This window comes from Psammomys obesus, unplaced genomic scaffold, assembly GCF_907164565.1.
Source record: "Psammomys obesus unplaced genomic scaffold, mPsaObe1.curated_primary_1811, whole genome shotgun sequence".
Taxonomy (NCBI): domain Eukaryota; kingdom Metazoa; phylum Chordata; class Mammalia; order Rodentia; family Muridae; genus Psammomys; species Psammomys obesus.
This window is the reverse complement of record NW_026592118.1, coordinates 32911055-32983143: the sequence shown is the minus strand read 5'-3', so window position 1 is coordinate 32983143 and position 72089 is coordinate 32911055.

Below are 72089 nucleotides of genomic sequence, written 5' to 3'. Positions count from 1 at the left end.
TGTTTCCTCGGTTCTGGAAAATTTGGGGTCTTCAGCTCAAATTTGGCCTTCTCCACACTCTCGTCTTTTGGGGGGCTTGGACAGGACGGCATGGCAAGTATCAGCATGTGCCCAGACTTTCAGTGAAGTTACTGCATTATTACAGTAGCTCAAGGCGGCCACAGTAATGCAGCTGAGCACAGTTCCGACCGACTGAGTTGTGTCTCTGGAAATTAGAAGGCACAACTTATGGAGTAAGGATCAGGGTTGAGGTTTAAGTCTCCTGTCAAGCCCTTAGGTGGTTTTCCTTTAACTGATCAAAATGGGCATAGCCAGCTTTGATTCCATCAGCGATAATGTCTGGAGTAGCTGGAAGACACTGTAGCCAAGGCATATGAGGGTGAGGTCAACACTGCACAAACACAGGACATCTTCCTGGGGTCCATTCAAGAAAGACCTCCTGGTCACGGGCTGGGCGGTGGTCTCTTCCCTGACCCCTGTGTACAGACATGTCACCCCATTAGCCCACTTCTAACACTGAGACGAGTTATATGTGTTGTCTTCTGGCAACTGTATAGCTCCTGTACGTGCATTTAATTTTGCGTGTTTATTTCCGCCTTTGTTCTTTAATTAGAGTATCACATAGAAAAACAAAATAGCTGGTTATTTGATAGACAGAGTTGACCCCACTGTGTAATCCTAGCCTACTTAGAAATCACCTATTTAGCCTAGGCTGCTTGCTTGTCCTGTCTTTATTTCCCAAGTGCTGGGACTACAATTATGTACCAGGCTGCCGGCCTTGATTGTTTTTTTTTTTTTGTTGTTGTTGTTGTTGTTGTTCTATTAAAAACATGCCTAGCAAGTGCAAAGCCCTGGGTTCTGTCCTCAACTCTGGGGAAAAACAAAACCAAACAAACAAACAAAAACACACCTGTATGGTTTCAGATTTGTGTCAGTAAAAACATTTAAAATGTGTTTTAGAGGTTATTAGTGTTTTTTTTTTTCATCATATAAAATGTAAACACCAAACATTCCCAATCTCCCAAGTATGAACTTAGATACTGAAGAATTGCAAGGAAGAGAGGATTGAAATTTACACTCAGCAAGTTTTGACTGTGCACCCACACTGTGCCCAGGACTGGCCACTAACCACTCTACTGCATAGGTACTACAGGGACAGTAACAGGGACGTCCCCGGGCCCTGAGCTGGAAGAGCTGCAGGCCCTTAAATAACACATCCCATCCTCTGATTTCACTTGGGATACATCAGCCTAAGTAACCTAATTGAGTGTCATAATTGATTTGGGAGACTCATTTCCTTCCTTGGAAATCATTAAAGGTAGCCATGGCATGCCTGAAGCAGCACTTTCTCTAATGGAATCCCCTGGATCTGTTCATGAGGAAGAAAGGCCCTGTCAGCAGGTGGCTGCTCCATCCTGCTGGCCCATAGCCTGCCCAGACCTGCCCTCTCTACAAAGGCCTCGGTAGCTCCTCAGGCCTCCCCACTGGGCATCTTTCAGAGTACACAAAAAAGGGCATATTGCCATTCCTAATGGAGGCAGCCACCCTGGGCAAATGGCTGGCCCATTGGCGTCGTATTGGCCATCGTCCCAATTAGTGAGACACACTCCGTGCCACTGAAGAATTTGTAGCAGGAAACGCCTTTGTGAGTGGCTCAACTCCTCACCTCTGTGAAATCCCCAGCTACTTGGGACTCCTTTTTCTTAATTCAGTCCTCAACTTGCAGACTTTTTCCACCCAGCTGGGAAAACCCACTAAAGAATCTGCAATTCCCTCTGTTGATTTCAGCAGCAGGGTGTGAAACTGGGAGCAGCCACTGCTCAGAAAGCCTCGGAGTCACTGTGTGGTTGTTCTTCCCTTCATTTAGGCTCTACTCTACTGAACAAAAATGTGAGAGAGTCGCATGAACTGCTCACAAAGGCACTGGGTCACAAAAGGAGGGCTGTCTGAGATTCAATTCTGGGCCAGCCATCCCTTTATCTCAGCCTTCACCGTGCGTCTCTCTCTACAAAGGAATGGCCATTTGTTTATATTGAGACACACACCTTAAAGGTACAAACTGGTCCTAGTTTTGACACATCTTCATATCCCTGAGGGTAACCTCTAGTCTCCCAATGGCATGTCTAAAAAGATCTAAGAAAGGGAATCTCCGTGTCGCTGGCGACATGGGAACATTCTGCTTGTCCACTGCTTGCTGGGTTTAACCATATCCCTGCTCCGAAATTCTTCCATGTGTCTAACCTAGGTTTTCTGGCTACTGTTTAAATTTCTAGTCTCTACAAAATAAATAACAGAGGTTTTATATTGCAATGGCACTGGAGACAGTATTTCCTTAGGTGTATATAGTCACGATTTACATTATAGACCAGATTATTTATTTATTTATTTATTTATTTACTTACTTACTTATTTAAACACAGGGTTTCTCTGTGCAGCCTTTGCTGTCCTGGATTTGATCTATAGACTAGGTTGACCTTGACCTGAGAGATCTGCCTGCCTCTGCCTCCCTGATTTCTGGGATTACAGGCATGCATTGCCATGCCCAGATTAGACCAGATACTTTTATAGTCACAGCTACAGTTTAGTTTATGACTTGGACCAACATATAAATAAGCCCATCTTACATTTTAAACATATGTTTCATGTCACATGAATATGTAACATGTACTCTCTGCAAGTGGACTATCTCATTCCGAACTGCCAGAGGGCAGGCCACATGTGAATGTGAAGGAATGAGGATTCTTCTTCCATCGTCTCCCACAGGCAGGATTCACAGGTTATTTTTGTGGCTTCACCTTGAATTATCATCTAAACACAAATGATTCCGATGCATTTCCCAGACAGGGATCTTGAGTTTTATGTTATGGGAGGATCGTGCTTTTATGTTACTGGGTCCTAAACTACCTCTGACAATTAGAGAAATAAACATAATTTATCATGAAAACTTTTGAAATTCAAAGTTTGTGAGGGCAAAGAAAGATGTGTGGGAAAAATAAACTGCCGTGCATAGTCAGAAGGGGGGGGGCAGGAAAGGCAGAAGACAGATGTGTTCTGAGTACCTAGGCTCATCCTTAAGAAGGATCTTAAGCAACGGAGCCCAGCCAGACCCTAGGGAAAGATGTACAAGCCATAGCAGACTGGAATTAGTGGGTCTAGTCAGCTGATATCTATCTGTGAACTGATGACTAGAGGGATCAGGCACCACTGACACCCATGGTGAGATGAATTCAATGCAGAGCTTAGGATCGAGGTGGAAGGAGCCTCCCATCCCTCCCTTCTGGAGCCAGAGCTTGTCTCTGAAGGTGCACAGGCATGACGATGGAGATGGAGAGATGTGGATGGAGCCAGAGCTTCCCTATATGACAGTTTTCCTCACTGCACTAGAGTCCACTAGAATCTGTTTCGGAAATCTGGTCTAAAGTTTCTGCCATCAAGAATAACAGTTACTCGCTTTGCTGCCAGCCTTCACTTATCAGTATTTCTGCAATAGTTGCATCTCTACTCCTTTGTTTTATGCTTTCTGATCTCTAAGTCATTCTAATTTAGAAGGTAACTTTACATTCATGATGTGCTAGACAGAACAGACATTGAGTAAATGATTCAAAGGCCCACACGGCTAGTCATTAAGGTGAAAAACATGCAGGGAGCAAGCTAGGACACCCGACTTCAGGTGTTACAGAGTAGGTTGGCTGCAAGGGAAACCTGACATCTTCTGAGATGGGTAGGGTGATTGCAAAGGGACAAAGAGGTGATGTACTTGTTCATAACCTTCCTGGTGGTGGTGGTTCAACTGGCGTGGACGTGCATCAGAACGTTTTAAGTTGTGGTGCTGGAGAAATGGCCCAGCACCCAAGAGTGCTTGCTGCTCTTCCAGAGGACGTGAATTCTGTTCCTACCACCCACATCTGTGACTTAAAACAACTGGCAACTCCAGCTCCAGGGGTCTGATGCCTTCTCGGGCCTCCATGTGTACGTTCACACGCAAATAAAAAAATAAAACCTTTGCAGATCGAACAATTAAAATACTTATGTGTCAGTGCATCTCATATATTAAATAATAAAATAACTGATGGTACCAACAGCTAAAACGAAAAGCAGTTGTTGGATAACCACAACTCAGTGGAAAGGGGGTATGTGGGGACTAGATTCCTCCATAATCATCCTTTGAACAATATTATGTTCATATCATCTTCCAGCACCACCTGGGCCAGATTTTGGGACGAAACTTTTCCAACTTTCTAACATCAGTCACCCTTAGTTGACCTCTCACTAAAGGAGAACCACATTTAAGTGAGAAGGGTTAACTTGTGCAATACTGAGCTCCTGGTGACTAGCCTCCATGAAAATGAGTGTGCCGTCTGTGAAGTGCCGTGGAAAGAGATTGGGCTATCGATCATTTCCTGCCAACCAGCAAGTCTGGAGGGCAGCCTGTTTGTCTTACCAGGGCAGGGGTGGTACCTCATAAATGCCCACGGTCTGGTGAACACTGTGTGCTAGTGATGCCCTAGTCATGAGGCCTGGGCTGGCACCAACATCCAGGTTTCCACCAACGTCAAGTCCTTGAGAATGAGTTGCTTTTCTGTCTCAGCCTGGTTATACCACAGGAAAGACAATACTGTCTAATCAAGAGCTTAAAAGTCCCAGAGCCCAAAGCCTAGGTCTTCCTTCTTGACCTGGAAACTTGGCCTGACTTGAGCTCCCTAGATTGCTGTCAGATTGAAAGAATGGGGACCTGTGTCTCTTGCCTCATGTCACCTGTCCCTCGTGACTTCTGGTGGTAGGGCCTCTTGTCTAGTTGACATTACCTGCCATAACTCTCAAACCCTGAGCATGGCAGTTCTGTTATGAATACAGGCTTCCTCCCTCATCTGCACCTCCAGGATTGTCCTGCAAAAGATGTAACTTTCTGCTCTCCAGTAAGCTTCTACCTGACTGTGAATGTTTACAACTTTCTTCAAATCTTCCACCAGATCACATTCTCTCATTTTGGGCAAACAGCCCAGCTTCCAACTACATAGAGAAACAAACACCATTAAGTATAATTTCTCTCCTAGAGACAAATGTATCCCTGTCACTTCCTAGTACTCCTTCATTCCTTCTCATTTCAGAAGAAAAGGGGGGAGTGGAGGGCTTTTATAAGGTGGGTAGGAGCAGGGAGGCTTGGGTTTCTGCCTTGCTCCAATACCAGCTAGCGTGCCAACCTTGGGAACAACACCTAATGCCTCGATTTACTCCTCTTTGAAGAGAGGTGATAACAGTGTTGATTTCATAGACTACAGGAGAAGCACGTGGGGAGAATGGGAATGTTTAATGCGGTGTCTGGCGGAGAGCATGTAGTCTGTATGCACAGGGTGCCTTCCATGCTCCTTTCCCAAGGCAAACTTTACCTGGCTTCTGAGTCCGGGCCTTCTCCCACAGCAATCCTCATGGCAGGAGACACTCCTCTCCCACCTCTCCTCCAGTTCTCGGATCAAATGTCAAGTTTAACAGATTTCCCCTGTTAAAAATCTCACCTCTCTGAATCTTGATACTTGTAAGTATAATTTGCTAAATATATAAATTTTGGAAAAGTCAGATTTCCTCTCCTCTTTTTTTTTCCCCCTCTCCACACAGACCACTTCCTTTGTTTAAAATGCCAACTGCGTGACATCTCCTTGTATCCAGTCTGTGCTGTGCCTGGGGTTCTGCTGAGCCAGGGAGGTCTGCGGAGGAGTCATGGCCTTGCTATTTGCCATCAACTAAGTTAGGTTATATTAATTGCTTCACCATTAGTATGAGCAAAATACTTGACAGGAACAACTTAAGAAAGGAAATACTATTTTTGCTCATGGTATCAAAGGGAGTCCATGATCCCCTGACTCCATGTGTTTGAACGTCATGGCAGAGGGAGCTTGTGATGAAGGACACATCGTGGCAAACCAGGAAGCAAAGGGTGAGGCCAGCAGAGGCTGAGCTGTCAAAGCCTGCTTCTACTAATCTACTCCTGCCAATCAGCGCTTATCACCTATGTAGGTTCTACAGCCTCTTAAAATCATGCCTCCGGCTTTGGCAACATAGTCAACAAGAGCTACTTGGAACTATTCTAGATTCAAACCGTAAAGTTAATAAATGATCACCTAAGCCCAGGATGCCCACCTTGTCATATATAAAATGGGGACAGTCCAGAACCTGCCACCATGGAATTGTTCTATCAGTTCAAATAACGCTAGAATGGCTTGTAGCTCTACAGTTGGCACACTGACCCTTCTATCATCATTGTAATGGGAATTAAAGGATCTCCCAAGCCAGGGTGTTGTAGCTGCTGAAGAACCCAATCCAGTTTGCGGCTGTACTCACTCATCGATATTAATGGTGCTGTCAAAACTACAGAAAGAACAGAAACAAAAAGCAAAAGGGGAAGCATTTTTATTCTGTTCACAGACTCATTTCAATGCACGCTTGAATGATTATCTGTTTGAGTATGTGTGTTTTAAGTTTAATTCACGCAATTAGCTTTTCGTTTCCTGTCTCAATTTCTAGCCAAGGAAGAAAGCTAAACTTTCTTCTCTGGGAAACAGGAAGAAGAAAGTTTTTACGACGTAGCTTAATTTATTCCTGCAACATTGCTAGTATTATATCCATTATGATTTTTAAAGCTTTCACATTAGTTATTACCACAATGATTCAAGTAATCCAACAGATCTTATTGTTTATGTACCATAGGCCTTCATACCAGTGGTTTTTTTAATTTCTCATGTTCTTTTTGTGTTGATGATTATTTTTCTGTGATTTTTTTTCAGCAGAAAGAGAAGATACTTAATATCTTGAACGTTAATGATGTAGTATTCAAAATATCTACAACACAGAAGAGATGGGATTCTTGTCTTTCATAAAGAATTTGACCATCAAAGTTAACCAAAAATGTACTTTTATACAAGTGGGCAACAGGCATGAGCAGGTAATTCTCAGCAGAAGTAAAAGGGGCCGATAACAAACAATGGATGTCATTTGAATATGAAAAGTATCCTCCACCATGTACCCGTGCAGTTCTTCATGACCTACCAAGGTTACATTGGACCTGCAGACCAAGACATTCTGCCTTTGCAGATAAATTTACTACCTCCATTTAATATGCTCTTGAAAAGCAACAGAGAAACAATAAAGTAAAAACAGATAAAAAGAGGCATAGAATAAACTGACCAGTGGTAACGTGCTAAATATTCAAATATGGGGACAAATTGCCCTGTAGTCCAGGTATAAATTAATTTCTAGACCCGAATTTGGTAAATCTTTGCTCGAGGGTTAAGACCCTCTTTTCCTCTATAGCCCCCAAGACTGAAACTTCTGGAGATCACAAATGCCAGCCACTGAGCACTCTGGTTCCGACTCCAGCATGGAGCCTGTCTCTGCCTATGGGTTTTACTCTCCTGCCCATCAACTGCATCACAGTTGATGGTTCAATGTATTCCAGGGTGGCCTCCTCACTTGCTAGCTCATTTATTTTAAGGAACGGTAGTTATCTTTGAAAAAGTATCTCTTGCCATTTAATGAGGTACAGGAAATCATATTGTAAAGAATGTTTTTCATAGGCATCTTAGTGGAAGAAGCTAGCACCTTTTCTAGCGTAGAACTTTTCAGTTTTCTTAATGGATTCGCATCCTAGCCACAAGAGATGGTGCTTCATACATAACTGAGGAAACCAATGGCAATACTCTTGTAACAAAAATAGTCTTTGACTTACTACCTACATGCAGTTGAAACTGGTATTTTGGAAGAAATAGAGACCATCCTGCCTTAGAGTACTGACTTTCGGTTATTCAGCCCACACAGCCTTCATTTTCTTCATGAGTAGATGCTTCCCTCTGAGCCCCAGTAGCCCAGAGGCACAAAAGTCTAAAAATTGCACTAGAGGGAATACACACACACACACACACAAATTACTGTCCAAAAGCAGGAAAAAAAGTAGAAAATAAAAATTTATTTTATATATAGTTGTTGCATAGGGCCACTATTTTACTCGGTGAAAATTTTCGATTTTATCTGTAGGTATAGTATATGTGCCCCACATTAAACCCTTTCATTTCATTTTTGCTTTTAGAAGTTGGTGGTTCTCACTGGAATTCTGAGTAAATTCTCTGAATTTGCCCTTCAGATACCAAGCAAACCTACAATGCTCTGGCTGTTTATACATCTTTCCCCCATCCTTTCATGCTAATGCTGTCAGTAAAGGCCCTGAACTCAGTCTCCTCCAACAAGTATCTCTTAGCATTGACTTGGTACTTTGAGTCACATAAAATATTACTGAGCAAGGCTCATTGGAGGGCATGCTTGGAGGGCTGGACGCTTTTACCCCTTGATAATGAAAACTTACCTTCAAACTGACAATAGTATGAAAAACTAAGGAACTCATCACATGTCACTAAAGCACTGGTTCTTAGCCTTCTTGATGCTCTGACACTTCAATACAGTTCCTCATGTTGTGGTGATCCCCAACCATAACACTACTTTTGTTGCTACTTTATAATTATAATTTTGCTACTGCTATGAATTGTAATGTACATATGTTTGGAGATGGAGGGTTGCCAAAGGGGTCACGACCCAGGCTGAGAACCCCTGCACCAAAGGAAGACTTTTGTGGAGTCTCAAGCAGCAGAATTTCCCATCATTCCCTCTGTGGATGCTTACTTTTGCAAGATGACCATATGAAAAGTGTTTTTTTTTTTATTTTTTTAATTTTTATTATTTTTATTTTTATTTTTAATTTTAAGTTTTTGTGGCCAAGACCATTAAGGAAATGGCCTCTTCCACTGAGCTATTTATAGGTTAACGGCGCATATCAGCATGAACCTGACTTGAGACTCTGTGTGTGTGTGTGTGTGTGTGTGTGTGTGTGTGTAATTTATTTTATTTTATTAGTTTGTTTAGTTTAGTGATTTCTAAATGGCTTTGATCACAGTTCTCCTTTGGGAAATAATATTTCATGGAACTGGAAGGCTACAGAAAAATCACTGGGTGTCTATGAATTCTTTTAGGATCATGAAAAAGATTTGCAATAGAATTTGAGTGTCACGTACTTTCTTGTTTAGATTAGATCTTGTGATTGATAACTTGACAAGCCCCGGAATATCACAGGAGACAGACTTTTGGGTGCATCTGTAGGGATTATTTAGATTGGTTCATTGAAATGGAAGGACCCATCCTAACTGCCCAATGGAAGGAACTGGAGACAAGGAGCTGGCCTCCACTGCACTTTGCTTCCTGGTTATGGAAACAAAATTGCCAGGTTGCTTGAGCACTGGAGACCATCCATGAATTCATCACTGTGCTGGACTGCTTCTTGGAACTCCAAGCCAAAGCAAACCCTTCCTTCCTAAAGTTGGTTCTATAAAAGCATCTTGTCACAGCATTGAGAAACTATAGAAAATTAGCACCAGATACGGGGCCATTTTTTTTTTTTTTGATAAGCCTAGCCATGCAGTACTTAAGACTTAACATTTTTTTTGAAATTTCAGATTAATATAAATATCATTCAAGATAAATAATAATAAAAACATCTGTATATTATTTCATATGATTTTAACTTTTTTTTCTATAAATGGCCTAATGTTTACTGTTCTTTCTTTTTTTCTTCTTCAAAATTCTTCTCTCACACTTAAAAAAATCCTCAATGTCCTTAGTCATCAAGGAAATGCAAATCAAAACAACCCTGAGATTTCACCTTACACCCATCAGAATGGCTAAGATCAAAAACCCAAGTGATAATACATGCTGGAGAAGATGTGGAGAAAGAGGAACCCTCCTTCTTTGCTGGTGGGAATGTAAACTAGTACAACCACTTTGGAAATCAATCTGGTGCTTTCTCAGACAATTAGGAATAGTACTACCTCAAGATTCAGCTGTACCACTCCAAGCATATATCCAAAAGATGCTCAACCATTCAACAAGAACATTTGTTTTACTATGTTCATGGAAACTTTATTAGTAATAGCCAGAACCTGGAAACAACCTAGATGTTTGGATACAGACTGAGGAATAGATGCAGACATTGTAGTACATCTACACAATGGAATACTCCTCAGCAATTAAAAACAAGGAAATCATAACATTTACAGGAAAATGGATGGAACTGAAAAACATTATCCTGAGTGAGGTAACCCAGAAGCAGAAAGACACACACGGTATATAATCCCTTATAAGTGAATATTAGCCACATAATATAGGATAAACATGCTAAAATCTATAGTCCTAAAGAAGCTAAACAGGAAGGAGGACCCTAGGGAAGATGCTTAATCATCATTCAGAAAGGCAAACAGTATACACATGGGAAGCAGAAGACAGGGAACAGGACAGGAACCTACCACAGAGGACCTCTGAAAGACTCTACCCAGCAGAGTATTGAAGCAGATGATGAGACTCATAGTCAAACTTTGGGCAAAGTGAAGGAATCTTATGGAAGAAGGGGGAGATAGGAAGACCAGGAAGGAACAGGAGTTTCACAAGGAGGCCAACAGAGCCAAAATATCTGGACCCAAAGGGTCCAGATAGACCCCTGCTCAGATGTAACCCATAGGCAGCTCAGTCTCCAAATGTGTTCCCTAGTAAGGGGAGCAGGGGCTGTCTCTGACATGAACTCAGTGGTCGGCTCTTTGATCACCTCCCCTTAGGGATGGGAGTGCAGCCTTGCCAGGCCACAGAGAAAGAAGATGCAACCAGTCCTGATGAGATCTGATAGGCTAGGGTCATACAGTAGGAGGGGAGGATCTCCCCTATCAGTGGAATAGCAGAAAGGCATAGGGGGAGAAGAGGGAGTGAGGGCAGGACTAGGAGGAGATGAGGAGAGGGCTACACTCAGGAAACAAAGTGAATAAATTGGAATGAATAATAAAACAATAAAACAATAAAACAATAAATAAATAAATAAATAAATAAATAAATTCTCTCATATATTACATCCTGACCACAGTTTTCCTTCCCTCCCCTCATCCTGCACAAAACTAAAGTCCAAGTGGATCAAAGACCTCAACATTAAACCAGACACACTAAATCAGTTAAAGAAAAAGTGGGGAAGAGCCTTGAACTCATTGGCACAGGAGACAACTTCCTGAACAGAACACCAACAGCACAGGCTCTAAGATCAACAATCAATAAATAGGACCTCATGAAACTGAAAAGCTTCTGTAAAGCAAAAGACATTGTCATCAGCACAAAACAACAGCCTACAGACTGAGAAAGGATCTTCACCAACCCTATATCTGACAGAGGACTAATATCCAGAATATATAAAGAACTAAAGTTAAAAAGCAACAAATCAAGTAATCCAATTAAAAAATGGGGTACAGAGCTAAACAGAGAATTCTCTGTAGATTAATATAGAATGGCAAAGGAACACTTTAAGAAATGCTCAACATCCTTAGTCATCAGAAAAACGCAAATCAAAACGACCCTGAGATTTCACCTTACACCCATCAGAATGGCCTAGATCAAAAACTCAATTGACAACACATTCTGGAGAGGTTGTGGAGAAAGGGGAACCCTCCTCCATTGCTGGTGGGAATGTAAATTTGTACAATCACTTTGAAAATCAATCTGGCACTTTCTCAGACAATTAGGAATAGTGCTAACTCAAGATCCAGCTATACCACTTCTAGACATATATCTAAGAAAAGCTCAAGTACACAACAAAGACATTTGCTCAACCATGTTTGTAGCAGATTTATTTGTAATAGCCAAAACCTAGAAACAATCCAGATGTCCCTCAACTGAAGAATGGATACAGAAATTGTGGTACGTTTACACAATGGAATACTACTTAGCAATTAAAAACAAGGAAATCATGAAAATTTCAGGTAAATGGTGGGAACTAGAAAAGATCATCCTGAGTGAGGTATCCCAGAAACAGAAAGACACACACGGTATATACTCACTCATATAGACATGTAATATAGGATAAACCTACTAAACTTTGTACATCTAAAGAAACTAATCAAGAGAGAGGACCTTGACTAAAATGCTCAATCCCCATCCCGAAAGGCAAAGAGGAAGGACATCAGAAGAAGAAGAAAACAGGAAACAACCTAGAAACCTGCCATGGAGGGCCTCTGAAAGGCTCTGCCCTGCAGACTATCAAAGCAGATGCTGAAACTTATGACCAACTGTTGGGCAGAGTGCATGGAATCTTATGTAAGAAGTGGGAAATAGTAAGATCTGGAGAGGACAGGAACCCCACAAGGAGAGCAACAGAACCAGAAATTTTAACACAGGGGTTTTCCCAGAGACTCATACTCCAACCAAGTACCAGGCATGGAGATAACCTAGAACCCCTGCAGAGATGTAGCCCATGGCAGTTTAGTGTCCAAGTGGGTTACATTGGCAGTCCCAATGGGAAGAGGGACTGCCTCTGACATAATCTGATTGGCCTGCTCTTTGATCACCTCCCTCTGAGGGGGGAGCAGCCTTACCAGGCCACAGAAGATGACAATGCAGCCAGTCCTGATGAGACCTGATGAGACTCCTTCAGAAGGAAGGAGAGGAGAACCTCCCCTATCAGTGGACTTGGGGAGGGGCATGCCTGAAGAAGGGGATGGGAGAGTGGGATCGAGAGGGGAGGAGGGAGGGGCTTATAGGGGACACAAAGTAAATAAAGTGTAATTAATTTAAAAAAATTTAATTTAATTTAATAAAAAGGTCATCCTGAGTAAGATATCCCAGAAACAGAAAGACACACACAGTATATACTCACTTATAAGTGGATACTAGATCTATAATAAAGGATAAACCTACACAAATCTGTACATCTAAAGAAGCTGAACTAGAAGGAGGACCCTGGGTAAGATGATCAGTCCACATTCAGAAAGGCAAACTGGACAGACACTGGAAGAAGGAGAAAACAAGAATCAGGACAGGAGCCTATCACAGAGGGCCTCTGGAAGACTCTAACCAGCAGTGTATCAAAACAGATACTGAGACTCATAAACAAACTTTGGGCAGAGTGCAGGGAATCTTAGGAAAGAAAGGGGAGATAGTAAGCTGGAGAGGACAGGAGCTCCAAAAGGAGAGCAATAGAACCAAAATATCTGGACTCAGGATTCTTTTCTGAGACTCTTATTCCAACAAGGGACCATTCATGGAACCCCTGCTCAGATGTAGCCTAGGGCAGCTCAGTATCCAAGTGTGTACCCTAGTAAGGGGAACAGGGACTGTCTCTGACATGAACTCAGTGGATAGCTCTTTGACCACCTGCCCCTGATGGGGGAGCAGCCTTTCCAGGCCACAGAGGAGGACAATGCAGCCAGTTCTGATGAGACCGGATAAGCTAGGGTCATATGGAAGGGGAGAAGGACCTCCCTTATCTGTGGACTTGGAGAGGGGCATAGGAGGAAATGAGCGAGGGAGGATAGGATTGGGAGGGGAGAGGGAGGGGACTACAGCTGGGATACAAAGTGAATAAATTGTAATTAATATAAAAAATAAAAATTTAATATAAAAAAGTTTTATGTGTATGGAAATGTTGCCTGCAGGTATATCTGTGGGTCATGTATTTGCTGTGTCTGCAGAGGTCAGAAGAAGGTGCTGGACCTTCCGGAACTGGAATTACAGATGATCATGAGCTACCATGTGGGTGATGGGAACTATACCTGGGTCCTCTGTGAGAGCAACGTTTTCTCTTAACCCTTAACAATCTCTCCAGCTTAGTTCTTAGGACTTTGAAAATTATTTGCGAAAGGAAGGGAGAAGAGTATGAAATTGGGGTAGAAAAGCCCTTTCATTCTGTAGGAAGAGCTGAAGGGGCCCTTCTGGGAGGAGTGTGGGGGAAAAGAATAATGAATGAAATGTCAACAATGGAAATTAGACTCATGAAGTTTCAAAGGAGAACAAAAACTATTAGGAACTGGACTAGGAGCAAGTCTGAGTATTTTCACAATAGATTTAGCTATGTTCTACCCATGTCCCAAGAACTTGAGATTAAATTTAAAAAAAAAATCAGATTCTTTGGCCAAGGATATTTCAAGGCATCATGACATATCAAGGCTGTGACATATCTTCAACTCAGCACTCTTTGTCAGATCTATAGAAAAAGAAAGGACAAAACATGAAAATGTCAAGCTTAGCAAGAAAAGTTGTGTGGAGAGAGTACCCCTGCGTGAATGAGCATTCATGACAGGACCAGACCCATGTGAAATAGCTAATGCTTCAGACCCATCTGCACTGGAAGGCCTTCCCCAAATTAGGCTCAGGAGAATGACAATGCCTTCCTTGGGTCCAAGCACAAGTTGACAGTGTGGCAGAAAATATCAACACGTGCTTTCTCCTCCTCCAGAATGACTTCAGCCTGAGACTGCTTCCCTACAGAGACTCTTTACCAAGATTAACCTCCCACCTCTTCGTTCATCTGTATATAAGACACATGATAAGTTTCTGTGTCTCCATCAGCATACATTGACACCCAAGCCCAGATTTTCTGTACATGTGTCTGTTGCTTCTTCATTCTCAGTTGCTTCCTTTGGGTGAATCCCAAAGCCCTGCAGGTCATGAAAGAGGATGAGGAAGTTTAAAATTGTCACCATGAATGGTGGTGAGTAGGAAAGGATTTAAACATGTCTATGCCACTATATTGGCTGTCTTGATAGTTTCTGGGTAGTAGCCATCTTAAAGCCACAAAGTCACAATGCTTGGGCTAACTGGATATTTTGTTACGGCTCAAAGACATTGTAATTTTCAAAATTTGTTTGATCATAAAACCTTTTAGGAAAACTGATATTCGTGGTGAGAATTCCCGTTTCTTTAAAAACAAAGTTATGTTATGTGAATATGTTTTGGTTTTAATCCCAGGTGTGGGATATGGGGCTGCTTCAGATTGTCTACAGCAACTAACTATAATGTGTGTCTCATGCTGTGGCAGGGTTGTGATTTGTGCCAGCTGCAGATAGTTTAATTCTGGGAACGCTTGAAAGAGTATAAATGGGAGAGCCCAGGAGGACCCGTAGCTGCTGCTGCCCTCCCTGCTGCCCCCCTCCCCCACCCCACCCTGCTGCCGGTTCATCCTATTGCTGCATTTGCTATTGCTACATTGCTGGTTTGCTGGACTGCTGGATATTCTGATGAAGACTTTACTTGCCCCAAGGAAACCAATGACTCTAATCAGCAGGAAGTAGCCTAATACAGGTCTACAAACCCTTTCCTTTCTAACCTTTTTCTCTCCTACCTAGTGTTGGGGGTTGGAAAGGTTTAAGGATGGAATAAGGGTTGGGAGGGAGGTAGAAGTATAAGAATCCAAATAAAAGATTTAGAAAATACACCAACAAATAGTATCAATATTTTACGGAAGTAGCAGGCTGTGAAAACAGTTTAGGACACAGCCATGAAGCACAATGGTCAACTGTAGTGTGTGAACTCTCTTCATATTAAGCTACATAGTCTCACATTTTTAACTCCTTATAACTCCCCTGAGATATGCTTTAACTGGTGTTTTTATTCAATTTCATTAATGAGTACTTTAATCTGAAATTCTCAAAGAGACTTACAAATGAATTGTGGCAGACCAAAAGCTTCAGTGCCCAGAACCCTTTTACGGATGGTCCATATTCAGTGACTCATCCAGGCACTTAACTATTCTGGCCAATGTGAAGGAGCTCTGGCAGCCATTATGTTTCACTGTCCCAGTTCTCAACAGGGAAGGCCAAGGCCTGCACTGGATTTGGATCTACTCTGCTCCATTTTTTAAAAATGACCTACAAAAATATTACAGTCTGACTCCTGTTCTTTGCTACTTCCTTCCTCTTTGCAAGTGTAGATTCCAAATTCTATCTCAGCATCTTCTTACAGAGATGCCCACCCACACCCAGAATTTGTTCTTTCTTCTCTGTACTTCCTGGATGTGCATTTGGTGGTTCATGAGTACCGTGTGCGTGTGTAAGTCCTAACATGACGTAAGCTCTTTGTGAAATCGACAGGTTAAGCCAGTTCCTATTGCTGGGCCATGCATTCAGAAAGCGGAAGCTAAATCTGGCTTGGTTGGAAGCAGCCCCCTTTTGCCTAGAGGGGTGGGGTGCCATGCATCTCTAATAGAGAGAACCCTGTGCTTGACAAGCAGTCACGTGTTAGAAGAGCCATGTTAGAGCTCTGGGAATGTGATGAGCATTCTCGGATTTAGTGGCTCTCTCCATGTGCTCTCCATCTGTGGACACTTCCTGGGTAGAGGTCTCCCTCTCTATCAGAACTAACACCAACGTCCAGAATTCCGCTCCCTCTACTTCCACTTCTATGATAGTTGAAATGATATTTTCCTTTATGAATTGTTATTCGCAGCAACCTTCTTGACTAATGCATTCAAAAACTGTGAATGCCATTTTCCCCTTAAATGGGCCCCTTTAGACAAATAACTGCTAAGCATTTTTTCCTGTGAATATGTAAATAGGTTAAAAATGAAGATGCAGCCAGTGTTGTGTGAATATTATTCCAACATTACACTTAAGATCCTTTCAGCCCCATTTGCTAACATTTTGTACTCCTAGCCAAAGTGCCAAAAATTGCTCACTCCTTATGCAATTTTCAAAAATTTTGCTGGCACAAAATGAAGTAAAATCTCTATGTGCCGGAGAGAGCAAACTTCATTTAGCGTGTTTTACAAAGTGCTAAATAGGTTTTCTATTTTGGGAGCAGGGAAACGGACGTGTGCTTCCTGCTATCCTGATCAGACAGTTGCGATTCTGTCCTGCAGATCACATCCTCCAGGTTGTCTTTGGCTAGGTTAATATAAGGCTCATTATTTTTCTTCAAAAGAAAAGAAATGAAGTTACAGTATGTTTGTGGGAGAGGAGGTTCATCCTGCGAGGTTGCTTTTCATTGTTTTTTAACTTTTTATTATTTAAGATAAGATAAGGTTGTGGGGGCACATTCTGGGAATGGCTTTCGTCTTCAATAGTTTTCAAAGGAATAGCTCTTCCTTCCTTTCTCTTTTTTATAAAATGAAACAGCCAAAACTGGGTTATGATCTTGCGGGTAAGGAATTTAGGACCCTAGAGCACTAGCATCATTTCTAAGCACCCATCAAATCTTTATCTAAAATAAAAAAAGGTACATGGCTAGATTTTCTTTGGATGTGTTTTTTAAGGTGATAAGTACCTTTAAGAGTAACATTGATAACTGATATTAAGCAGCTACTATTTCCATGAACAATTTTGAGAACTTGGTTTTCATACCCGGTTGTACTCTTTAGATTGATTTCAGAGTCTGAATTTTTTACCGGTATACAATATCATTTCATGAACAACGTGTTTCTTTATAGTCCTCCCAATATTTGCATCATAAAACACATACTCTTTTTTTTCTCTTTTTCTCATGTTCATAAATATACTCATTTGTAATAAGAAAACAGCAATAAAACAAGTGCGTATATAAAAATTTCCACTTGTTTAAAAACAGTGATTGTTGGAAGGGAGTCACGGTGTAAAAATTTGCAGGGATCCTCTGAGACAGAACATTCACACCAGCTGACTGGGCAGCAAACAGGCCCCAAGGAGGAGAAGAAGCCTATGGTTCTCCCCAGAGTGCTGCCCAGGCCGACAGAGCTTCATCTGTGCATGTACTGTATTGTATCACAACCGCGGGATCTGACAAGCACCTTGGAACTTAAACTCTGTGGGGGGCATGGGTGAGGAGGGTGAACTTGGGTTGAAGCTTTGCAAGACAGCCCATGCTAGAATGGATGGGAGAAAAGCCCAGTCTTCTGAACAGTCCTTCCTCGTTTCAGAGTACTTAATATCTGTCCTGGGAGGGTGGAGGATTGTCCTCCTACTACTGAGGAAGATTCTTCTAATATTTCTCTTGAATGTATATAAAAACAACAAAAAAGTTTTACAAGCATCAGGAATGAAAATCAATCTTTACAGAAAACTTATTGCCAGACTCTGGGAGCAATCCGTGGAATCCTGACAGACTTGGAGAGATTCTCTCGCCTTCCCTTTGATTGGTGACATTCCTAAGTTTTGCTTCTTGAGACAGACCATAGCCCAGAGCCCAGAGCCCAGAGCCCTGAACATCCCCTACCCAGAAGTTGTGAACTCACATAGTCACTGCATGTGACTGCCTTGGGAGGCTTCCTGTGCTTTGGGAGAGACTGCCCCCTCCTTCCATGCTTTTTGAGACATAACCTTCAGAAAAAGTGTTCCAGGAAAGGGCTGTGGCCATGGAAATGTTAGTTACTTCAAAGAGATGGAAGGTAGGAATAGAAACTTTAAAACCTGGATTGAGACAAGAAAGGTCATCAAAGGACTTCTAGCTGAAGACTTAGACATTTACAGTTAATAAGAAGGAAGTAGGCAATCTACAGATTCCCATCAAAATACCAACACAATTCTTTACAGACCTTGAAAGAAAAATTATCAACTTCATATGGAAAAACAAAACCCCCAGAATTTCCAAAATGATCCTGTACAACAACAGATTGTCTGGAGTTATCTCCATCCCTGATCTCAAATTGTACTACAGAGCAATAGTAATAAAAACTGCATGATATTGGCATGGAAACAGAATCATGGATCAATGGAAATGAATAAAAGACCCAGAAATAAATCCACACACCTATATATACTTGATTTTTGACAAAGAAGCCAAAACCATTTAATGGAAAAAAGACAGCATCTTCAACAAATGGTGCTGGTCCAACTGGATGTCTACATGCAGAAAATGAAAATAGATCCATATTTATCTATGCACAAAACTAAAGTCCAAGTGGATCAAAGACCTCAACATTAAACCAGACACACTAACTCGGTTAAAAAAAAAAGTGGGGAAGAGCCTTGTCCTCATTGGCATAGTAGACAACTTCCTGAACAGCACAGGCTGTAAGATCAACAATCAATAAATGGGACCTCATGAAACTGAAAAGCTTCTGTAAAGCAAAAAACATTGTCATCAGAACAAAACAACAGCCTACAGACTGGGAAAGGATCTTCACCAACCCTATATCTGACAGAGGACTAATATCCAGAATATATAAAAAACTAAAGAAGTTAAAAAGCAACAAATCAAGTAATCCTATTAAAAAATGGGGTACAGAGCTAAAGAGAGAATTCTTTGTAGATTAATATAGAATGGCAGAGGAACACTTTAAGAAATGCTCAATATCCTTAGTCATCAGGGAAACGCAAATCAAAACGACCCTGAGATTTCACCTTACACCCATCAGAATGGCTAAGATCAAAAACTCAATTGACAATACATGCTGGAGAGGTTGTGAAGAAAGGGAAACCCTCCTCCATTGCTGGTAGGAATGTAAACTTGTACAACCACTTTGGAAATCAATCTGGTGCTTCCTCAGACAACTAGAAAAAGGGCTTCTTCAAGATCCAGCTATAGCACTCCTAGGCCTATATCCAAAATATGTTCAAGTACACAACAAGGACACTTGTACAACCATGTTTGTAGCAGCTTTATTTGTAATGGCCAGAACCTGGAAACAACCCAGATGTCCATCAACAGAGGAATGGATACAGAAATTGTGGTACATTTACACAATGGAATATTACTCAGCAATTAAAAACAAGGAAATCATAAAATTTGCAGGCAAATGGTGGGAACTGGAAAAGATCATCCTGAGTGAGGTAATCCAGAAGCAGAGAGACATGCATGGCATATACCCACTTATAAGTGGATACTAGACATATAACATAGGATAAACATACTGAAAGCTATACACCTAATGAAGCTAAACAAGAAAGAGGACCTGAGGTAAGATAATCAATCTTCACTTAGAAAGACAAATGGGATGGACATTGGAAGTAGCAGAAAACAAGAAACAGGACAGGAGCCTACCACAGAGGGCCTCTGAAAGACTCTACCTAGCAGTGTATCAAAGCAGATGCTGAGACTCATAACCAAACCTTGGGCAGAGTGCTGGGAATCATAAGAAAGAAGGGGGAGCTAGTATGATGTGGAGAGAACAGGAGCTCCACAAGGACCAAATATGTCTGGGCACAGGGTTCTTTTCTGGGACTGATACTCCAACCAAGGACCATACATAGATATAACCTAAAACCCCTTCTCAAATGTAGCCTGTGGCAGCCCAGTATCCAAGTGGGTACCTCGTAAGGGGAACAGGGACTGTCTCTGACATGAACTCAGCGGCTGGCTCTTTGACATACCTCCTTCTCCCCCCCTCAACCTCGCTTGCGACCTCCTCCCAACAAAAAGCAAGAAACAAAACCAAAAACAAAGAAAAAAGCAAAAAAAAAAAAAAAAAGTCCAACTTGTGTTATCTATTTACTCACTGGAGCATGATCAAACTCTCAGTCGCCTGCCCATTAATTAGAACTGAGTTTTTTTTCTCTCTCAGCCCCCTGCCAGAAGTCATCCATTATGGAGAGCTACACTTTAGCATCCTTATCACAGTTTTGAAAAAGAGTTCTCTTCGATGGATTCCTGTTTAGGCTGTCCCTTTGTGGGGGGGGAGTAGGGGGCGCGGAGAAGGGTGTTAGGGAGCATAGGGGTCTCAGAGGAGCCTTCCATGTCCCTCTTTCTTTCTCAGCTGTGTGATTCTTCAGTCATCGCTATTGCTGCCAAAGTAGCTTCCTTGCTCTTTACAGTCAGCAGAAGTAGGGATCATGGGCTTCCGTATAGTTTAGGGTGACCGTTCCAACCACAAACATGGCTCCCGGCTGCAGTAGGCCCACAGACACAGATAAGGCCCCCCGGACGCATCCCTGACCACAGACATCAAACCTGGTCTCGGTTGTCAGCATAAGTCATTCACATCAACAGTCCCCATGTGGCAGTTTGGGCCACAGACATCAACTAGGCCTCAGGCTACAGCACAGACTACAGACATCTGCTCGGCCTTGGGTGGTAACATGGGCCACCGACGTCAGCACAGATCCCAGCTGCAGTAACTGACTCAGACATGGCCCTGAATGGCAGCATGGACCCAGAATTTTCCATGGTCTTAGGTGACAGCGCAGGTCACTCAGATTGGCATGACCCCCAGCATCCAATCCCACAGACAGCAGCCTGGATTCAAGTGGCAACACAAGACACGAACATCCTTTTGGCCTGCAGTGGTAACTTGAGCCATGGACATGGCCCTTGGCAGTAGCGCAGGCCAGGGCATCACCTTGGTCTCAGCTGGCAGCACAGGCTGCCACTCAAATCACTATATTCCACCACCCAATGTTGGGGCCCCCCGCCCCAACACAGACCATGGATGCCACATGGCTTCAGGAGCATCAATGCTTTTATTGTTAAAGAACAAAGAATTAAAATGATCTATGCACTGTTAGAAAGTGCACAGCGAAGCAACTCTGAGCCATGCAGAAGATGCAAATACAGAAGCAGTTTAGGGGAAAACTCATATATAAAGACATATAGAGAAGGACAGCAGAAAAAACAAACCTAAGAATTGATCTCTTGAGGGGAAGAAAGCCCTCATACAGCTGTAGCTAGCTCAAACAAAGGGAGGAATAAAGGAGAATAAGCTCACCTGAATTGTGAATGGGAAAGAAAATAAAATAGTAGTTGTTAAATGGATTAATTTTTAAGAATAAAGAGGAAAAAATAATACCCCAAAATTTGTAAAATAAAAAATAACACAACAAATATTTTAATGTTTTTTAAAAAATTTTTTATTTACTTTTATTTTATGTGCCTGCATGTCCATCTATTTGAGAGTGTCAGATCTTGGAGTTACAGACAATTGTGAGCTGCCATGTGTGTGCCCAGGTCCTCTGGAAGAGCAGTCAGTGTCCTTAACCACTGAGCCATCTCTCCAGTCCCTATTTTAATTTTATTTTTTAATGTTTTAAAAGGTTGCTTTGGAAAGAAAAAAAAAACTGGCTTTGGAAGTGTTTTTAAATTATTTATTTTATTTTTTTTCACTTTTTAAAAATTTATTTATATTTTTATGAATTACAGTTTATTCACTTTTTATCCCTGCTGTAGCCTCCTCCCTCACCCCCTCCCAATCCAGAGCTTGTTGATTTAGGTTCTTGTCAACATTTAGTGTTGTCAAAATTCTAGAGTGTGGCCGTTCTACCAATTAGGTTCTGTGATCTCATTTCTTTTTTTAGTTAAACTTGTATTTCCCTGATGCATGATGTGGGACATCTTTTCAGGGGTTTCTTTGACATAATTGGTGAGAAATTTGTTACGCTCGTTTGCTTTCCTTTTAATCAGTTTGTCTGCCTTTAAAAATTTGGATGGGGGGCTACAGCTGGGATACAAAGTGAATAAACTGTAATTAATATAAAAATTTAATTAAGAACATTTGGATAATAGTCATGAGACCAGTTTGTCTTTATGCTCCAGGTGGTAGACTCGGAGTTGTTTTCGTATCACCTAACCCCATTTTCACAAGAGTAAGTCAAGTGGGTCCCCTAGTCGTATTCACTTTACAAAAGATAAAACTGAAGTGTTAGAAAATTAAGTGTCATCATTTCTTTTTCTGGTGTTGTGATAAAATAACAAAAGCAGTGTAGGGAGACAGGGTTTATTCTGGCTCACAATACGAGAGTACAGTCCATTAGGGAAGACACAGGCAGGGAGAGCCTACAGCGGCTGGTCGCATCCCGTTCACAGACAGCAGAGAGTGATGAATGCGGGCTGCTTTGTGACTCCCTTCCACCACGGTCCAGTGTCCCACCGGGGCATGATGTTACCCACGGTGGACAGGTCTTCCCTCCTCGAGTCACCCAGTGCTCTACAGGTGTGCCCAGAGGCCATGCTCCTATGTGTTTCTAGATCTCATCAGGTTGACAACTGGGATTGGCCACTGTATCAAGAAATTGGACCAAAGTCACACTTTCAGTAGAACAGGATCAAGCTCCAGCCCGGCTAGTCTGCCTCCAGAATGACACTCCAGGAGTGACTATACATTGGGAGAGACCAATGTATACATCTGAACAGTTGGAAAAAAAAAAGTACGCTGTAATATTCAGAGTCTATTCCTGACTTAGTAGTAACACAGCATTTAAGCTGGGAGGTAAGGCTAGGTTGATTTCAGTGTGGTAAAGTGAATGTTTCTAAAACCAGAGACTCCATAAAGTCAATTTTGAGGCAAGCATCATTATTACAGATGTTTACGTGGTAGTTCTACTAAAGGTAAAGAGCCTTGTGTGTGTGTATGGTAGTGGTGGGTGCATAAAGGGTTTAATTCTAGCAAAAGGGAAAACAGTTATTTAAGATGGCAGGTGACATGATATTCTTCCTAGGGAAATTACAGAATTAAAATGAAGGAAAAAGGATAGTATGCATATTATGTAGAAATTAAGTACAGAGAAAACCGGGTTTGTCTTACCTCAGGAGATACAAACACAAATGTCTTTCTGGGCCAGAGAAGTGATGAAAATATATAGCCTGTCCTCCTGTGGAGAGGACACTGTTAACAACGGAACAAATATGTAAAGCAGGAAAGAGATCGTAAGAAGTACACAGAATCTTTATGCTAAAAACTGAACTGTGTCTCCAGATTCGTTGGATGAGAAACAGGCCAAATCAGGCAGGAACATTTAGAATAATGAAGGTAAGGAATGAGAAGTTTCTCTCCTCCTATCTCTATTAAAATGTATGTTATAGCTAAAGTAATTTAAATTTTGTTAGTTCAATTGTTTGGTGGAAGGCTAAAATCATTTATTAAAATAGAAAATATAAAAGCATGCATAAATGTACATAAAATTGTAGCCCATGGAGCACTCATTCATTTATTCATACAAAAATAATGTCTAGACACTAATCTCAGTATGGGTGAGACTTAGGTCAATACAGTAGACAAGAAACTGTAGTTCTTTGGGTTCTAGTGAGAAAGGGCACACAGGAAAATATATTGAAAGATTAACAGAAAGTATCATTCAAGATGGATGTGACATTGTGATTTAAAGAAGGGACATTTAAGCAGGTGAGTGTATAGCTAGACGAGTGAGCCATGTTGGCATGGCAGGAATGCTGATACCCACTGAGGAAAGTTACCAGGATTGGTAGGATCAAAAAACACATCATCCAGCACAGAGGCACAGAGCAGGCCACGGGTATCTGCACATAGTAAGGTGGGAAGTCGTTAGAGCTTTAGGACATTGGAGCCAGGGTAAGGAATTGGGGTTTTGTTTTATGAGCACAATAGGATTTCTCTACAGAAACTGCCTTTTGTCTGACATAAGTATCACTCACAAAGGTAGCTAATCCACTGTGGAAACTCACAGACTCTCGACAGACATAAGAGCTCTGAGTAGGTGAATGGATTTTAAGTGTGTTTTGGAGGAGAAGACTAAAAACTAAATTTTGGACAAAAGAAAAGGAAGAGTCCAGAGTAATTCTCAGCTGTGAGCTAAAGGATCAGGTATGTGATATGAGAAGATGGGCAGAATACCAGGATTGGGGTTGGTGTGGAAGCCGAAAGTAACAAACACTGATATTTTAAAGAAATACAAGAAGGCGATTATACATTTAGTGTGCTGATGAGAAGTCTGACTTGAAGCATCCATTGGGAGCCAATTTTGACCCTCGATGGCATTTAGAGCCAGGGTACAAATGAGGGTGTATGGACTCTGGAAGTCTACATATGAGGCGATGAACTCCAGGAAGGATGCCAGCCTACTCTGACACATGAAGGGTGGGGAAAGCCCCCTCTCCCCCCCCCCCAGTTACAGCCTAAATGGGAATGATGCGTGATGGCAGTAGAAACAAACAAGGAAGGCGGGAGAAAAGTAGCCACAGAGGAGGTATTTCACAGAGGTGACAGTACTGCAACAGAGCCAAAACCTGAACTCAAGTGAGATTGAAAACAGTGGGCCCCGACCCCCAACTTGAAGGCACAGATTTGACAGAAGTCAGTGGGCACAGAATCCCTACAGAGGAAGGGCTCAGGAAGTGGGTGTGGCTACTGCTCACAACCTTTTCCATATAAGTAAAGGGTTGTTAAAACCATTTCAATACAGAACAGGCCCCAAGTTTGTTAAAAGCAGCTCCGATCAATCGGGACAAGAAAGGCTATAAAGGTTCTTAGTTCAGTTTATCACTAACTTGGGAAAACAAAGCTTGGTATTTTAGAGAAGAAAATAGAAGAAATACTTCAAAAAGATAATAAATGTCTCTCTCTCTCTATGTTGAGCTATCACAGGTACTTTTATTTTGTAATCATACATTTTCCCAAATATTCCATAATATGCTCTTCTTTTAAGCCAGTGTATCAGTGTCTTTTTTCTTTAATCAACCATTCTTAAGGAGCCTAACAGGTCCAACACCACAGTAAATAACTTCAGCGTATCAAGCTATTTGCATTGCTCTGGCTTGCCTGACTTCTAGATAGTTATAGTCTATGAGACTGTCAATAGTTTTAACACAAGGTAGGCAAGGTGCTATCCTCAGTGAAGCACCAGGCACAAAGTAGAAGTCGGAGGGCCCTGTAACTCCAGGTTCCTCATCTGAGCACAACTCTAAAATGAAAAAACTTGATACAAGGTCATGGCAATTGAACCATCCTGAGCTCCATCATCAGAGTGGTTATGGCAGAAATTGCCCCTCATTGAGTAAGATCATGGGAGAAATCTTTAGGACATGGTGACCAATTTGTGGTTACACTAAGTTCTTTGGTGGAGTTAAAAGTGTGGGTGGAAACCCAAGAAGCACCCCTTCCTTTTCTCTAGAGAATCCCTGCGGGTCAGTTAGAGAGTATAAGCATGTTGCACCCAGAGCGGGGGCTAGCCACACTGTGTGTGTCTCCATCACCACAGGAAGCTGTCATCATCTGCTGTCCACCAAAAGCCCGGGATTCCTTCTGGATCATGTGTCCAATATTCAGTCACTTGTCCTAGTCCAGTCAGGGAACGGTTAGCTCTCATTAAGTTTAAAGAAATTCAGTCAGTGGAAAGTGGCCACGGAACTGAGATTGGGAGGAGACATTTTACACAGTGCCTGTTATGGCTGTGTGCTTAGTTAAGATGCTTAGAGCCTATTGCTAAAGCTGAAGTCTGCCCCCCACCCCGCATGTTAAAAACACGGGGAGGATCTGGATTTCTATATCTGACTCAGCAGAATGAAGGTGAAGGGGAGGCACCTCATTGTATTTGAGGCAAGAATTTCCTGAATTGGAAGGGGGAGAAGTGAAATATATGAAAGCGGAGATGATTCAAACTTTTTATGTCTGATTCAGAAACAGTGGGTTAAAGACTATTTTAGCTACTGACCTGCCCTTTCTACAGTGTTCTTAGGCAAGTGCTGAAAGAAAATGATCCCAGGAGACACCAGTGTAACTACGTTAATTCTATCAGGAAACAATGACATTGTCAGGGCATACTTAGATGCAAAAGATCTGTAAATGTCAGTGGCCTTACTGACACACCTTTTCTGTCTTGCTGTGTTCTTCATCCTCACACGGAGATTGTCACAATGTTCTTATTCACTCCTCAGAAAACGCACTTCTGTTTTTTAGCTCTCAGACTATTGAGCTATGCACTCCTTTGCTTTTATAATCATCGGTTTGCAATCTGAAGCCAACTATAAGCATGAGGTCATGATTTAGTTGTTTTTTGGTTTTTTTTTTAATATGTTCATGTCTCTAGAAACTTTACTCTTTGATACTTTGTTTCCTGTCTCCACCCCCTCTCTTTTTTTCTTCTTTTTCCCTCTTTGGTTTTTCAAGACATTGTTTCTCTGTCTAGCCTTGGCTGTTCTAGAACTTGCTCTGTAGACCAGGCTGGTCTCAAACTCACAGAGACCCACCTGCCCTCAGACAATGTGCTTCTGTGTAAGATGAAAGGGATGCCTCGCTGACGGCCATGCTAGGCAGCTTGTTCCACACCTTCTCAACCAGATGGGTATGGGCGAATGGCTCATGTGAACCAAGTTCCTCCCTCCCTCATTCCTTCCTTCCATTCCTCTGGGCCTTCTTTTTTCTTTCCTTTCTTTCTTTCTTTCTTTCTTTCTTTCTTTCTTTCTTTCTTTCTTTCTTTCTTTCCTTCCTTCCTTCCTTCCTTCCTTTTTTCTTTTCTTCCTCTGTCCTCACTCCACTTTCCCTTTCTCCCTTCTCTCTTCTTTCCTTTCTTCTTTCCTTCCTCTGACTCTCCCTCCTTTTCCCCCTCTGAAATATTGTACTGCTTGAGTCCTTATTAATTAAATAATAAATACCAGGAGTGAATCCTGGATAGTATTTTTATGTAAAAGTACTCTAGAAAGTTCTAACATTTGGCCAATAGCAACAGTCAATGTTGATGGATGCATTTTAAGTCTGTCTTTCTGGGATGCTGAGAAAAAAATCAATAATCTTTATATTGATGGTTCTCAAATTTTAGTGGATTTCAGACACTAAAAGTTAGTGACACAAATTAGTAAACACAACAATTAAAAAAATCTTATGTATGGCCAAGTTTAAGAACTGGAGCTGTACCCCTCCGATTCAAAGTATGGGTCTCATCCTAGAACATGTTAAAACAGCAGTCTTATGGTAAGCTCACCTGTAATTGATTTTTTTAATCACATTCAAGTTTTATTGACACTGCTGTAGCCTTGCAGTTTCCACCTTAAATATTTGAGTTTCTTATTTTATCACTTATTTTAATTTATTGAGTTGTGATCACAAAGTGACAACGTAAAGGAATAATTCTAAAACATTGTTTCCTCAAAGCATCCAGAACTTTTCAGGGAGTCAGTTGCATGCTCCTGATGGGATGTCATTGTGTGCCTCTGGCTCTGGCTGGCTTCGTCTTTAAATGTTTGTTGCTCTTCTTTCTTTTCTCCCTGTTCTTGCACATGTTTGGTGACTGCAGGAGAAAATGTGAGGGAGGCAAAAGCCTTCATGTTCTTCATCTAGAAATGAAACGACATGTGAATTGCTTAGAGATGCTTTGACACCTTGCAGTGTGGGAGGAGAAGGCAGCAGCCGGGGTGCTCCCTCCGAGCAGGTTAGCTCCACTCTTTTGGAACAATGGTGTTCCCCCGGGGTTGGCAAGATCATGCCGGAGCCTCCTCCAACTCTCCAAAAACAGCAACCTCCTCACAACGCAGAGGATTTGTTCTTAAGAAAGAGCTTTAGTACAGAGAAACCTGATAAATATATTTCTACTTAGGGTGAGTCACCATCACTTACCTTGAAAGCAATTTTCTAGATGTGATGGCTTTTTAGAATTTACATCCATTCCTTCAGCTCTGTGACTGAGAAATTGGTGTTGAGCAACAGGAATTTCCTGAAAGCTGTCTGTGCAGATTGCACTTGTTCCAGAATTTTCCTGTCTCATCAGTCACTGCCTTATTCTTTGCTATAAGCCTGTCCTATGCTCTATGCAACTATGATATATTCTACAAGTCCTATATACCTTAAACACACACACACACACACACACACACACACACTTGGGGTGGGCAAAGCACACACCTTTGGGGTATTCTTCCTATAGGCGTTTCTCTGAGCTAATGGTAGGCTGCTGGAGTGGCAGCTTCTACAGGACTCTCTCTAATAGTTGATATTTGGGGGTGGTTTTGATGTGATGTGCTGGGCATTTAATATGCATCATTCATCTAATTCTCAAAAAGTGAATGAAGCTTCCATGCCACAACCCCTTCTCCAGAGCTGGCCAAACTATCAGCTCAGGAGTTGTCCTCAGAGCTAATACTTTGCCCTTTAAATGAGGCTTTCTTGATAAAATGAAGGAATTAAATGTGGTTTACTATGAAAGTTTTAAGCAAAAAAAAAAAAAAAAAAAAAAAAGCATGGTACAATGAACTCACTTACCTGTTAACTAACTAGTATCTCTAATCACAGCTTTTGTCTTTTTTTCATCCATATTGATTTTTTATTGAGTCACCTTCAAGTAAATTTCCAATATTTTAATGTCAGACACTATTGCATTTCTATAGAGGATAGAGTAATCATCCCAAATGGGCACATCCACATTTTAGGCCCCTGAGCCTGTGAAGAATGCTACTTAAGAGATGGAATCTCTTAGGATAAAGATATCTCTTAAGATAAAGATATCCTCATGAATTATCTATGCAGGGCTTACATGACAAGTGTCCTATCATGAGGAATGCAGATCAAGGTTCAGCATACACAGAAGAGAAGGGGCAATGTGAAGATAGAGGCCACAGATGGCATTATCAGCCGCAACACAAGGCTTGTGTGCAAGAAACAGAAGTTGGATCAAGCAAAAACATATTCTCCCTCAGAGGCACAGGAAGGAACACCATTTGATACTTCCATTTTATGCGCTTGGTTCCAATCTGGGAAAGAAGGAACAAATAAATTTTTTGTTGTTTTGCACAAAGCTTCCTAGAGTTTGACACAGCATCGCTGGGAACTAGTACCACCTCTCAAAATTTGGTATGATGCATCACAAATAAGGATTGTCATCTACATAGCTACAATACAAAGGGCATACATAAGAAAACTGACCTAATTACCTGATTTTGCTAATAATGTGGTGTACTCAAACTAAGCTTTACTCATTTCTCCCCAGAAGTCTCTTAGAGCAGTATTTTTAATGGGGTCTATTAAAGGATAATATCTGCATTTGGTTATTATTCCTTGTACGTTTATTTTTTTTCCTCTAGAAAAATGTCCTCTTCATTTCTTCCACCCCGTTTCCATGGCACTGACTTATTGCCGAACCTGACAAATTACTCATATTATAGAAGTATCCTGTGGCTAGAGTGGGAGACTGTTGCAAGATGGTGATTCTGCTGGGAGGTTTCCAAAGCCCACTGGGTCCTGTGCTGCTTATAACAGTCTTGAGGGAAGGGCAAATGGGAGGCAGTGACAGAGGGAAGATGGTTCCTATTTTTCTGGGGCTCCCTCCCTCTTCTTACCTGGGAAGATACTAAGATTCAGTGCCTACTAGAGGAGAGGTAGAGTAAACCCCTTTCCCTTGGAAACCCTGGCTCTACACATACACACACAAATGTTATGATTATATGATGTCTGTAGGTTGGATAGTAATATGGCTCATTCTGAGTTGGAAGCCCATGGTATGAATCACAGTCAAAGGGTAGCAGAAGACCAGGATGCATCCGAATTAGGGAAGAAATACATTCTACCTTTCTTGTCTATCATTCTACTTACACCTTCAGGGAATGGTGTCTACTTACATTCAGGGAATTCACTTTGCTTCACTGAATCCACCAACTCAAACTTTAATCCTAATCTAAAGCACCTTCGAAGATATACCAAGAAATAATGTTGAGCACAATATTGGGATACCCTGTCAAGTCAAGGTGAGGCACTAAATTGACCATTGTGCCTGTTGTGACTGGCACTGACCCCAAACTCTTGTATTCCATGCAGGCTTCACCAAGACAAGAATCTCATCATTTGAAATCTATCCCTCTGTAAATATTAGGCACATCCATTGAAAATGCCACACCTCTATAATTTGAACACAAATGCATTATGTTGCTAATGAAGTGGTATGAATTTTTTTTTTTTTTTTTTACCATACCCGTGGCTTGCCTACTGATTACATCATCGAAAGGGATTTGATGCTGATGGGAGTTAGACAATGAAAGCCTTCATCTGCTTTCTAGTTTCACACAGGACTAGATAAACAACAATAGAACTAGGGTGGACAACGGAGAGCTTAGGAGTCATATTGGCATTCATTCTCTACCTAGAAGGAAGAAAGGCAAAGCTTTCCAGACTCTTGGCTGAGGAGAAGTCTCATTAACTATGAAAGAATACTGAAAGAAAAATGGTGCCCCTGTTCAGAAAGTGCCTCTGGTGTTTCTTGATCTTTCCTAGATCGGCTATTATTGTCTCCCCAGTGGTTCAAGGCCAAGAAGCGTTCTCTCATCACTGTCTCGAGGCTCTGAAATGAGGTATTCTTTCCTGTCTCTTATTTGATTTAAGGCCTCCTTTGGGCATTTATTGACCGGATTAGCACATTAGTTTTACTGTATTTTCTTCTATGTCCTTTTATGTTCTGGTGAGTTTATTAGGTGAAGCCAGTTTCCTTCTGAGAGTTTCTTCCGAAGGCCTTTACAAAAGGCGGGCATAGTTCCTTTCCTCATAAAGATAAGAAAACATCGGCAGGCTAAATAAAGACAGCAGACGGTCTGAGGCTGAACTGGATCAGACTCCATGGCAAGCGCCCTCATGAAGAAGCTACCTCCAACCTCACAGACTTACTTCTCCAGAGACAAGGTCCACAGTAAAATGAGTTCTCTTGGTAACTGGTTGTCTCCCTTTGTTTACTCTGGAGGCATTTTGCAGCTAATAACTAGCTGTCAGAATTTAGGATTTCTACCTGGGCTCCAGGAATGACAGGCTAGGGAGATCTCTTTGCATAAGTATCAACAGCACAGGAGTTGCTAGAGAAGGCAGGCCATATTTAGGAATACACGGAAACTATGTTTTAGAAGGAAGAAAACTGAAATTTTCTTGTACTCCTAATGATAAGTCCTCCTACCCAAATTAATTCACTAACATATTTCCTAGTGCTGTTCTCCTCAATGGCCTATTTATTCAGTGGTGTCTGATTAACGAGTTCATTTTGGCTTTGTACAGTTGCGTGTTATATTCCACAGAAGCATCTTGGAAGCACTGAGAAGTCATGGGGGTGATATTAAAAGATTCCTGGAGTCGAGTATGTACAAGCAGACATCTGTGCATACATTATACCTCTCTACAGTTTGCTTCTATGTCTGTTTCCCCTCAGGCCATCTCATAATCTTTTTTGATGACTTTTAACCTGTCCTTCTAGAATGAAAAGAAATCAAATAAAGGCTTTAAATTATTCCAAAATGAAAAGACTTACTGTCAGCCAGTAAAATTTTGCACTCAAAGTTAATCAATTATTAAGACACTGCAAACATTATTTTCAAGGATACCTGATTGATATTATACTTACTTACTGCTTATCGCCTGTGCTTATTACCATTGAAGGAAAAGAAAACATCATTTCAAGATTCTTAGACAGCTTTATTGATCCTGTCTTTTTTTTTTTTTTTTTCTGCTATAATGGAATCATTTGTAATGAGCAAAAATTTATTTGGCAGGCTGGAAGTCCAAAAAGGTGCTGTGGGCCTGACTATACTGTCACATGTCTGAAGGGTAGAAGAATAATAGGATGGAAAGAGAGGAGGAAGGGAGGGGAGACACATGGACTGATTCCTTCATCAGGATCCCACACCTGCAATAGCTACCTTCTTCTCTTGATAACATCATTAATTCATTGCCTTCATTAATTGTATATTAAATAGGCTCTCTCTCTACTCTGAGAATTAAGATTTTAGGACATGAACTACGAGTAAAACACTCAAATCATAGCACACATGACTTAATTTCATCTGTCATAAGCATAACTTTGTATAGTAGATTCTAAGACATTTGGAAACATCAGTGACTACAAATTTAATACCAGCCACACCTACTGAGTTCTTACAAGCTACTTCAAGTTGGAGCAGACATCAAAAACTTTCATGGAAGATGATCACATAAGATAGTTCTAATCTTAATTCTACTCTACACCCTACAATTCTGAAACATAGAAAACTTTCAAACTCTTAACATAGCTGGTCAGGTAAAAAAAAAATGTAAAATGAAATTAATTAAATCTGGAAGCATGCAAATGCAAACAAAAATATTTTTAAATGAAATATAGAATAAACATAGCACTAAGGTTCTGTTTTTGTTTTTAAATTAGTCAACCTCTAACGTGCAGTATAGACATTGCAGTCCCATTTTAGGATTTTTCTCTCTTTCTTTGTCTCTGTCTCTCTCTTTCTCTCTCTCTCTCTGCCTACAGATCAGGAGGTAGCTCTCAGTTACTGCTCCAGTAACTGCCTGCCTGTTACCATGCTTCCCATCAAAGCCTCTGAAACTGTAATTCAGCTCTAATTAAATGCTTTTCTTTGTAAGAGTTGCCTTGGTCAGGGTGTCTCTTCACCACAATAGAACACTGATGAAGACAACTTCCATGAATTTCTAACTTTTCTTCTGTTGTTGATATCTAGCTTCAATCCATGGTGGTCAAATAGAATGTAGGCTGTAATTTCAATTTCCCTATATTTGATGAAACTTGCTGTGTGGTCTATTTTGGAAAAAAATCCCAGTGGGCAGCTGAGAAAAATGTGTACTTGTTATTTGGGCAGAATATTTTGTAGATTTCTGTTAGGTCCATTTGATTTATGATGTCATTTAACTCTCAAAGTTTTTCTCTTCATTCTTTTTTTTTTTTTTTTCTAGATGCTCCATCTCTTGATAATAGTGGCCCAATGCAATTGAAATTGCCCATTATCACTGTTTGGGGGTTGATTTGTGGCTTTAAGTTTAATAGTGTTTCTTTTAAGAAATTGGGTGCTTCTGTATTTGGTGCAAATATTTTTAAGATGATAGCCTGCCTTTAGATTTTACTTTAATGAGTATAGAGTGTCCTTTCAGATTGTTTTGTTTGTTTGTTTTGATTTGAAGTCAATTTTATCAAATATTAGAATAGCCGTACCTGTTTCTTGGTTACATTTGCTTAGAATACCTTTTTTCCATCCTATTACCCTAAGGTGGTATCTATCATTGGTCATGATCTGTGTTTCTTGGAGTCAGCAAGAAGATAGATTCTGTTTTCTGAGACAATTTAGTCTGTGTCTCCTAATTGTAACATTGAAACTACCAATGCCTATAATTATTATTGAACAACGTATATTAATTTTTGTCATGATGTTATTTTTATGGTGATCTATTGGACCTCTTTGATTAGGTGTTCTAGAACTGTTTATTTGCTTCCTGTGCTCTCCTGGGCCTTTTTAATCTTCTTTTCAGACCTAAGTATTCCTTCTAATATCTTCTGTAGAGCTTGCTTTGTGGTCATAAATTCCTTAAATATGTTTATCACAGCAAGTTTTTCATCCTTCTTCAACTATGATGGATAGTTTTGCTGGGTACAGCAATCCAGGCTAGCATTTGTGATTTTTTTTTTTTTTTTTTTTTTTTACTACTTGTAGAACATTGGCTGAAAATCCTTTCTGGCTTTCATGGTTCCTTGTGAAAATATCTATTATTCTTATGCACTTGCATTTGTATGTGAATTGATCTTTCTCTGTTTCCTTCTTCGGTTCATTAATTTAGTGTTTGATGATTATAAAACAGAACCAGTTTCTTTTCTGGTCCTGTCTATTTGGTGCTCTCTATGCCTCTCAGATCTTGATAGGTGTCTCTGTTCTTAGATTAGAGAAGTTTTTATCCACGATTTTGCTGAAAATATTTTCTGTGCTTTAACCTTAGCCTCATCTCATTCTTTTATACTTATTCTTCACAGGTTTGGCCTTTTAAAGTGTCCCAGAGTGTTTACATGTTCCAATCTTGAGGTTTGGGGGGGGTTGACATTTTCTTTTATTAAGTGATCTAATTTCAGATTTGATCTAACAGGTCCTATTTTGCTAGCCACTAGCAGAGTTAGGGTATCAGTCGTCCAATAAAATGTCTGAGCAGCTCTAGTAGTTGTGCTAAATGTCATAGGTGTTGCACATAGGTAGGATTGTTTAATTCCCTCCCCTTGGCAGCTTGCAGAGTATTTTCTAGTCCCATGGAAGCTAGACTACAGGAATAAGGCTTTTAGGTCAGACACAGCTGAAATCATCTGAGTCTGTGTCCTGATTGTGCGGTAACTTCAGCAATAGAGGACCACCCTCAACCCCTGAGAAACAGCCAAGGGCTGTTATCAATAGTCTGTCTTGTTTTGGGAGTCACTTAACTATACTGCCTAACCATGTGAAGGCACATTATTTGTTTGGTTTGTTTTGTGCTGGAGTTTTGTTAGTCTATGGTTCTTGTGGGTATCAATGTCAGCCCAAGAGGCCTAACTTCTTTTAGGATATAAATGCACATGTATACATACACTTATGTGTTCTATGTATATTTTTAGCTAAATATTCAATAACATGATTCCTTGAGATTTTATCAAACAGTTCTTGATGTCATTTGTCCCTCTTTCCTCCTCCATCTTTACTGAGCTCCCTCTAGTCTTCTCAGACTTTTCTGTTTCCTATACCATATCTCTGCCTGTACCTGATATTTCCCTCTCAACCCCAAGACCTGCTACACCATCTTCTTCTTGTCCCTTTATATTCTCCAGATTTCTGCACTAATTTCATACTGTATACCCATATCTGTGGATTTGGAACTAGAATCCACAGAAAAGAGAGAACACACAGCATTTGTCTTTCTGGGTCTGGGTTACCACACTCAGTATCATCTTTCGTACCTTTATTCATTTATCTGCAAATTTTATGATTTCATATTTCTTTACAGCTAAATATATTACATTATGTATCTGCACCATGTTTTCATTATCCGTTCATCTTTTCAAATACAGTTAGATTGTTTTTATTTCCTGGGTATTCTGAATAGGTAGCAACAAAGACTGTTGGGCAAGGATATGTGAAGCAAGATATTAAATCCCCTGAGTATATATCAAGAAATGGTCTAGCTGGTTCATAAGATAGGTTTTTTAGGAACTCCATAATGATTTCCAGAGTGGCTGCACCAATTTGAATTCTCACTAACCATTAATAACAGTTTCCCTCTCTTCATAACCTTGCTAGCAAGACACAGTCTCATTCTGTAGCCAAGGCCAAACTCTCTCTTTCTTTCTTTCTCTCTCTCTCTCTCTCTCTCTCTCTCTCTCTCTCTCTCACACACACACACACACACACACACTCACACAACTTTTCAGTAAGAACAAATGGGCCCACAGCCATAGCAACAGGCTTGAAAGGAAGACCTAGAAAGACTGGGGGAAAGATACTAAAGCTATGTCATGACCATTAAGGGAAAATGTACTTATTTTCTAGAGATACTTTTCATCTGAGCCTAGAAGCTCATAATTAAAGTTATGTTTCTTCTACTGCGTTGAAGTTGAAGAGTAACCCTTGCACATAAAGTAGGCTGTAGTCAACAACTCCTTTAGTTTTCCCTGGTTCTGATCTGGTAGTTAGAAACCATTATCTTATAGGCACATTTGTGCCATTTTCCCATAATGTGTTATCATCTTACATCAGTCTGCATGGGGCTTATATGCCATTTTCCTGCCCATTCACATGGCCAACTTATTTTCTTTTCTTTTTGCAGTTTAGTCTTATTGTTTCTGAATGTCACTACACAAGAGCCTTGTGGAAAATTTGATTCCAGCAGCTGTGTTTTGTAGATCATTTACCAATGTTAAGTAAGATGGATCTTGGCACTAATGCATAGTTATTATACATTTCCATATACAAAAGTCTTCCTTCCCTCAGTCTCTTCTCTCCTCTTCCCCTGTCTCCTACATCAACAAATATTTATTGAGCACTTTTAACTCACCTAGAACTGTTCTAGGTGCTCAGGATACATTAGTGAACCAAACAGATAATGACCTCAGAGCTCACAGATTCTGCATGGTAGTGGGGATAGCTAACAGCAAACAAATGAGCTACTAAAAGACAGCATTTTCTACCTTCACTCATTTTTGTGCTCTAGGTTAGCTCTTGAGTGACAGAGGATTTTCCCCCAAGCCCACCACAAGTATCTCAAACTGGAAGAGAAGCACCCTTCTCACATTCCATGTTTCATCTGGAAGAACGTAATGAATTAACAAAAAAAAAAGAAGTTCATTCTCTTTCAGGATAAAAGTGTTCAGAATAAAATTTATTCATTTAATAAATGTTTGTGAAGTATATATAAAACATAAAAAATACTCCTTTCCCTTAAGTACTTTAAAATTAAATTTAATGAAGTAGATAGCAACCAGGTAATACTAGTAGCCTAATAATATAGTCTGACTATATTGTCCCTGGAGACCTGCAATTGATGGTCACTGAAGTATCCTGTGGTTCCTTGAATCCCCTTTGTCCAGACCCTATATCATGTAAACATCTCAGAGAGCTTCCTGCTAGTGTTGTGATTTTAGACCAAGTTTCTGAGATTCTTGTTTTGATCTCTATGAAGTGTTCAAGTTCTTTTATTTACCTTCCACAGAACAAATACTTGCTGAAATCTACCAAAATGAAAGACTGTATGGGAATGTTAAAAAAGCTTACCTCTGCTGAGCTAAGTGAAAGATGCCACTAAAACAGACTGTTTATATAAAATGTCTAAATTCTTGTAGACAGCAGTAGGCTCCTGGTTGTCTAAGGTTGTATAAAGGAGGGAGACAGAAAAAAAAATCACTAGTAATTGTACAAGGCTTCTTTTAAAGATGCTAAAATAATTCTGAAATTCAACTTATAATATCTGTACAGTGTTGTAAAATTGCCAGTATGACATGATGTGTATAAAGGTGCAATAAGTGGCCTTTACCTGTTAGTGGTGACCAGAAGCTGTCTAAGTCCTCTTCAGCAAGAGCGAAGTCATGTATGGTAACACCTACCCAGCTTCCTAGATTAGTGAGTTAAGAAAGACTCTACCACTACCGCTTTGCTAGACCAGTATAATTTACTACGTTCTAAATCTTAGCCCTATAGGTAAGTATAACTACCACCCCTCCTCAAAGAGGCCTAACTTTCCAGGAAAAGGGGGACCCTTATACACACATACACACACACACACACACACACACACACACACACACACACCAATACCATGTAATTAGACACAGTGCAGAGAACAGATCATGAAGATCCCAGCCCCTATCGATATATTTTTAGCACGGGCCCTTCTGGCTCAGACAGCATCAAAAAAGAGGGTGGAAAGAGGACATCTGTTATTAACAGTCTCTCCTAAAAATGGTTACAAGGCTGAAACAGTTGTAATACCAATGGATGTGTTGTGCCAATATGTCAATATCAAATGTCAAGATGTCAATATCGGTGGGCATCAATATCAGTGGAGGAAATTTCATAGTGTCCCACTCCTAGACAAAGAACGACAGGCAACCAATGACTGCTAGTAGTAGGAGAATTAGCCTCTCCCAGGGCTAATTCTTACTGCTTGTTTAATCCAGAGTGATCAGCCTTGAAATCGTATACATTTAACAACAAAAATAGACTTGGTACCTTTGATAGGGCCAGATTGGTGGTTAGATATTGTTTAAATTTGACTTTGTCATGGAAGATATTGTTTTCTCCATCTATGGTGATTTAAAGTTTTGCTGGGTGTGGCTGGCATCTCTAGTATCTTAGAGTCTACAAATGAAAGACCTGTATGACCAGAACTTCAAATTTTTGGAAAAAGAAATTGAAGAAGATATCAGAAGATAGAAAGATCCCTTATGATCATGAATCAGTAGTCATAACACCTTACCAAAAGCCACCTATGGATTCAACACAATCCCCATCAAAATTCCAACACAATTCTTTACAGACCTTGAAAGAATACTCAACTTCATATGGAAAAATAAAAAATCCAGGGTACCTTAAACAATCTTGTACAATAAAGTTACTTCCAGAGTATATGCTTTCATGACTTCTAGCTTCACTTCAGATCTATAGTAATAAATTTAAAAAATCCATGAGGTATTAGCATAAAAACAGACAGGTTGATCAGTGGAATCAAATCAAAGATCCTGACATAAATCCACACACCTATGGACAACTGATTTTTGATAAAGAAGCCAAAATTATATAATGGAAACTGAAAGCACCTTCAACAAACGGTGCTGGTCTAACTGGATATCTGCATGTAGAAGAAGGCAAATAGATCCATATCTATCACTCTACACAAAACTCAAGTCTAAGTAAATCAAAGACCTCAACATAAACATTAAACCTGATAGAAGAGAAATTCGGGAATAGCCTTGGACTCACTGGGCACAGGAGACAACATCCTAAACAGAACATAAATAGTGTAGATAAGATCAACACTAAGATCAACAATCAATAAATAGGACTTCATGAAACTGAAAAGCTTCTGTAAGGCAAAGAACACAGTCAACAGTACAAAACAGCAGCCTACAAAATGTTAAAAGATTTTCACCAGCTCCACATCTGACAGAGGGAAATTTCCAAAATATATAAAGAATTCAAGAAACTAGACATCAACAAACCAAACAGTCCAATTAAAAAAAATAGAGTGAATTCTAAACAGAGAATTATTGACAGAGGAGTCTCAAATGGCTGAGAAACACTTAAAAGAAATGTTCAACATCCTTAGCCAGCAAAGAAATGCCAATCGAAACAACTCTGAGAGTCCATCTTACACCTGTCAGGATAGCTAAGATCAAAAACACAAGTGGCAGCTCATGCTGGTGAGTATGTGGAGAAATGAAATAGTCCTCCATTGCTGGTAGGAGTGCAGACTTGTACTGTTTTTGTGAAAATCAATATGGCGGTTTCTCAAAAAATTGGGAACCAGTCTTACTCAAGACCCAGCTATACTGAAAAGATGCTCAGCCATACCACAAGGACACTTGCTCAACTATGTTCATAGCAGCTTTATTCATAATAGCTAGAAACTGGAAACAATCTAGATGTCTCCCAACCAAACAATGAATGAAGAAAACATGGTACATTTAAACAATGGACTATTACTCAGCTGTTTAAAAAAATAGCATCAAGCAAATGGATGGAACTAGAAAAAAAAAATCAACCTGACTAAGGTAATCCAGACCCAGAAAGACAAACATGGTATGTACTCACTTATAAGTGTATATTAGCTGTAAAGGCTACATCCATGCTACAATCCACAGACCCAAAGAAGCTTAGTAACAAAGAGGGCTCGAGGGAGGACTCACAAACCTCTCTGGAAGGGGGAAATAGAATAGATATTATGAGAGGATTGGGGGCAGGTGGGGACTGAAACAGGAGGATTCAGGTTAGGGAAGGATGGAAGGAGAGAGTACTGGGAGAGACAGCTGAAATTGGGGGCCTCTCAGTGATGAACTATAAAACTAGTACAATGGAAAGTCCCAGGAATCTAGGAGAGTAACCTTAGCTAAGAGTTCTAACAACAGGGCATACAAAGCCTGAACTGGCCATTTCCTGTAACAAGGTAAGACTTTCAGTGGAAGGGTTGGGACACCAACCGAGCCCCAAAGCCTTCAACCTACCATTGTCCTACCTACAAGATGTACTGGGCTAAAGAAGGCAACCAATGACTGGACCAAGTTCAGCCTTACGCCATGAGAGGAAGCCCACTCCTGACACTACCTAGAGGGTTTGGATCCAGAGGATGGATGGCCCAGAGACCCGGGACAGAACCCAACAGAACTGGCAATTAAAAAAAGTCAATGAAATGATCCCTGATGGTATTACATTATACTCATAGACAGGAGTCTAGCATAATAATCATCAGAAAGGCTTCACCCAGCAACTGATGGAAACAGATGCAGAGACCCACAGCCAAACATTAAGCGGAGCTTGGGGAATCTTGTGAAAGAGGAAGACAAAGGATTGAAGGAGCCACAGGAACACCAAAAAAAAAAAAAATTTGCAGAATCAACTAACCTGAGCTCATAGGGGCTCACAGAGATTGAACTGACAATCAGGGAGCCTGCATGGGTCTGACTTAAGCCCTCGGTATCTCTGTTAGAGTTGTGTAGCGTGGTCTTTTTGTGGGACTCCTAACAGCGGGAGCATGGTTTGTCTTTGACTCCTTTGCCTGATTTTGGGACATTTTTCCTCTTACTGTGTTGCCTGAGTCCAGCCTTAATACAAGGGGTAGTGCCTAGTTTCACTGCAACTTGACATGCCATGTTTGTTTGATATCCATAGGAGTCCTGCCTTTTTCTGAAGAGAAAAGGAGGAGGAATGGATGGAGTAAGGGGAGAGAACTGGAAGCAGAGGAAGGAGGGAAAACTGTGCTTGGGATGTAATACAGAAGAGAAGAATAGATAAAATGAAAAATATTTAAATGGACTTAGCAGGTGTTTTTGTGTATGGGCATGTACATATATGTGCATACACATACATACATAGTATAAAACAATAATAATCTGTAAAAAAGAAGAAGAAGAAGAAGAAGAAGAAGAAGAAGAAGAAGAAGAAGAAGCTTTCAACTTGAGAGTGGGGTTAACATGGGTGGAGTTCATAGGAAGGTAGCTGGCAGGGGCCTGAGGTCAGAGGCAGGGAAAGTGATACAATTCCATTTCAATTAAAAGCATACTTTAAGAAAAAACAAAAACACAAAGCCCTATCTTATTTATTTCTGCATAGAAATAAATGCAAATTGATTCAAATAGCTAAAAGCCTTAGAAATAGATTCTGAAAAGAACCAAGGAGTTAACTGTATTTGGAAGTAGTCTCAGTACAGAAGTACTATAGCCGGTATCTCTGGAGTCTTTGTACAGCCTTTCTGGAGAGGACTCCTGGGCTCAGGGAGAGAGAAAAAAAGGAACTTTTTTATTTTCACCAATAGACTGTGATCTGGTAATCTATATGAGTTTACTCAAAGTTTCCACCAGTGACTTTCCCTGGAATGTATTTTAGGAAACTAGATGAAAACGTCAGGGTTCATTTGAACCTGGCCTCTGTACTTCATGAATAATAATTTAGAACGGAGAGATGAGGAGAGTTCTGTGGGAGGAACCCACGACTTTCGGCGCTGGGCTAATTTTAGTACGTTAGGAATGTATCGTGCAAAGCAAACTTGAGAGGTTGCTAAGGTAAATTAAGTCATTGATTTTAAGTGGTTTCTATGCGTTCACTCATTTGCTCTTCGTAATTCTACAAGAGAAGTCCGGCTATTATCCACATTTCACCTACAAAAAGGTAAGATGCCCAGGGTTTCACAGTGGCAAAGCAAAGTCTTATCACACCATCATAGCAGATGGTCCTCTGGCATATGTGGCATGCAACTCAGGTGCAAGTGTCGAGACGTTTCTAAAACTTAAGAACATGTTCTGCTAAATGGGCACGAGCGCAAAATTTATGAATATTAATCCATAGGGCAACATGAAAGAACTTTGGGGACTCTAGAGGGTGTCAATCTGTGGAAGGTGAGAAACTGAGAAGGAATGTAAATGTGCTCTTAAACTGCTCGAAGGGACCTGTTGCAGGCAAACCAGAGACATATGGAAGCCAGACCCATGTCAGCGCAGAGTCCCATGCCTCTACTGTGTCACAAAAGCTGCAGAAAGGATGTCTGAATGACTGCTAACAGGCTTTTTCACAGCCCCCACTTCTGGTGATGACAAATGCAGAGCCATGGGTGGCTTCGTGACAGTGTGGTGGCCTTCCCGTGAGGGTCTTTGCTAAGGAAGATACATAGACGCTCGTGTGTTGGTTGTTAAATTCCATCCGTCTTGTAAGAAACCATCCATAAACAAAGTTAAGATGGTAAAATCAATGTAAGAGAGTGTTAGTCCCTTTAAAAGGGCTATGATTCACATGTATCTACTAATATAAAATTAACATCACCTAGGCAGGTCTGGGCCTCTCTGTATGAAAAAGCCTACCCAGTATCCAGGAATGTCCATTCAATTTGAGAAAAGTAAGTCTAGTTAATGAGTATTAAATCATCCAAACATGCTGAGATAAAATAATGGAAAGATTAAGAAACAACATTGAGATGGTGTTGGAGGGAGGGAGGAATGGTACTGGGAGAGATTTCACATGGTGACTGTTGCTATAGGAACCATTTACCAATTGCCCAAGATACCAGTTCCTAAGGAAGTCAGGAGTACTAAGCAAAACAAAGACAACAAAGGGAGAAAAGGAAAGATCTGCTAGCGTGTGCGCGCGCGTGTGTGCGCGCACACACACACACACACACACACACACACACACAATGCAATCACTATTTGATGTGAACAAATTTGAAAGATGGTATTTTCTCAGGCAGGCCGCTGTGGTAGGCACCCAAAGTGTGACCATTTCTCCTTCAAAGAACAGGTAGCAGCGTATTAAACAACAGGGAGATCCCACATGGCTGCTCTGTCTTCTTCCACTGCTCACTATCGTTCAGTCAGTTTTGTGTCTGATCATTTACTTTGACTGCAGTTCCCTTTCCTCTTGCCTCAAAATCAGTTCACATAGAATCTCAGTACAACAATGTAGTCTGAAGCCTCAGATGAGATTTCTTGTCCAAAGCCTGTCAGACCCAATCACTCCTTTGAAGTTATGGCTTATTCGTAGTTTCCTATGAACTCAACACAGAGACATACCACAAGCGAACTGTCAGGTTGAAAAATCTAGTCAGAGTATTTCCAAGATTCCAAAAGCACGCACCTTCATGCTAGAATGAGGGCACAGCAGTCAGGCTTGGTGTTTTGGGCCTCACCCCTCCAGATTTAACTGGACATACCATCTCAATGACCTCTCCAACCACTGTTCTCCACTGATTTTCTTGTTTTCTTGCTGGCTGTGGGTGACCTTTCATTTGACCCTTTCTAAATTTCATTTACTATGTGTCTCTCCTGGTTAAGAACAGGCAGAACTTTGATTCCTTGATGAATCCTAGGTTTCCAAAACAGTAACTGGACACAGTACTGTTTAATTTTATTTAAACATGGTCTTTAAATAAAAATTGCCTATGAAATTTTAATTTGGGGGCATTTCATACACAAATTTGCATCATTCCCACTGCCTTTTCTCCCCTTCAGCTCTTCCTTCCAACTCCTTTTCAGACTCATGGCCTCTTCTTCAATAATTATTATTAAATAAAATGTAGATGTTGGCAATTGTTCAAACAAACACTATGTGTGTATGTGTGTATAATAAGAAAATTCACAGCTAACCGTGGGGAAATCTATCAGTGATCTCTAATAGGTTAGCTAGATGGCCCCTACATCCCTCCTGGTCTACCCTGGCCATACAGAGAAGTCTTCAATTCTCCATTTCATGAGCAGTGAAATATATCTGGGATGTTTGTTGAATGTTAGTACCAGGCAGATCGCTGGCTTTCTTTCTGCCTTCCATTTTGTTCACTGCTTCCTGTCAACTTGCTCCACCACAGAATGATACTACACACTCTGGTCCACAGAAGAACGGGGGAGGGACCCAGAAGAATGGTACTGCTCCCTACCTAATGTCACCTGGCTACATACCTTGTCTGAAACTGAAGTTGGAACTTAGGATCAAAACCTAGAGCACTTACATGGCAAAATGTAAGCGCTGTTGCTCTAGGTAGTATTTCACAATATAAATTGTGAATAGCAGATGGCACGGCATGGCGGACTTTGGCGCGGGCAGAACAAGGTGAAATCCTAGCTCTCTCAGTTAGCGTGGAATCTCACTCAACTTTGTCGAGTTGTGTTTTCTTTTTCTGTTAGAGGATCTGAGGGGACAATAAATGGAGTAGATGTTTAATTAATGATAGCTTGCTTTCCTGACTCTAAGCCATATATGTGTGCTAAAAAACATTCTAGAGAATTTGGACCCTCCTCTTCTAAACCATAGTCAGCAGCCTTTTTTGGAGGGAGGGTGTACGTTCTTGCTAGTGGGGGTATGTGCACCCAGGGGAAGTGTCTTAGTCACTATTCTACTGCTGTGAAGAGACACTATGGCCAAAGCAACCCTTAAAAAAGAAAGCATTTACTTAGCGGTTTGCCTACAGTTTGGGAGGCTTAGTTCATTATGGTGATGGCAGAAAGCACAGTGGCAAGAATTACGGCAGCAGGCAGGAATCGTGCTGGAGAAGTAGTTGAAAGCTAAATCTTGATCCCTAAGCAAAGAGAGAGAGACACTGGCCCTGGCTTGGGATTTTAAACCCTCAAAGCCCACCCACCTCCAGTGACACACTTCCTTCAACAATGGCACAAATTCTAATCTTTCTAATTCTTTCCAAGGGTTCAAATCCCTGGTGACTAAGCCTTCAAATACATGAGCCTATGAGGGCCATTCTTTTTATTCATGTCAACACAGAAGGGTACAAGTGCATAACACACACACACACACACACACACACACACACACACGTCTGTGTGTTGGGGCCGTCTGTGTGGCTAGATGTAGGTGTGTGCATGGAGAGACTAGAAGTAGATATCAGATATCTTTCCTTAAAAGCTTTCTACATTTATTTCTGAGAAGGCATCGCTTACTGAACCTGATGATTAGGCTAGCCTAGGTACTTTAATTAGGCTAATTAGGCTAAGCTGGCCATCCAATGAGCTTCAGGGATTCCTCCATCTCTCCACATGCCTCCTCTCAGTTTGATCATAGTATTAAAGCTGCAGTTATAGGGACAGGACACTATGCCCAGCAGTCTGGGTCCTGTGGATCTGAACTCATGCTGGAATAGGGAAAATTAGGCCAGTTGGGCCATCTCCCCAGATTTCAGCACCCTTCTTACTCTAACAGTGTATCATTATACAAAGATGGCCTCTCTTCTATTTCTGCCCATGCCATAAATATTTTCTAGATTTAAGCATCTCTTCTTAGTATATTTCTCATCCCTTCTCTTACTCTGTATGTGTGTGTTTCTAATTCTATATTTATTTACTTTTTTAAAAATAAATGTATCTGTTACCAGTTCAGAGATCATCTTTTCAAAAACTCTTATAGAATTTTATAAGAATTTCTGTATTTGCTATCTCTGACACTAGCAGAAAGACCAACTTTGGTCAGATTAAAACAAAATCAAGAATGGCATGTAAAGGTATTGTAAGTCCCTTAAACACAAAGTAGTTGCTCTGCCATTGTCTATTTCCCAAGATGTCTGATTACTGGTTTTTGTCTAAATGAACCCAATAGCAGCAGACACTTCTGTTGCTATGTGACCTGGAAATTCCCAAGTAATCGCCATTGAATAGCTGGTGTTTAGATTAGCTAACATGTTCTTAAGGAAATAAACCCTTCTCTGGCTATTTCTGAAGGGATCTGTGTCTTCAGTTCAGTACTTTGGTGGAAGTACATTTTCAACAGGTGAAAATGAACATCTGAAGAGCCAGGGTCTGCCAAGGGGATCTGGATCCTATTCTCTAGCAGATGCATCAGGGCAGGTTGGAGCACTAACCCCTGAGATGGGTGTGGGTCAGGAGGGCAAGAAGGAGGTCTGGTCTTCTTATTCTCTCTCTCTCTCTCTCTTTTTTTTTTTTTTAAATCGTGTCAGGGCAGAAAAGAGACTGTTTTTAAACAGGCATAAAAAAGGAAGTATTTTTAGAAAGATAACTTGCTACTTAAAATAATTCTACTGATGACATTTTAATGTCACGAGCAAAACCAAGTGTTGAGATAATACAACCTGCTATAACCTGCTCTCAGTACCATGGGGAAATGCCTGTTAATTGTCCTTTTGAGTAAGGTAAGCAGCAGATGGACATAGGAATGGGAATCAGAACCTTAGAAGACAGCACAGACTTAAGGAAATATGCTAACACAGAGTATTAACACAGCACCCTTTCTGTTTTGTTTTGTTTTTCTCTGTGTTTCATATTATTTTTTGTTTAATTTTGTTCATCTACCCTTCCTTCACTATCTGTGCTGAAAGGGCTTTGAGTCACTCAGACTTTGCTTAGGAAAAAGGCAAAGAGAATACTACTCATTAGCTTTTTCCTTTCAGCCAAGAAAATGCTTATGCTTTAGCTCTGTAGCTCTGTGATGTCCCAAATCATCACCCTCTCAAGCAGTAATATAGCAATACAGTAATACAGTTCTCTTCCCTCTCTTCTTCCTTCCCTTCTCCTCTTCTTTCATCCTCCCCTCCCACCCTTCTTTTCTTCCTCACTCTTTTTCTCTCCCCTTTCCTTCCTGATATTTTCTCATTTGTCTTCTGTTTTTCTCTGACTCTTACCTTTGACTGAGTTTCTATTTTAATACTCTAGTGCTGTCAACCAATACCTTACCATTTTGTTAGGGAGAAAAATTATACTGATCTTGGTAAGAAGCTGTGAATATCTACATAATTTTTGCTCAGGCCAAATAAAATCAAACTTTGTTTAATAGGTAAACTGTAACTGCCATCAAGACCATAGACCCTATGTCTTCCACATATTGAACATATATACTCAGTGGGCAAAAGATGCTGAAGTTCTCCTTTCCTCAGATCTTTCCAATTAGAACTTGAAAGCCCATTTTCCTCCCGGAGAAATGCCAGATGCATTCTTCTTTAATGAGCTTAGGACCAAAACTGCAATATGATCTCCAGCTTCAGGTGGAACATGGGTAACAGCTCAGAAAGAAAGGAGAAAGGGGTCTGGAGGAGGATGTAGATTGAAGGATTACCTTAATTAAATGTAAAAGTAGGATCAGAGAGGTAGCAAGGCCTTAAAGAAACTCTAGTGGTCTTATAGACAAAGCCATGCAGAGCAGCTGTTCTCCTGTAGGGAGAAAAAAAAACATCCAAGTTTGATCTAAATATTTATGTGACATTTAAAGAAGCAAGGCAGGCATCACAAACATCTTGCAGAATAGGGGTAACCCAAGACAAAAACCGATTAAGAACAAATCACATCTTCAAGGTATTTAGTAGAGCATGTGACACCATTCCACACATTTTATCCTAACTCATGGATTAGGTTATCATTTGCAAGAATTTCATCATGTTTTCCAGGGTCTTAGCAATTCAGGCTCTAATACAAATAAAAAGTTTGTGATGCCATATTCTTTTTAAAAGATGTTTTTAAAGTTAGGATTTGAAGATGCTGTCATTTGGATCTAATAACCTCCAATCTATTCAAATAATGAGAAATTATGCAATGATAGAAGCCAAAGAGAAATCATTACAAGTAGAACAATAATATAAAACAATATGCAAAGTATATTGACAATTACATAAATAGGCAAGAATAATTATGCATGTATTTATCTGCTTAGACATACAAAGACAAATTCAGGAAAAACATGTAAGAAATTAGTAAATAATTATTTAGAATTAGTAATTATTTAGAATGGACAAGAGCTAACTGGGCCAGTTGTATACAAGGTTGAGACATTTTACTATACACAATTTTATACTGTTAGATCCTTTCACTATGAGGGTATGTGTGATTTACGTATAACTTTAAAGTTCTCTATGATACCCCCAAATGAAATAAAATGCAGCAGTCCAAAAGACAGTAGCAAACTGAGGAACCCGTAGAATGAATCTTCAATCCTGACCTGTATCTTACTTGTGAGCTCAGTTATCTTGTTTCTTGCTAATATCTCAAAGGCCTACAGTTTGACCCCTGGGTAAAAGGAGAGTTCAGGAAACTTCAGAAAACACAACCTCCTGGTAATCAGCTTAGAGGCATTTAGAACTGCTCAGTGATCCATGAATGTCAAGGCAGACCTCTAATATACCTCTTCCATGTAAATCTCTTTATCTCAGGTAAACTTTAGGTCAATAAGAAATACCTGTGACCTTTGTTTTAAGTTCCTGGGTACTTCAGAGGCATTCTTTCACATATATTTCAGACTACTCAAAAAACACATGCAGCATCTCAAATAGCTTTCCCCAATAGCACTGAAGGATGTGACATGGTGGCCTTCTGTGTGGAGGTAAAAAAAGGTCACTGGATTGCTCTGCTTCTTGTAGAACTGCAGCGATCCAAAGACTCCCCTCCTGCCTATTTCTGAGCTACTTCCCCTCCTGACATCCCCAGTCCCCCAGTTCCAGGAGCTCCTGTTATTTTAAAGCCCATTTCTTATGTAACTAAATGCCTTCCTTTTCTCCAGGTGGCAAATGTCCTCTTACTAATATCTGGGGAGTGCTTATCATTGCAGTTATTAAATCTACACGCTGACACAACAAACCACCACTTTGTTATTTTGACGAAAATATTTTTGTATTTTCAGCAGATGGCTCAAAATGTTGCCTTTGTTATATAGTCTTTGTTTTGACAAAGACAAAAAATACAGAGAGAGGGAGAGAGCGCTCTGGATCATTTTCCTATGAAACTTAATCTAAAACCAAACAATTTGGCATGTGACTCCTGAGTGTGGTTCTTCTGTATTTCACTCTGAAGCCATTTCCCTGGCAACCTCCACCTTCTTCCAGCTGTAGAGGTCAACACAATAGACTTGTCACAGGTTTGAAGTCGGGTAACCACTTTTAATTTGGAGAAATTATTACCCGGGGAGAAAATAGGCTGGTCCTGTACTTCAAAGAAAAAAAACAGAAATCAAGATGCACACAGCCTCCTGAATTGGACTAGCTCTTAATGCTGCTGTGTGGCCTCATAAGCAGCTGTTCAAATAAGTAGTTGCCCAGAGGAAATGTATATTCAAATGGGCCTTGTCATTCGCCTCTCCTTGCTTCACACCTAAAAGCCAGATGCGAGCTCTTCCCAGCTAACAAATAGATGCCTTCTGGTGGCTCATTATGGTAATTACTGGCCATATATTACTGCCATGTGAAAAGGGCTGTGCAGCAGGCCAGCCCAGGGGCATTTACGAGTGGTTTATTTGTGTTCAGCTATTAAGAATCCTCGAGTTATCAGATCAACTACTGCTCTTTGGGTTTTACAGCAAGCCAGTTCCTAGCAATCCATCCTTCATCTGCTACCTTTGTGATACATTTAAGCAGCACTTAAGGACCCAACCTGCTGTGTGAGAAAGTTACTTTACCACTTACAAAGGGTTTTGCAAGTCCTGGTGTCCTATGAGGGCCTTGTTCTATTCGACTATTTCCCTGTACACTTCCTCCCCCCACCCACCCCCGCATTCCGCATCCCTCCAAGGCTTTCACCTTCCTTGTTCAACAAGACTGCACTCCTCTTTTGTGGGCAGCAAACACCTTCCTGAGGTAAACGAATATAGATGCAGCTGAGTTTGATAGGTCGGAGACGTCAGTCTGGACTCCCGGTTACAGAAGTTCTGAGTGCCAGGCAAGATAAAGAAGGCCTTTTTTAATAGAAAAAAAAAAAAGGAAAAAGAAAAAGGAAAGAAAGAAAGAAAAGAAATTTTATGTTTATTAAAATTACACGCAAAAATTTTTCAAGAAGTAAATTTTTAAAAGCTGACAAATCTATAATCAATCATAAGGCCTAAGAAAGAATAACATGACTTTTTAAAATCAATTCCAAAGATGGTCCGATTCCTCAGTGGGTGAAAGTGCTTGCTGGGCAAGACAGCCAACTGGAGAAAGATCCCCGAATCCCACAAAGATAGGAGAGAACCGAACACTTCCACAGTGTCCTACGGACTCAGCATTTGGGCTACGTATGCACATTCTCACCAGCAAACACACACTGATAAATGAATGAACAAAACCTGAATTTAAAAACTTATCTGCCTGACTCACCTATACCACTATTGGTGTCAGTTTAGGAGACAACAGTCACAAGTCTTTGGTTGCTTCTTTGTGTGACAGTGGTTTTAGATTTTTACAGAGGGTGAAAAAAAAAAAAAAACAGTTGTTTTTTTTTAAAGGACACTGAAATAAGAAAGTTTTTTTTTTTTATTGCTTTAAGTTTCTTCTGATGACAGAATGTGTTATTAGTTATGCCAAGTAAATTTTCAGAATTCTTCTTTTTAAATTTGGTGAAGTGTTTATGAAACTTCTCTGTACATGATCTAGACTATTTCGGGGTGCATCACAGTGTCTGATCTTAAGTACAGTTTGACCTGAAATACAGCAATTAACCATAACTTGTGGTAGATGACATCATTGGGACATCTATCCCTGCTTTTATTTTACAACTGCTCTGTGTACACTGCCTGTCTGTATACATTTTTTTACTGATTTCAGACTTGGATGCTGCTTTTAGTTTCATACTCTGTTCACTTTTCTGAACTTGCTTTTAGTGTTTAATACACGAATGTATTAAAAATGGCACCTTTCATGAGTGCTTAAATCAGTACAATTACGAAAAATCCATACTTATTTTATTGAAACCTTTCAACTTTTAACAGTATTTTATTTGTGTGTATATGTGTGATTTCAGTGGATGAAACTGTCTCCTTGGTAAGCCAATTAGGGATCCCCAGGGCCCACAAAGAAAGAAGAGAACCAACCTCTTCCAAAGTGGCCCTCTCACCACCACATTTGGGCGGGCGGTAGAGTCAGGGGGCAGCTGGTGGGAGGGGACTCCCCCCTGCCAGCATGCAGGTGGATCCTGGAGATGGCTGGGCTTGGTTATTGAGCCCATCTCCTCAGCCCCCATTGAAGACTTTCAAAATAGCTTTCCAAATCTGTTTCTCCATGCTAGCATACATTTGTAAATTGAAAAAAAAATATATATATATATATATATTCCACAGGTTTGGTAAGCAGTCATGTAAGTAAGAGACCATGAAATTTAAGCCCCGTTGAAGTCATTTTTTAAAGCTTTGCTTGTGAGCTTCTGAGAGATAATCCTAAGGCATGGCACCCTTGTGCATCCTGCTCAGTGGGATGCCTTGATAAACATGAGCTCCCAAGCTTAGCAGATGGAAACTTAAAAACAGGGGCTTAAAGATGGATCACTTATGTATTATTTTTTTATTTTTTTATTTTTTTTTTGCAGAGGATGTTGGATTTCCATACCCCCAGGATCCTCCAAGGATGAGCAATGGGGACTTCAGTAGGACGGGGTTCTTGGGAGATGAGAAAGAGAAGGGAAATTTCTTAGACTGATTCCTTCTCTGCCTGCTCTAAGAACCCAGGACTCATTATGCACAAGCTACTCCTGGGATTGAATGGAGGTCCCCTGCATGCCACAGGAAGTACTTCAGAACTCAGTCCCATCCCAGCCCCATTCTTGCAGCTAATCCCAGGTCTTGGGTTACAGCTCTTACACGAATTTGCCACAGATACACACACACACACACACACACACACACACACACACACACACACAAAGGCTATCCACTGAGAAAATTCTTTTTGACAACATCATCTCTTTGATTATTATAGCAAAATCAGAAATAACTTAAATGTTCAAAAGAAGAATGTTAAACACCTTATTTTGCATCACACAACAGAATACAGCATCTTTAAATGCCTTGCTGAAGTAGATTTATTGCTCTGAAAATTAGTTATAATACTTTTTTTGCAAGGAAGAGTACGGAGCAGTTTAAGTGTCAAAAATCCTAGTTCTGCCTTTAAAAAAAAAAAAAACTCCCTATTTTCTTATATATATCTGAATATCTATGTACCAAGATCCTGACCGAAATTGGTTTTGGGCAGTTAGAACTATATGTGTGTGTGTGTGTTATTTATATAATTATTTTTCTAACTACTTCAATTTTGATAATAAAATATTTTAATGTCAAAAAAAATATTACTTTGACAATGGATTTCTTTAGACTCTCTCAATAAAATTATAGCCTAAAATTTAGATGCTTATGTTAAAACCCTATTTTCAAGAGACAATAATCCATTTCTGAGACTTGTTCTCCAGCCTGCTATTGCAACTGTCTCCATATGGTGGAATCTGTGAATTTCATTCCTGTGCTTGGAATTGTCCAGAAATTAGTTCCAGGTGACCATAAGAAATATCATATGTTCAAATGAATTTTTCTAGAACCTATAAATATTTCAAGAATTTTCTGGAAAGAGTTAGGTTTATTCCTTCACACTTGTAATTACAAAAGAAACTAGTGAAGCATAGACATTCCATATTAATTTGAGTTTCAGTTGCCATGTATATGTTTAAGGGCTGTGTTAACCAGCATTCATAATCTGAAGCTTATATTGTATTAATTTACAGAAGTTATCTTTCTAGATACTGTTCTCAGTTCCTTTCTTCCTTTGGGTGAAACAAAAACAAACAAACAAAAAAACAAAAACAAAGAAAAATGGGGGGAAATGCATCTTTCAATGTCATGCTCCCAGAAAGCCTCTGTAGACCTGGGGCGTGGGCAGAAAGTGACTGAAGGGGAGAGGGAGACCTCTCAGAGCAAAGCTATCGAAGCCTCTTTTAATGCAGTAGGATCTCCAGCGGGGCACTAGAAAAAGCCTTTCCTGAAGGTCAAAGCTTTGGTGTGTGGAAGAGCAATGGTAGGAGCCGCTCTTGTCCTAACTACTGTTCTCTCTTCTGGCTTCACCAGCTGACCTAATGTATAATGCTCCGACCGAATTAATCGGTGCTTCAAAACCAGTCCCCCAGCAGTTAATATAATGACACCATGGAAAAAAAAAACAATTCTTTCTTCCTTAGAGTAGTTTGAAACCCTGTTAAGATAATGACTTGGGCCTCACTTCAAAACCTGCCACATTCAACCTTCTAAATCTCTGCTCTTACAGATCGCTGCCCCGAGTCCATGTGCTTTGTCTGCGCCAGTGCTAATGGTTTTTCTGTGTTCCGTTCTAGACACGTGACAGCCTGGTGTCATAGTGCTGCTGAAAAATGCATTCTCTGTGCCCAGGAAGAACCTGTATAAATATTCTCAATAAATAAATAACAGTTGTCATTTGCAGAATATGACAATCTCCAGCTGCCTGTGCTTAAAGTGAGCGACGTGTCATTTATCCTAATAGATGTGAATGCATGTATTGTACATGCCAGTGAGTCACCTAATTCTTATTCACTCCAGCCTTGGTCTCAGTTGGGGGCAAGTGCCTCTAACAGGGTTTGGCTGGATCAAATCACAAGCTGAAAAATCTCGGTCAATTATAGAAGCCCGAGGCTAAAGAGAGAGAGATGTCTCTTCATACCTCTTCACAGACCCCACCTCCCCCAACACACACACACACTCTTACACTTCTCAGCCTTACAGAAGAAGCCAGCCACCTCCCATCTGTGGAATTTCTGGGAATCTTTCTCCTCCTTGTCATTGAATGTGACTCAGTTGTTCGGAGTCCCTCTAAAACAAGTGGCAAGAACGTCGCCTAATCCTGCTGACATTGGCTCCTGTCAGCACCTCTTTATTTCTCTCTTTAAAGGCTCAACATGTTTTGATTTACAATCCATACCAAGATAACTGCAGGTGCCCTCTCTAGAAAAGAAGGTTAACTCACCTGAGATGAGTTCTTTTATTGCAAACAAAAGCAACACATGAGCAGGAAATACAATTAATACAGGTGGTTCCCTGAAACTTAGCAAATGCCTGCTGTCTTGAAACGGGAGAACCGTCTTCACCATTGCCCGAGGGTCCCTTTCACACTATTTCAGGAAAGGATTTGAATTAGAATAGGTCTGAAGGTAAAAGGAAAAGCCTTCTGTGCAGGACCCCATGTAAGGAGCTATAAATTGTTTAAGGACTCAGGTTATTCAGGGGTAAAGAATTGACCAAAACTGCCCTCCCGTTGGAATTCAGTGAAGCACCTGCCAAGGAGAGCATCAGTCTTATATTGGATACATTTTAGGGCTGTATTCACGACAAAAGCTTTTTGGTTTGTTTGTTTGTTTGTTTGTGTTTAAGTAGAGTTCAGACAACCTTCATAAAGAATCAACTGGTCAGTTGATTCTCCTTGGAAATATAGAACTCATATATTAATTCAGAGCAAGTGTTCGAGTCTGTTGATGGAGGCAGATGAGCTAGCTCCAGTTTGCTTAAGTTCAGGGTTGACTAACTTAGAGGCTGACAGGTTCGTTCCTTTCAAACTTAGGCTAACCAGGTAGAAAGGCTTTTACGGTGAAGTGTAGGTAAATCTTTTCAGCTGTTGTTAAGGGTTTTTTTTTTTTTTTTTTTTGCCGTTCATGTTAAGAAATGACCAAAAAGGAAATTAAGCAAAATAAATGATGCAACCCTACCAAAAAGCCACATTTCATGAATTTTGTGCAAAGAAAATTAAAAAGAGAAGTCCTGAACAACAAAAGTGTGCGGGTTGGGGGTAGACTTAAGACCTCATAAACAATTACATTCAAATTGCCAAGAATATTACATCTTTTTTAAATTTTTATTTTTTTTTTAAATCTTGGTGACTTCTCTAAGCACGTAGCGTATCTTTCATCACATCCTGATTTAATTTGAACAGACTTGTTAGACAAAGTGTTACTTTTCAGTCTTGGCTGGGTCCTTTCTATTATCAGTCAAGCCAGGGATCCAGATTCGGATGTTTGCAACCCGGATTCTCGCTCTGACAAGCCCCTTCCTCCCCAGAGCACCCACACAAAACCGGCTGCCAACAGATCCTTTTGGCCTAGCCACATTCCCTCAGTGCCGGTGGCAAATTTACCTGCTCTGCAGATGACAGGATGACAAGGCTTGCATGCTCAATTACACCTGCTCCTCTTCTTAAGTAATTGCCTTAGATCTCGCCAAATTACATGCTAGTTTTCTCAGGCACGCTAATTCAGATTAGAATGAAGGTGCTAAACTTTTATCAATGACTATAGCCTGATGGTTGGAAGCAGTGTCTCTGTTTTCCAGAATTCTACTTATTCATGACCCAATTACAAACGGCCAGAGAATCCTGCTCTGTTGAATCCCAGCACCCATCATTATTGCCCATATGGGAAGCTCCTTTCCCCATGTTCTGATTTTTATGGAACAGAACTGCTACTTTACGGGAATTCCTTATGACTTACAGAAATAAAAGCAACAAAAAAACTTAAGTTTGCTCACCGGGTTTAGCAAATAAAAATTTGACATGCCTGGTTAAATCTAAATTTCAGATAAACAATGAATAATTTGTTAGTGTAAGTATGTCTCAATTTGTTAGTGTAAGTATGTCTCATATAATATCTGAGACATGGTGATGCCAATTTTTTTTTTTAATCTGAAACTCCAATTTAGCTGGCCTCCCTGTGTTTTATCTGGCAAACCTGGAGTAAACCACGCCAAAACTGATCTCTATCACTGCATTTCTCTAAGTAACATTTTTATTGGGAAATTAAGGAATGGCCTATGTGTTGATTTTTGTGCTAGGAAAATATAAGACGATTTGTTTAAATAATAGGTAAAACTAAGATACTATTGGCAAGAAATCTAAGTTGAATGGTAGTTCCATGCCATTTTCACATTTTATAACAATCTATTTTTTCTATGCATACAAATATGAAAACTCCATTGTTTTCTGCCTGAATTAGCATTTGCTATTTTTGTGCATGACCCCCTAAAACACTTTCCATTACTCGAGTCATCTGCAGTCACTCAGAACTGGTGAAGCCTTATGAGAACTCCAATGGAGAGACGAGGTCTAATTAAAACGAACTCACTCAAAGAAGAACGGGGCTGAGCCTTAAACCCTGTCACATGCAATGATTTAGAAATGAATATCTTAGATAATTTTCTGAGTCCAAGAAAGACATCCTAGAGAAGATTTCTTCTCAAAGTCATCATTGCAAAGCCCAGGTGTTCTCCTTTTTACTTTAATGGGGTCGATAATTATTAGCAACATGGTTATAAAGCAAGTGAATAAGTTTCCTTAGACTTTCTTGCACTGCATATATTATATTAGGAGCCGATCAGGAAATGTAAGTTATTTTGATTAACAGTAGAATTTTTCAAAATCACGTATTCTCATATTCAGCCTATATGAGAATTGAAATATTTCTCATTTTATAAATTCACATTTTATTATCTTTCACATTGATCTCTGTAATTTTATCTTTTTCTCCCTTACTCAAATTAAACTCTGTTTTAACACATTGGTTATTTGTATGACAGAATGGAGGTTTATTATCAAGCAAAAAGTGAATCTCTGTGGAGCCTAATATTATTATTATAATCTGAAATTTGCAGAGTAAATTCTTTTTAATTGTCTTGATGAAATGAAAAGTGATAACAAGTGTTTCTGTTTTGGTACTTGAAGAGAAAACATGTTTATTAGCAAGCAATCTCTTTTTCAGTAAACATGACAAAATAGAAGTCCTGAGTCTACTGGCTAAGTTTTTCTTAACCATCATTTTATCTACTTGCCCAAAATGTTCTCTATTATTTATTAAATATTTATTCAATGTCTGTGGGAAAAGCCAAATACCAATAAGCGGCATTTAACTTTCTTTAGGAAAATTTAGAATAGCTATTGTTTCATGGGAGGAAATCCTAGTTGGTCCTAAGACAGTGTAAAAGATAGCTAAGTCAATCAATCAACAAACCAACCAATAATCTAAAGGCCCACTGTGAAGGCAGACCTGCTAGTTGGCGGTATGCCAACCAGAAGCAGGCTATACACTTGGTGCTCACTGAGGCTGTGAGGTCAAAGCTGCCCTTGCCAAAGTGGACAATGAGAGAGAAATGTTCTCCAAGAGGTAGAAAGGAGAGAACAAATAAGAAAAGAAAACTCAAGGATGACAATGGAATGAGGGCTTGGTCAGGAATCAGAAGCTGTGACGAGCTGAGCCAAAACCAAACCAAACAGAACAAAAGCATCACCTGATGAATGGCAAATAATCATTTTCCACATGAGAAATTAGCGTCCAGAGTGTGAAAGGTGCAGTGAAGAAAAGTTCCTAGATTCAGATGAAATGTTTACGCTTCTGTCTTGGAAGTTTATATGTATAACTAAGCACTACACTTTTCCAAGATGATCTATGCTTTTACAGTATCTTTTATCTTGATAGTAAGTACATCATGATTAAAATGTATTTCCTCACACTTGTTTGATCATAGGATTGATTTGGGGTTTTTTTTGTTTCTCGTTTTTTGGTTTTTTGTTTTTTTTTTTCCTTTTTTGAGGTCACCTGGAAACATTCCTTATAATATGAGCAGATGAAGAAATGAACTGTAGTGTTCCAGCATTTGAAACCCTGGGTCTGGAACAAGGAGTACCGTAATGGTACCAAGAGATATTGCTTTCATTGTGTCATGATGTCCTTCGTGATGAGCAGAGCATCAAAGTGCTTAAAAGTAGGAACTTTAAATTGAGATTTCTTAGGTTCAAATTCCAGGTCTATCAGCCTAAACAAGGTCCTCGGCTTTTTTTTTTTTTTTTTTTTTTTTTTTTTTTTTTTTTTAATGCCACTATTTTCTCCTCTGTCAAGCAGGGGAGATAATGATAGCAGGACCAGTTTCCTATATTGAGGAGAATGTTTTCATGTTTTCAACAATATCTCAGGTAAGATAGTCCCTATAAAATATATAACCAATGTCCAGCACCTGTGAAACAAAAGTCTTCATCATCAAAGTATGTTTTTATTTTTTAAATCTCCTTTGTCAATTCTCTTAAGCTGGGTTTCTGTCTGGGTATTCAATTTTTAACTTAATTTTATATTTTGAGAACAGAAATGGACTGAACGCCCGGTTTCTGAAGATGACAAAGCAGTGCCTCATCTGCAGTGGAATGTATGCGAGTGTGATCCTTCCAGCCCCATGCTGGCTTGAGAGGATTCAGTGAGATTACACGTGCAAAGGGCTTAGTGGTTTGATAGGCATCGGGTATTAGTATTTAATTGTGGTAACGACAAACTGACAGGTAATACTAGTGTGATTTGGGTTCCTTATCCCCTCAAGTTGTCCCTTTCATAGGTTTTCAATATCTGCTTTGCTGAGACGCAAACAGGCTCTAGGCGTGTTGTGTCTGTGCACTCAGCCAGAAGAATCCCTGCCACTGGCAGCTGGTATTGTGGAGCAAAGGGAAGATCTGGTGGAGGTGGTGGGGCCTGAGAATGGAGAGCAAAACCAAGCTTGCACTACATGACAGATATGTATTTAATTACAGGTCGACATGAAGTTGGGGAGACAATACAGAGACGTCTTGGGGACCGTCCCCCTCAGATCTATTCTCACAGTGCGTCTTAGCTTTTGTTTTTTTGCCATTTTTTACATTGGCTTGGGACCAACCAAGATTTTCTTTTTTTGCCGCAAAAAAATAGAACGAGGGACTGTTCCCTCATGTGTTATATCTTAAGTAACTATGGTTTGGTAAGAAAAGCAGGGCACTGAGACTGTAATAGAGGGAACATAATTCAAGGCTGTTTATCACATTCCAGTTTCACCTTCATAATCAAGACGCAGAGCTAAAGGCTGCTTCGCTTGACCCCTACATGCAGGCTTTCTTTTGTTACTATTGTTTTTGTTGTTACTGAAACAGTTCATATTACTACAAACATTACATTTTTTTATTGATGATATTTCAATATCATTATATACACTAGAGCTAGACATTAGCAGAAAAGCAGTTAAACTGGATGGTTTGGCTGCCAGGGTGTGGATTTTACCCTCTTTGGTTGCAGTCTGCTTCCCTTTTCCTCTTTGTAACCCCGGTCATCGTCTGGAGTAAATAATTTGGGAAGTAACTCTACATTCTAATCAGTTCTTGGCCTTCATTTGTGGTAACTAGTGAAAATGTATGTGCTGAAGAAAGGGGAAAACAATACAACAGATCCCATTTTAAAAGCCATAAGCAAGCTCAGGATGGTAAGCGGGTGACATGAATAAATTGCTTTTGCAAGAAAATTCATAGTTAACATCATTACTAAGCCACCACTGAAAGGCATAACTGTATTTAAAATGGGAATAATGGCTGGCTCCCCTGGATTAGAAATGATTTCATGATGCCGTCATAATGGCTGTTAAAAAAATAAAGCAACGGAAACCTTAGAATTTCATTATGCTAGTTATGGAAGTAAATTTCAGTAACAATATGTCTGTGTATTATATCATATTCTTGCCATATTTGCTTCTGGTTGTTTCTTAATACAAATACATCAAGATTTAAAAGATCAATCCTCATCATTTGAGGGATGGCTCTTATTCCTATTGTTTTTAAGAAAAAATTAAAACCTTCATATTTCAAAAAATTGAACTTACTAGATTTCCATTAGGATGAATATTACTATAACAAATAATTTTCTATCCAATGAGTTAGGTTTGGTTAGATAAACAAAATGTTATTGAAATCAAGAGACCGAGCAGGCATCATTTTCATTAAATGCATCATGACATCGGCAAAGAGGCTGTCTGTCTACCGAGCATTAATCAGCAGCACTTCGCTAACTGAGTTTACACATAGCCCCTGTCCTAAATTGCTTTCATTGAGAAGATCCCTGTTTTAAAGCTGCACCTAGGATATTGTAAGTACAGTTTCCCTAAAGGCAGCTAGGCCCTTTGCATCTTAGTTCTCTGCATTTTAGGCCTTTTTGGGGGGCATCTTCTTGGTTGTCTTTGCCTTGAAGTTTTTCTAGAAATTTCTTTAGACCATACGTCCTTTATGCTTTTTTAGAACTCTGATGACTTTACCCCAGAAGATATTTCAGTGGATATACAAGCCACGGTTCATGGTTATTTTTTTTTTTTAGCATTTTGAAAACATGTTTCACTGTGTGTGCACATGTGTGCCTGAGTACATGTACTTGATTGTGTGTGTGTGTGTGTGTGTATTGCTTTCTCCTCTTTTCATAACTTCTTTTGGTCTTTAGCAATTCAAATCCTCACTATTAATCTCGGTGTCTTATTTTTCTTTATCTTTCTTTTTGTTTACTTTTTTAATATTTATCATGAATATAAAGTTTATTTGCATCATTTCTGTAAAGCATCTCCTCCAGTAAAATTTTGAGTAGTACTTTTTTCCCCAATTCTATTATTCTCCTCATCCCAGAAGATTTGATTAGACTTTTTAAAAATTCTTTTTATTATTATCATTTATTACAATCTATTCAATTTGTATCCCGGCTGTGTCCCCCTCCCTCATTTTCTCCCAACCCCACCCTCCCTTCCTCTTCTCTCCCTATGTCCCTCCCCTAGTCCACTGATAGGTGAAGTCTTCTTCCCCTTCTATTTGACCTTAGCTTATCAGGTCTCATCAGGACTGGTTGCATTGTCTTCCTCTGTGGCCTGGCAAGTCTGTCCCCCACCCCCAGGGCGAGGTGATCAGAAAGCCTTTCACTGAGTTCATGCCAGAAACAGCCTCTGCTCCCCTTATTAGAGAACCCGCTTGGAGTCTGAGTCTATGTGCTACATCTGAGCCTGGGTTTTAGGTCCTATCCATGCATTGTCCTTGGTTGGAGTATCAGTCTCTGAAGGACCCCAGGGCTCAGTTTTTTTTTTTTTTTTTTTTTTTTTTTGGCTCTGTTGGTCTTTTAGAGCTCCTATTTCCTCCAGGTCTTTCTCTCTCCCCCTTCTTTCATAAAATTACCTGCACTCTGCCCAAAGTTTGACTATGAGTCTCAGCCTCTGCTTCCATACCTTGATCAGGAGGGTCTTTCAGAGGCCATCCTGTTCCCTGTCTTCTCCTGCTTCTAATGTCTAATGTCACATTTGTCCTTCTGAAGGAGGATTGAACATCTTCCCTAGGTTCTTCCTTGTTGTTTAGGTTCTTTAAGAGTATAGATTTGAGTATGTTTATCTTATATTATATTGCTAAATCCACTTATGATTATATATACCATGTGTGTCTTTCTGCTTCTGGGTTACCTCACTCAAGATGATCTTTTCTCGTTCCCACCATTTGCCTGTAAATTTCATGATTTCCTTGTTTTTAATAGCTGAGTTATATTCCATTGTATAAATGTACCACAGTTTCTGTATCCATTCCTCAACTGAGGGACATCTAGATTGTTTCCAGCTTCACGCTAATACAAATAGAGCTGTTATGAACATGTTTAAGCAAATGTCCTTGTTGTATAGTTGAGCACATTTTGGATATATGCCTAGGAGTTGTATAGCTGGATCTTGAGGTCGCACTATTCCTAATTGTCTGAGAAAGCACCAGTTTGATTTCCAAAGCAGTTGTACAAGTTTACATCCCCACCAGCAATGGAGGAGGGTTCATCTGGAGGTATCTCCATCCCTGATCTCAAGCTGTACAACAGAACAACTGTAATAAAAACTGCATGGTGCTGCCATAAAAACAGAATGGTGGATCAGTGGAATCAAATAGAAAACCCAGAAATAAACGGATACTTGATTTTTGACAAACAAGCCAAAACCATACAATGGAAAGAAGATAGCATATTCAACAAATGGTGCTGGTCTAACTGGATATCTACATGTAGAAAAATGCACATAGATACATATTTATCACCCTGCACAAATCTAAAGTCTAAGTGGATCAAAGACCTCAACATGGAACTAGACACACTAAATCTGTTAGAAGAAAAATTGGGGTAGAGCCTTGAACTCATTGGCACAGGACAACTTCCTGAACAGAACACTAACAGCACAATCAATAAATGGGACCTCATGAAACTAAAAAGCTTCTGTAAAACAAAGGACACTATCATCAGAACAAAATGACTGCCTACAGGTTGGGAAAGGATCTTCACCAACCCTATATCTGACAGAGGTCTAATATCCAGAATATATAAAGAACTTAAGAAGTTAAACACCAACAAATGAAGTAATTCAATTAAAAAGTGGGGTACAGAGCTAAACAGAGAATTATCAATAGAGGAATATCAAATGGCAGAGAAACACTTAAAGAAATGTTCAACGTCCTTAGTCATCAGGGAAATGCAAATCAAAATGACCCTGTGATTTCACCTTACACCCATCAGAATGGCTAAGATCAAAAACTCAAGTGACAACACAGGCTGGAGAGGATGTGATTAGACTTTCATTAGGACTCCCCACTCTTCTCTCTTTATTCTGTCTAATCTCTTCCTCGATCCATTACGTTTCTGAAAGCTCTTTAGTTTATTCTTTGTTTTGCTTGGTCATTGTTACAATCCTTTTCTCTGGGTAATGTTTAATTGGCCACTGCTTTCTAGTTCTGAAGTTTTCTGGGCTTGCCATAGTATGTTGATAATGATGCATCTCTTTAAAAATATGTTTTAAATGAAACAAAATTACATCCCTTCCCTCATCCTTTCCTCCATCCAGCCCCTCTCATGTCCCCTCGCTGTAAAGTAGACTGCCTCTTTTACTATGCTTATTAAAGTTACGTGTGTGTGTGTGTGTGTGCATATGTATGTATGTGTATGCACAAATATATAAACCCAACTTTTGAAGCTCATTTTTTTTTGTTTCATACATGGTTTCAGGGCTGACCACTCTGCAAGCTACCAAGCCAGAAATGTGAATACCAAGCTAGCGACAAGCCCTTTGATCTACAATGGTGTACTACCTACAAGATATGCTAAGGCAATGGTGATACAAAGCCACCCAATAACTGATTTGACTTAAGGCCCACTCCACAAAATGGAACCCATACCCAACTGTGCTTAGGTGACCAAGAATCTGAGACTAGATAGCTCAAGGATAAGGTAAAACCAAATACTACTGGTGTAAAATCAGAAAAAAGAAAATAGAGATAAATGACTCCTAATGACATTCTGCTATACATAGACCATCATCAGAGACGTTTCCTTCTATAGCAGATGGGAGCAAGTATAGAGACCCACAGCCAGGCATTATGCAAAGAGTGAGAGGCCTCGGAACACTCAGCCCTAAATGGGATGTCTCTATCAAATCTCTCCACTGGGGATCAGGGAACCCCAGGGAAGCAGAGGCAAGAAGAGTGTAAGAGCTAGAGAGAATGGAGCCATCAACAAAACTAGGCCCTCTAAATCAACTGAGGAAAACTATGAAATCAGAGACTGAGGCATCATCCACAGGGCCTGCACTGGTCTGCACCAGGCCCTCCGTCACATATATTAAGGCTCCCAGTTTAGTCTTTTTATGAGATTCCTGGATGTGTGTGGCTCTCTGACTCCTGTGCCTTCTCTTTGTCTCTTTTACTTCTAATGGTCTAAAGTGTTAGTTTTTGTTTTGTCGTATTATATTTAATTTTTTATTTAAAAAAATGAATGAACAAATGAATGAATAGCTGTATAAATAAATGAGTGACTGAGTGAAAGAATGAATGGAATGAATGAAAGAAAACCTAGCTCCTAAGGTAAAGGCTAACAATTGCAATGTTAGTTTACCTGCTGGAAGAGAGAGCTCAGTTTTCTCCAATGAAGTGACACTGATTATAGCAATCACTTCAGAGGAGGCCTCATCTTCAGGAGCAGCTGACCAATGTATGATGAACGCCATAGTTTTGTGGGGTTTTGTTTTGTTGTGTGTGTGTATGCTTTTATTTATTTGATTACATGTTGATGTTTGTTTTTCTGTCTGGGTGTTTTTTTTATTTTTTTGGCTTGGGAAGTTTTGTTGGATTGACTTTTAGGGTCGTTTGGTTTTTGAGAAAGAATTTAGAGTTGGATGGGAAAGGAGGGCGAGAGTATCTGTAAGGACATGGGGGGAAGAATATTAGCAAAATATATTCATATTTAAAATTGTTTTAAGCAATAAAAAGAAAAAATATGTGTGTGAATGCTTAAAAATACTGCATATAATTTTAGGTAAATACATAAAACATGAATCCTTGAGGCTTTATCAAATGAATTTAGTATTATTTGTCCCTCTTTCCTCATCCTCCCTCGTTATTGATGGCCCTCTCTCCTCTACAGTTGGAGCCTCCCCCTATCTTTCCATTTCTCACCTCATATCATCTGCATCCTGCTATTGCTTGTTTAAGCCTCCTCCATCTATGGTCCTTTTATAGTTCCCTGGTTTCTGTGGTTACTCCATATTACAATGCTCACATCTGAGCAGAGTTAAGAATCACAGATAATATAGAACATGTGGAGTTTGGCTTTCTGGGTCTGGGTTACCTCACTCAGTATAATCTTTTCTAGGTCCATCCATTTACCTGCAAATTTCAGCATTTCACTTCTCTTTAATAATATGTCATTGTGTACATGCACTATATTTTCATTATCCATTCATCTGTTGGAGAACATTTAGGTTGTTTCTATTTTCAGGATATTGTGAATAGGGAGGCTTTTTAAACATTGCTGAGCAAGTGTTGGAGGAATATAATGTCCACTGTTTCTGGCATTTGCCAAGGAGTGGTTGAAGTGGGTCATATGGTAGATTTAATTTAGTTTTGGGGGGATTCCTCATACTGATTTCCAGAGTGGCTACACCAGTTTGCATTTCCCCAGCCAACGTTATCCTAAATGGAGAAAATCTCAAAGCAAAGTCAGGAAGGAGACAAGGCTGCTCACTTGCCCCACTCCTTTTTAAAACGGTGCTGGATGCAAAGCTATTTAGCAGTCTTGAACTTTGTTCTTTGTGGAAAGGTTGGAAAAAACTTAAGTGGGTTTAAGATGGATTTCAAAAACTTAAATGGTCTTGAAAATCCTGCACTGAGAATTTAATTTCAACTGGCTTTATGTGAGCAGTGTTTAGAGGTGATGGATAGAATTTAAGAGATAGAAAGGTATACATTTCAGAAAAGAGAATGTGTAGAAACAAACCATATTTAATAAACCCAGATAGTGCATCAAAGTATAAATGGCAAGAAGAGAGCTAATGTCAGAATTGAAAGATAACAGCAGGATGAAAACACACGCAAGGTACATGCTATATGTTCTCCTATACAAAGACTCTCAGATGGAATCACTTAAAATTCCACTATAAGGCAACTCTAAGATAAACACAGGGTTACATGCACATGAAAATGCAAACTTATGTGGATGCTGTGCTATCAGACAAGGTTGAATCCACAGCAAAGAAGCATTAGATAATACTATAAAGGCCCCTTGAAAATGCCATAATTCACAGGAAAGTATAACAGTCATGGATAACAATACACCCAGATAACATAGCAAAAAAATTCCTAAGGATGGGCTATGGGTGTGGCTCGGCAGACCAAGCATGATAGACTGAGTTCAGATTGCCAGTATCTATGTAAATGCTAGGCATGGTGGTGTGCACTTGAACCCCCAACTGGTGAGGACAGACAGAGACAGGTAGATTGGCTGCCAGCTAGCCAATCTAGCAAGTTCCAAGTTCAGTGAAAGATACTTGCCTCAAAGGAGAAGGTGAAAGAGCAATAGAGGACAAAATGAGATATCAACCTCTTGTCTCTCTCTCTCTCTCTCTCTCTCTCTCACACACACACACACACACACACAAACACACACACACACACACACATACTGCTAAGGGAAAGCCTGACATCATATTGGGACTGGTGATGTAGATCAGGAGTTGAGAGTCTGTCTTGTGTGAAGTCGCTGGGTTCAGTGCCCAACAGGTTCTCTCTGGAGCAAGCTGTCTTAAGCTATTAAGAGAAATGATGCCTCTAGGCGGGCTAACAAGGGACCAAGGTGAGATGAGAGTGGACATTTTACTGCATACTATTTTGGAGGTTTAAATTTCTAAACCATATCTGTGCCACTTTTAGAGAACAAAATATTACTATATATATTGAAACCACAAATTTAAATACAGTTATGTCACAGGGGATAAATAGAGTTTCTATAAGCTTTGGAAAATGATTTGGACAATGTGCATGAGTATATATTATTGACAGTAATTTGCTTTATTATCTCTAATCTTGTCAATGAATGCAAAATGATTAGGACCATATATGGTGTATTTTTTAAGAAAGCTCCATATGGACATCTGTAGAAAAGTTGCTGATTTTTTTTTCTTTCTTTCTTTCTTTTACATCTGAGCATGTGCTGATGGTCTTATCCCTTCTAAGCAAGCATGTAACCACTGAGTCACATTCCTAACCCTAAATTTGGGTTTTATACCTAGTTTTTGTTTTTAATTTCACTGATATGAATAGGAAGCAGCCTGTGAAATCTTCATCTTAACATACGTCACTAATAGATTTAGGGTTGTTATTTTAACTTTGTAAAGCTTGTCTCCTTAGTAAAACTGAGTGTGTGAGCACACTCATTGCTCAAGCTTTAGACTATGAAACTGTAAAATGTAGATTCAAGGCAATACATATATGTATTTAAAAGAATGTATAACAAATAATATGTGCATATAATGAAATATATAACATACACGAAACATATTTCCTAGCATTTCTGATCACCTGCGCTGAGCTCAAAGATAAACTCAAGGAGTTCCTTGCTAGAACCTAGTAGAGCCCCTCTGTAAAGCTGATCCAGAAGAATTCACTTTTTTCCTAACCTCCTCCTTCATTCTTCTACTCTTTTTTAATCACAGAATCCATCTACTAAAATTAGTACCTCACATTGTACTGACCTTCAGTCTATAATGGCTTCCTCAGGCCATCACGGCTCACAGGGCAAAAACACCTTCCAATCTTTCAACCTACAGGAAAGGTTACCAAGTTTTAGAGCATTAATCTTTACTCTCTACTTGTAAATTCACTTTTCCACCTAAGCCCAAAGCATTAGCCCACTTTGGGCCTTTTAGTACATGAAAGGATGTTCTTGAAAATCAAATATATCTCTGAGTAAAAAAGGGGATTTTACAATGTTTAATATCCTGGGATCCTGACCAGCAATCACAGATTACTTTCTAACCACTGTCAAGGAAGATAAAATTAGTTTTTGTTTGATATAAAAATGGACATAAAAAATTACAGCAATTAAAAAAATTATAGCAATTGTCTTAGGATCGAGATTGCCTTTGATCTTTCTCTTTTCGTATTTTCCAATACTCAGGTCAATAAATGCATTAAGTATACTTAAAGTTTAAATCAGACCTGGTTTCACTGTTGGAAAACATACGTGACTAGGACGAAAAGAAAAATCCATGTGTATGTAAACGCTTGTCGGGTGAGCATTTTCTGTAGACCGTGGTTAGAATCATCCACACCTACTCTGAATCTTCCGAAAAGCAGCAGCATCAAAACGAAAGGAGCTTTCCTCACTTGTGTTGAAATCCAGATAAAATAAACCCGGGTGAAACAGCTGCCCTGTTGCACAAAGATCTCAGGAAGTGACGTGCCTTCCAACGATGGGTCCCTCTCTACAGGACTCCATCCTTGAAACTTTCAGTGAGCGGACACTGACTTTCCCGGTCCAGCCGACAGCATCAGCAAGAGGAGGGAAGTAGCAAACACAGCTTTCCTTTCCTTTTCTTTTGAGATGCAGCCTGATATAGCCTATGCGGGCTGACTGTGTAGCTGATGGTGACGCTAATTTCCGAATCTTTCTGCCTCCACTTCCTCACCTCTGGAGAAACAGGGGTATGCCTCCACGAGAGTTTTATGTGATAGAACTCAAGACTTCGTGCATGCTGGGGGAGCCTTGAACTTACCGACCTACCTAAATCCCAGCTCTCTTCTGACAAGTATTTCAAAAGTTAAACATGCCACCTCCATTTTCTTGTAAGTGCCTAGAACAGTCACATGGCCATACAACCTCTATCAAGGGATACTGAGAAAGCAATGTTTTTGGATGACACAGCCAACAGAATATTGACTTAACTTTTCTGCTTCTTCAGTCCCATTTCCTTTTATACCGGCACGAGTTCTCAAATTGCTAGCATAAGCTAAATTTTAAAATCTTTGTTCTCTCTTCATTTGTAGAACCATGGATGAAAATAGGTTTTAAGACAAAAGCTCAGCTATAATGGGGACTTTTTGTAGAATAATATAAACTGCCAATTGACTCAAAATGAAAAATTTTTAAAAAGCAGTTTAAGATAACTTCTGAAATCAGTTTCACTATCAACAACTTTTCTATGTCCAAAAAAAGAATTCACCCCCAAAGGTAATTTCACCAAATTCTCTGGCTTTTATATCATCTCTTTTTATACACAGCGTCTTGGGGAGTAGAGAAAAGTCACTCACTGCACTCATGGAAACCGGGACACAGCAGGCTAAAGAAGAGCCAAGGGCAGTTCTGTATCTAGCTAGGGCTTATGAATCGTAAGAAAAACTGTTACGATTTTTATTGGCTTTCTACTGAATTCCTAAGTTCACCTGGAAGAGTTTCTGTTTTTTTTTTTTTAATTTTATTATTATTTTTTTATTGTTTGTTACAATTTATTCTCTTTGTATCCTGGCTGTGGCCCCTCCCCCGTCTCCTCCCAATTCCACCCTCTCTCCCTCTTCTCTCCTTATGCCCCTCCCCTAGTCCACTGTTAGGGGAGGTCCTCCTCCCCTTCTATCTGACCCTAGCCCATCAGGTCTCATCAGGACTGGTTGCATTGTCTTCCTCTGGGGCCTGGCAAGGCTGCACCACCCCAGAGGCAGGTAATCATAGAGCCAGCCACTGAGTTCCTGCTGGAGACAGCTTCTGCTCCCCTTATTAGGGATTTCTATTTATTTATAAACAATCAGCTACTGACATACTAATCTTTGGTTTTAAGGGTCTCCTGGTTTCACTTTCCTCTGCTCATTTGTGAAATGTGTCTGTTCCTCTAGTAGTCATATACATGTTTCACAGATGTGAAACAAATTGTAATATTAATCAATATGTTTAGCTTCTTTACTAAGATCACAAAACACTGTCTATGACCCCTCTCTGGCACCGTAAATAATAGTTGCAAGCATTTCACTTTTTTTTAATAAATTAAACATAATTTTATTTGTAGTGTTCACTTTTGGATTAATTTACAAGCCTGTTAAATAAGATATTCTTATGGTATTTGCACACATCTTCTTTCCATTTGAAATATGCATATTATATATATATTTTTTTCTTTTTTGCCAGTGTAGTAGTGGTATGTTCATTCAGGAACTAGGTATAATTTTTAAAATTTCTTCATTTTACTGAAAGTCGGTGTCACTGTGTATCCAATTCTCTGTGACGCTTGATTGTTCATACTATTCTGCTTTCACAAGTATTACTGAAAAAACAACTCCCAGTAGAAATGATTTTTAAATACTTTATCTTAGATTGTTTTGTGTTTTTTATATCTTACAGTTTGTGTGCATGTGCGTGCACACACGTGTTTGTTTTGAAGGTTATCTGCTCTGTGTCTAGGTAGAAGCAGAATTTTATTTTTAATTTGGGAAAATTATAGGATGGTATAAAATGGTGCGTTTTCATGTTGTGTTCAGCCATCTATATCTGCAACTTCAAGCCACAGCAGATTAAAAATATTTCAAACAGCGCGCATCTGTAAAAACAAGAGTGTGATGCCATTCCATTTTCATAGCATTCACACCTTGTTGAGTGTCGGTTGCACAGCACTCTGATATGAAAACCCAAAGTTCTCAATTTTTTTTAACACTTTTTAAGACTGACACTTAAGCAACTTTGGGTTTTGAAGGCCTTAGATTTTTTTTTTTTCTTTAAGCATGGATCATCTGCTAGAAAATCTATGCAGCTATTCCAAAAGAAAAAGGAGAAGAAACAAAAACAAACAAACAAAAAACCCTGCCTTTAAAGCACTTCAGCATATGGATTACAGATACTCAGCTCGTCAGGAGCCCAACATGATTTAAAATATTTATCATGTTCTTCATTATGTGTGAGGGACTTGGACATCCTCAGACGATGGCATCTCTTGGGGTCCTGGGCACCATCCCCCACTGTCGACCCCAAAAGATGACTATGCTCTTAAAGAACTCTTTGGAACCTAGTAACAATTTTGTATTCTACAGCTAAAAGCGTTGAAATTCTAAATCTTTCTTTCTACACCTGTCTTGTTTTTCTGCCAGATTTCTACGATGGGACATTGATTTTTTGGGCTGTATGCAATTGTTATTGTGAGAAAGTTTCCTTCTGACCTTTGCTGGTAATTCTTTGAACAGAGGTCTGAGTTTTCTTCAGGGAGCTTCTGCCCTAGCTCCTGACACCAAAAACCACAGCTTTCACTTCCTAGGCTCAGCTGTCATTCTTTGTTTTACTTACCTTGGTGGTTTCCATAGGAATTATATATATTCTTTTATCATGAATCAATAAAAAAAATCAACTCATTAATTAATAAAAAAAATTCAAGCGGAGTTACAGGTGAGATTCCTCAAGAGAGATAGCTTTTTCTTTTCCATTTGTGGCTCAGATAAAGATGTACGTGTGTGTATTTTCTTGCCATAATGTGCAGTAAGCTTCACTTTGGATGAATCTTTTGTGGAGAGCTGTTGGATGTCCACTTGGGGCTGGCCTTAGGTTTTAAATTTGTCTCCTGTATTCATTTTGTCCATGACAATGGAGGCATAAGGTATCAGGGTGTGTGAAGGAACTGGCAGCTTTGCAGCTTTGCAGAGCTTATCATCTCTGTGGGCTTTTGCTTCTATTTGTTTTAGAGCTATCTGCATTCCTTTTTATGCTGACTCAAAAGTTCCCTCAAATTTATTTCTAAGAAAATCTTTCATCCACCGCTTGTCTTGAGGTCTAAGTGCCCATGTTCTAGAGACTGGAGTGATCCTCCTTTGTTCAATATTTCTGTTTTAGCTATGCCTTCACTTTATCACACATGTACCTTATAATGACTCCACCCCTCCTCTCTGCCTCACTATCAAGTACTTATTTTTGCTGTTTTCTCCCACCATCCTAATAGGACTTCTTTGCTTGTTCATTTCACCTATCATAATTCTTGCAATCTTCATACCTTAATATCAAAACACAAGATCTTTCTAGTGTCTGTGGCCTCTCCATTTCTGCCCCCTCTTCCTTCTGCCTCAGTCACTCACTTCCACAAGAATATCTTAAGCCTTGTCATTATCAGTGCCTGAAATCCTTAAATTACTTTGTTTCTTCAGTTTCTACATTCCATAATAAACATTATTTCTTTTCCTTTCTCTTTCTCATATTCCAGTTTGAATTCTTCTGTATTCTCCTTCCTCCCAACCCACATGGTTCTCATAGCCTTGGTCATACATTCTCAATCCCAATTTCTCACTCCAATGTTGTAGTAAATTAAAATTGGGAGTTGGTCTGTATAATGTTTGTAATTTGCCATGCAATTATTGCAATGGTATTCTTTAACCCAGTATCACAATCAAATGAAACACAGACAGCTGTTAGAATTTATAATTGCCTTAAAACACCTTGGGCTGGGCGGATAATTCCATCTATGCTCTCTCAATAACCTCAACCATCCATCTCTCGGCCCTCATCCAATGCCATCCACCTAAAACATTCTTATCTAGGCTTCCTTCCAACCATAATCTTATAAATACTTGCTTACTTTTTTTTTTATCTTGGTGTTTTCTCCATCCATGCCATTCTCAGGGGCTGACCAACTCAGCAACTACTCAAAAACCAGATTCAGGGCTTTGAGTTGGCCCACCCCAACTGCATCTCTACTGCATCCGTGAACTGCTAGAACACAGGAGGGTCTGGGCCTACAGATCACGGAGATCCACGATACAGGGCAACAACAGGATATCCAAGAGGAGTCCTCATGAGGATCCAGTATTGATAGCGTAGGAGAAGCCAGAGGCCTCAAACAAGACCAATGTCTCATTGCAATTTACATTTGCAAGTAAAGTTGTTTGGGCAAAAGCGTGTACTGTGTGACACACTGTGACATACCACAGCTTCTGTGGTGAGATGTTTTTTGTTTTGTGGGGAAGGTTGTAAGGGCAGAGGATGGATATGGAGGGATGAAGAGATGAGTAGAATTGGGATGCATGATGAGAAATTCACAAAGAATGAAAAGTTTTCAAAGAGCAAGTGAAGAATGAATGGATGAGAATCCTGCTAATCCGCGCCAACAATTCTAATTAACTAACTCATCAAAACATATGTTCCCTAATTTTTTTTTAAAGATTTAATAATTTTAAATTTTTGTTGAATATACAAGGAAAAGGTTACTCTCTACTTAACTCTCTCTAAGCCTTTATTTGAATAAATAAATTACATGAGGTCATAGGAATGATAACTACAGAATGTCAGATTTCATTCTATCACCACCAGGACTGGAACAAGTGATTCAGAAGGGCAAACAGGATAGACACTGTAAGTGGTAGAAGAGAG